The 72089-nt window shown below is 44.5% G+C and overlaps 1 protein-coding gene and 1 long non-coding RNA gene across 3 annotated transcripts; one reads left to right on the forward strand and one right to left on the reverse strand.

Moving 5' to 3' along the window:
* Positions 1-18388: 18388 nt before the first annotated feature.
* Positions 18389-24477, reverse strand: LOC128831663 (uncharacterized). The gene is made up of 3 exons (XR_008443839.1): positions 24204-24477; positions 22408-22469; positions 18389-21044 (listed from the first exon to the last, which is right to left on the reverse strand). It is a non-coding gene; the product is annotated as an uncharacterized LOC128831663 (long non-coding RNA).
* Positions 24478-24673: 196 nt separating this feature from the next.
* On the forward strand, positions 24674-30059 carry BAMBI (BMP and activin membrane bound inhibitor). 2 transcript variants are annotated; one of them, XM_054020797.1, is made up of 3 exons: positions 24674-25121; positions 28556-28843; positions 29308-30059. In XM_054020797.1, exons 1-3 carry the CDS (start codon positions 25046-25048, stop codon positions 29724-29726), a joined length of 783 nt encoding a protein of 260 aa, XP_053876772.1. In that variant the 5' UTR covers positions 24674-25045; the 3' UTR covers positions 29727-30059. The 2 variants fall into 2 exon arrangements, with proteins under 2 accessions (XP_053876772.1, XP_053876773.1); XM_054020798.1 differs by having other exon boundaries at positions 28556-28831.
* Positions 30060-72089: the final 42030 nt, after the last annotated feature.

The raw sequence follows: 72089 nt of genomic DNA on the forward strand, positions 1-72089 counted from the left end.
GGAATCCATGAGGTCTGCTAGGGACCTTGCTATTACTATTCATAGGTGCCAACTTTGTGAGTGCTCCAAGAAAAAAGAAGTGGTAATAGTGTGTATTTCCAAAATACTTACTGTGCCAGTGGGATAAAGGTTGACAGTGAAGTGTTTGGTGGCACAATACGTTGTATAAAAATGTAAGGAATTAAAATCTAAGAATAGCGAGCCTCTGCTATGGCCTAGCAGGACTGGAGGGGAGAGGGAATGAACAATTCCTTCACTGCAGGGGAACTTTAACTAGACACCTGACAAGTAACAACCGCAGCAAACATGCATCATCATCAATCAGACTCCTACGATACACCGAGGTATAAACATTCTGACCCATCTTTTCTCCCTCTCCTGTTCTATCCCCAGATTCTCTCCTCGGTACACAAGTTTTCCTTTTACTTGACTGCATCTCCTGTAAGAAATGAACCTAATTAAAACAGGGCCAATTCATCAATCTGTTTATAGTATCATACAGAGAGACCAGGGATACAGGCAAAACTGCAGACCATCCAGGCTGACTAAGCCCTGGTCTACACTACAGGGTTAGATCGAATTTAGCCGCGTTAGGTCAATTTTATAATGAATGCGTCTACACAAACAACCCCGTTCTGTTGACCTAAAGGGCTCTTAAACTCGACTTCTGTACTCCTTCCCGGCGAGGGGAGTAGCACTAAAATTGACTTTGCTGGGTCGAATTTGGGGTAGTGCGGACACAAATCGACGTTATTGGCCTCCGGGAGCTATCCCAAAGTGCTCTGGACAGCACTTTGAACTCTGATGCACTAGCCAGGTACACAGGAAAAGACCCAGGAACTTCGGAATTTCATTTCCTGTTTGGTCAGCGTGGCAAGCTCAGCAGCACAGGTGACCATGCAGTCCCCTCAGAATCACAAACGAGTTCCAGCATGGAGTGAATGGGAGACACTGGATCTGATTGCTCTATGGGGAGAAGAATCTGTGCAGGCAGAACTCTGATCAAAAAGAAGAAATGCTAATATATATGCCAAAATCGCACAGGGCATGATGGACAGAGGCTACAACAGGGACACACAGCAGTGCTGCATGAAAGTCAAGGAGCTCAGGCAAGCCTACCAAAAGACAAAGGAAGGAAACGGTTGCCATACATGCTGCTTCTATGATCTGCTGCATGGCATTCTAGGGGGGGACCTGACCACTACCCCACCACTGTCCATGGACAGCTGCAAGGGGGGAGTTTCATGCAACATGGAGGAGGATTTTGTGGGTGAGGAAGAGGAGGAGGAGGAGAATGCACAGCAGGCAAGCAGTGAATCCATTCTCCCCGGCAGTCAGGACCTATTCATCACCCTGGAGCCAATACCCTCCCAAGGCGGGATCCCCGACTCTGAAGGTGGAGAAGGCACCTCTGGTAACTACAGTACAGGGTTTAAAAGCAATAGTGTTTAATGTTTGATTTACCCTGAAGAATTGGGATGCATTCGCGGCCAGTACAGCTACTGGAAAAGTCTGTTAATGTGTCTGGGGATGGAGTGGAAATCCTCCAGGGACATCTCCATGAAGCTCTCCTGGAGGTACTCTGAAAGCCTTTGCAGAAGGTTTCTGGGGAGGGCTGCCTTATTTCGTCCTCCCCGGTAGGACACTTTACCATGCCAAGCCAGTAGCAAGTAGTCTGGAATCATTGCAGCACAGAGCACGGCAGCGAATGGTTCTGGGTTTTGGTCGCATTCAAGCAACATTCAATCTATATCTTTCTGTGTTAGTCTCAGGAGAGTGATATCATTCATGGTCACCTGGTTGAAATAGGGGAATTTTTGTAAGGGAACAGTAAAAGGAACCCGTTCATGCTGGACTGTTTGCACTTGGCTAAAAGGGATCATCCCTGAGAATAGCCACGCAGTGGGGGGAGGGGTGAAGGGATCATCCCAAATAGCACGTGGAGGGGTTGGGGGAGGTGTGTGCTGCACATCCACTCAAAACCGCAGCCCCTCCTTTTAAATGGCAAACCCAACTGGCATTGCTTTCTATGGGAAAGGAGGGCACTGCAGTTTGAAAATATTCCCACGTGTTATGACGGTGTTAGAAGCCAAACCCACGTACCCTTTGGCTTACCATGGCTGCCTGGAAACCGAATTCTGTTGCCCAGCCGTGTGTGATGTGTCACCATACCGGCAGGCGCTCAATATAAAAGGCAAAATGCAACCTTGTATCTAAAGCACATGTGCTGTCTGTTGTGAATTGCTTGATTCACTGTGAAAGAGTCTCCCTTTTGTTCTCAGAAATAAATCTTCTTAAATTTTACACTCCCTTTTTAACCCCCCTGCAGGTGCAAATGTTTCTATGCTCCCCCATCATCTCTGTCCCTGAGGTTATCGCAGATTAGAAGGCGAAAAAAACGCACTCGTGATGACATGTTTTCCAAGCTCATGCAGTCCTCCCGCACCGATAGGGCACAGCTGAATGCATGGAGGCTTCAGTGGCAGAGTCCAGGAAAGCATTAAGTGAACACGATGAGAAGAGGCAGGATGCAATGCTGAGGCTAATGGGGGAGCAAATGGACATGCTCAGGCATCTGGTGGAGCTGCAGGAAAGCCAACAAGAGCACAGACCGCCGCTGCATCCAGTGTACAACTGCCTGCCCTCCTCCCCAAGTTCCATATCCTCCTCACCCAGACGCCCAAGAACACGGGGCAGGAGGCTCCGGGCACCCAGCCACTCCACTCCAGAGGATGGCCCAAGCAACAGAAGGCTGTCATTCAAACCGTTTTGATTTGTAGTGTGGCTACATTAAGCAATGTGGCCTTGTCCTTCCCTCCTCACCCACCCCACCTGGGCTACCTTATCAGTTATCTCCCTTTTTAAAAAATGAATAAAGAAAGAATCAAACAATAGTGACTTTATTTCCTTTGCCAGCTGTGATCGAAAGGGGGAGGGTGGTTGGTTTACAGGGAATTAAAATCAACAAAGGGGGCGGCTTTGCATCAAGGAGAGAAACACACCCTCACTCAAAGGGGGAGGCCAGGAGCCACAAGGGGGCCGCAAGCGGTGTAGCCCCTGCAGTGACAGGGAGTGACCTTGCTGAAGCTGGGTTTGTTGCCATGGACATCCCCCCCCACTATCCCTATTCGAAGGCACTGCTAGGGTGGCTGGGAAAGACCTTGGGTCTGTGTGCCTGGGCTGTGCTGCTGGAGCCAGCTCTAGGGAAACTGCTTTCCCCTTTTCCCCGCTCATGGGGGTGGGGTGGAGATGCCGGGAGTCCCATTGTGCCTCTACGGTGGCTGGGAAGGACCATGTCCCTGGGTGGCCCTGCCAGGGCTGGGTCTTTTGCATTGGGTCCCACCCCTCCCACTACTCACCATGGAAGGGAGCGGGGGTCATGCAGTGTCATTACAGTGATTGGGGGGGGGTTCCTGTTGGAGCCAGGTCTGTTGCCTCGGCGCTCACCCCTGCACTGTGTGTATTGCAGTTGCTGAAGGAGCGCACCGCCTTCCCCCCTTAACTCTGGCCTCTGGTGTGGGTGGGTGTTACCAACTTAATGATTTTGTCACTAGATTTAGTGGCTTTTTGGTTTCCCTAGCAAGGAAATAATTGTCAAAGCAACCAATGACAAATCTAGCGACTTTCACTGCCAATTACGACGATATTCAGCGAAAGAAGGCGCCAATTTGTATAGTCCCAAAATCATTCACAAGCAGCTCAATACTGTTAATAAAATCCATACCATGCTCTTCTTACTACAGGTTGAACCTCTGTAATCCGGCACTCCCTGGTCCAGCAACATCTATGGTCCCACAGAGGCGTCGACTCCGTGGGTGCTCCGGGGCTGGGAGGACCCACGAGGAAAAATTAGTGGGTGCAGAGCATCCACTGGCGCCAAGCTCCCCCCGCTTTGCCTCCCTCCCCCCACGCCTCTTGCACGCTGGCGGCCCTGCATTTACCAACTTCTCCTCCTCCTCCCTCCCAGCACTTCTGGAGGGCTGCAAACAGCTGATTGCACTGTTCAAGCTCAGGGGAGGAGGGGGAGGACCTGGGGCCGGCGGCTGGGATCTCTGGTGAGAGCCCAGAGGCTGGGACCTGGGGCTGGCATCGGAGCCCCCAGGCGGGGGGGCCGTCAACCAGGACCCCAAGTGGCAGCGGGCCCCCAGGCGGGGCGCCACGCTGGGCGGAAAGCCTGGGGGCGCTGCAGAACCCCCTGCACCCCTACTTCCTGCGCCTATGGAGACCCGCTGGCACTCTGCATTGATCTCTCGTGGTTCGGCAAATTCTTTGGTTCGTCACTAGTCAAGTCCTGAGGGTGCCAGACTAGTGAGGTTCAATCTGTACATTCTGTTGCACACTAAGTCAACGTCATTACGTCTCACGTGGGCATGTCCACCGAAGGACGCGCATTCCAGGGCTTCTTGGGCTGAGAGACTGGGTTTGACTAGAGCACCTGTTGGCAGAGTAAATGCTTAGCACGTAAGGGGCTCAGCTTCGATTCCTTGGTGGTGGGGAGGTGAAAAGCCAGATCTAATGGGGAGGGAGAGGCTAAGGAGAGAGGAGGATACGACTACCCCTGGAGGGAATAGTTATAATCTTCTGGTCAGTAAAAACCATTCATGACCAGGGCAGGCACCACTCCTGGCCAAGGGTGATGCAGGAAAAACCATTTGTCAACAGATCTTTGAGCCTTTGGCCACTGACATGTTAACTGATCAAAATCCCCCTCCAAGGAGCGGGAAGCTGGTTTGTCTAGCTGGGCGATTCCTTGGGACTCTGCTGAACCTGCCCCCAAGACTAGCTTCTGCGCTCCCCCTGCCTCGGCAAGAGGACATTCCCAGCTGCTGAACAGAAAGCAGCGGCTATGCTGGGCACTCCCTCTCTGACTGGACAGTCTTGGCAGCTGAGTATTTTGTTATCATTGACTGGCTGTATTGGTGTCTCTCAGCTGGTAGGAGGCTGACAAAGGGTTTCTGGCTGTCCTGGTTACACGGTGTAGGGCTGGGGTCCCTCCTACTTCTTGACATGTCATTTGGCCATCCCTCCAGCCCTCCCTTTGGGGCTCTGCTCCCTGGGGGTCCAGCCCAGATTCCCTTAGCCCTTGCGGGGATGAGTTGTTCCTGGCAGAGCGAACTTGCCTCCCCCAGAGCAAACATTGCCTTGAGAAAAGGCTCCTGTGGAACTTGTTCTGCACTGCCCAAGAGGAGCAGTTTGGTCTCTCCAGCAATAGAATGGGTTATTTTTTGTGCTGATCAAATCCCACCAGAAGGTCTCCCCTCCCCTAAATCTTAGAGCTCAGCTCCCAGCCAGCAAACCCGCCCCCGTCCCCCAATCCACACTTGGGATCGTTAGGGGCTTTGCGGCAATCACTGGCTCTGAATTCTCTGAACGTCACGTCGATTCTCTCTGTCGGCATTTGTCTGCCTGGGGTTTAGTTGGTTGGGGGCAGGGTATGAACCAGGTGGGATTGGCTCATTTCTAGACTATGCCAACAACAGCCCTGCCCCATATAGCCAGGACAGCCAGAATAAACTCGGCTGCAAGACTGTCCAGCCAGAGAGGGAGCACCCAGCATTGCTGCTGATTTCTTGTTCAGCAGCTGGGAGTGTCCTATCGCCCAGGCATATGTATATATGGCATTTGCTGTTGAATTCTGGGGAAATTTTGTTTAGTGACATTTTTGATTTCTTTTTAATGCTTAAATAGCTACATCTAGTGACTTTTCAGGGTTTCTTTAGCATCTTCCTGATATGTGAATTTGGCAACACATAAGAGCCTCACTAAAAATCTGGGGCCTGCAGCTGGGCCTGCTGTTCACACGCAGTGATGGCAGCTTCCTGACAAGATACCCATTCAGTATGGTACCAAGAAAAACCTTGTGCTACTGTGGTCTTGACCAGGGTAAATTTGGAACTCATCCTTTCAGGATTGGGACAGCTGTGTTAGTGGCTGCAGAGTGTTCTGCCCTGCGGCAGGTGTAGGCAATAGGGCACTCAAAATCAAGGTGTTACAGGACTTATGTCTGCACCAAGGAAAAGATGGCAGGGAATGGCAAAACGTACATTACCCAATGTGCTTGTTTGTTTCAGAAGCTACCCAGAGCATAGCAACGTTTGGATGTGTGGGCACTCTATATTGCATCGGGCCCACAAGAGGGCAGCCGGGGAGGGACGGGAGGCTGCTAGGACTCAGAGAGAGCCGAGTCCTCGTGATTAGGCTTAGGAGAGCCTACCTCACATTATGGGTTATATGGTAAGGAGCCCTGTAACCCCTGCACTGGAACTAATGAAATGCCTAGTATAGGAGATTATGGGTGATGGGCAAGTGGTGCCCCTCCCCTGTGTTGACGTTTAATAAAAGTTGTGGCCTGCCACTTAATTCCATGCATGTGTCGCTCCGCATTTGCTGCTGTGTCCACATCGAAGCCATTATACTTTGTTTTAGCTGTGGCCCCGTAACTGGCTCTTAAAACTATCTTACATGAAGGATGGGTTCACACATCATTTTCAATGGGGTTTTAACTCAACTCATAGCAAGGTTTATCTCAGCTCATAAGAGTATAATTTAAAGGAATGTGTTCAAGATAAAAAACACTTTAAAAAAAAAAAAACAATGTGAGTCTCTAAGGTGACTGACAAGGGTGCTAATTAATGCCAGTTGTTTTGCTGGGATTTGTCACATTACTCTGTCTCCACTAAGAGCAGAGTGCTTTGCTCAGTTTTACTTCTGAAATCAACTCGTATGTTACTTTCCATTGTCAGAACAAAATGAGTATAAAGATCTGTATTTAAGAGAATGACATTCTATTATATTTTGAGACTTGCTGTCAAACTCCTCAAAGCACAACCAAAGAGGTACAGATCAGTTTTCAAACACAGATGAAGTTGAATGTTGCTAGTAAGAGTTTCAACTATGTAGTTTGAACTACCTTTGAATTGCCTTCCCGTGGTGAAGGCAACAGAGACAGAAACAGAATATACGATGACCCCGATTCAATAAAAGGGCAATTCACTTCAATGGGACTTAAACACATGCTTGAAGTTAAGCATGTTTCTGCTGCATAAAGTTAAGCATGTTCATGTGCTGCTCCTGAGTAGGAACACTGTTCTGAACCAAGGCCTATACAATAGAGTACACTTCAGTGAGGCACTTGAATACAAGATCCAAGTACAGTGTTTTGCTGCTATTTATCACAACTAATTTAAAGATGGATTTAGGGTAAATGTGAAAAAATGCATTTGTGCACATTTTAATTTTCTCAGTAACTTTTCTTTTTATAGCGCCGCCGCCTTCCATTCCAAAGGTCCCAAAAGGCTTTCAACAAACACTGATGAATGTAGCCTGGCAATACATTTGTCAGTTAGGTGCTACTCCCCAGATTCAGGAAAATGAAGCACAGAAGTTATTTGGCCAAAGTTGTGTGGGAAATTTGTGCCAAAGACAGCCGTGTCTGTTAGAGCTGCTAAATTGCCCTCCTTTTCTTGCTTGTCTTGATTTCTGCATTTTAAGATTGTTATATCTGGATGAAAGCTTTCTTACAACCCAGCTAATTTTTCATCTTGAGCCTGCGACCAATTCTGTGTTTGAAACATCCCAGTGATTGAGATGTCACAAATTTAGCATTATGATTTCACGTAGGAATGAACTGAAGGAAAAAACAACATGTGGAGGGGACACTATCTCAACGCACACATTTTTGATGAACAGCCCCCTACCCCTTCCCCCAAAAGCAGCAGCAAGGAAAACCTAAATGAATGCATGATATTCCTATAATACAATAAATGGAAAAGTAACATGCTAAGGATGCACAGTCTATTACAGAAAGTAAGGCAAGGTGTGAGTTAAATAGATCAACAGCAAAGTTAACTCATCTTGGGTTAATGGTAGTGTAAATCCAGAGGTAAATTGAAGTGCAAGAGGTAACTTGTTGGTTTGAAAAATGAGTAATTTACATGCTGAGTGTGCAGAAGGGGGTTTGTTGTAAGAAAAGCAGTTGTACAACAGAGTAGAGTATCAGAGGGGTAGCCGTGTTAGTCTGAATCTGTAAAAAGCAACAGAGGGTCCTGTGGCACCTTTGAGACTAACAGAAGTATTGGGAGCATAAGCTTATGTGGGTAAGAACCTCACTTCTTCAGATGCAAGTAATGGAAATCTCTAGAGGCAGGTATAAATCAGTGTGGAGATAACGAGGTTAGTTCAATCAGGGAGGGTGAGGTGCTCTGCTAGCAGTTGAGGTGTGAACACCAAGGGAGGAGAAACTGCTTCTATAGTTGGATAGCCATTCACAGTCTTTGTTTAATCCTGATCTGATGGTGTCAAATTTGCAAATGAACTGGAGCTCAGCAGTTTCTCTTTGGAGTCTGGTCCTGAAGTTTTGTACATTGGCCAAACTGGACAGTCACTACACAAGAGGATAAATGGACACAAGTCAGATATCAGGAATGGCAATATACAAAAACCTGTAGGAGAACACTTCAACCTCCCTGGCCACACAATAGCAGATGTAAAGGTAGCCATCTTACAGCAAAAAAACTTGTTATCTCCACTGTTGCTTTTAACAGAGTAGAGGTGCCACATAATTGGCACTCTGTTGCAGGGCCTGTATACACTGTCATCCTTTTGGAATAGTGGGAAGGGTGTTCAGGCCCTGTGATTGCATCACTAGGGCTACCTTTAGCCTCTGGACTGTGTGGTCTAGTGACCGGAGTCAATAGGGCTTTGGTGGGTGCCCCGGCCTGTGCTCCAGGCAGAACAATCATCAGTCTACGGAGACCAGTTCTCTGGTGGGACAAACAGCTGACAGTCTGCTGTCCTATCTCTGGGGGATGGCAGACCAGCACAGGCATCTCAGCGTCGGATGGGAAACTGCCACCCCCAGGCAGGGCCGTCCCTAGCTATTTTGGTGCCCTACGCACACACACCTCCCTTGCGGGGGGCTGTGTGGGGCCCCAGGCCTCCATGAGGGGGAGTGGGGGGTGGCTGGTCCCAGGCCTCCGGGGAGGCGTGGGGGCCTGGCCACTTCCTGCGGGAAGTGGAGTGACCCGGCCCCAGCCTGCTCTGCTCCTCGGCTCCCAGGTTTGGGGGGAAGGGGGAACCGCCCCCCAGCACTCACCGGCGGCGTGGCTGGGAGCCAGGGGAGTGGAGCAGAGCAGGCTGGGGCCGGGTCGCTCTACTTAATGGTGAGTGTAGGCCCGACCCCTTCTGGAGTCCTCAGGGCAGTGGGGGCGGGGCAGGGGCGGGAAGAGGCAGGGCTGGGGTGGGGAAGGGGCGGAGCAGGGTCTGGAGCAGCACGCAGCTATGCAGGGATGTGCTGGCCGCGGCTTCCCGCCACCCCCATTGGCCCGGGATGGCGAACCGCGGCCAGTGGGGGCCGTGATCGGCCGAATCTGCCGCGTCAGCAGGTAAATAAACTGGCCTGGCCCGCCAGGGTGCTTACCCTGGCGAGCCGCATGCCAAATGTTGCCGACCCCTGCATTAGACCAATTCAGCTGTTACACTGACTGTTATGCAAATGCTGTAAAATATGTGATTTTAATAAGATAGTAAAAAATGCACTGAGAATAATCATTACTACCTTTTCTCAGGTTGATCTGTTAGTCTAATGGTCTTTGTCTCACTGTAATCTTTTCCTTTTTGCTAACCGAGTAAAGGAGCTTCACCCACTTACCCCAAGCTGAATTCAGCCCTATGTTTCAGCATATTGCATAATTTCACTGGTATGCAAACCTTTCCCCCCCTGTAATACCTTGAGCTTGCTTCCACCTATCTCCTTCTCAAACTCCAATTGTGAGGAATTTCCTGAGTTTTTCCATTTCATTTTACATCACTTTTGCCAATACTTAGCCCTTCATCCGCCCATATTTCCCCATCTGATTGCCCAAGAGCAAGTCCCAGGTTTGGACTAACGTGCAATTCCTTGGAGGGAATTTTCTTTTGAGATCAGTACTGTCTGATGAGAATGTTGACATCCTATCATGTGGATATTTGAGGGTGAAAAACGTGAGCATAAGGGTTATGAAACATTTCTTCATATACAAACGTAATCTGTTTGATCTTGCTGCATGACTGATTTTCACTAGCGATTCCCTGTTTTAAAACCAAAAGCTTGCTTGAGTAAAATGGTACTTGAGCTCCAAGAGTTATACCCTGTTTTTAATGATGGCCAAAGTGCGTAGTTTTTATTCATATAACTTCCACAGATTTAACACTGTCATTACTTGACATTTTACACTATACTCAACTAGACACATGCCCGAAGTATGGCTTATGATTTCTCACAGCTAAAGTTTAATGCTTGGGTCATGCAACACGCTAGCTGATGTGAATCTCCTAATATCTGTTATTGCCTGTCACTTAACACCTGATAACTTGTCTTACCACTGATATGTGGTGCATAACTTTGTATATGCACTTTATGAACTCTGACACATAACACCTTATTTGGAGATCTCATGAGCTGATGTCTGATTCTTCAAAGCTAATTTCTGACCGCACATGGGAACTGAAGTATTTTTTGTAATTTCTCTGCAGGGGAAAAGATAATCTGGCTACACATAGTATTTGTACCACTAAACTATTTTGGTTAGGGGTGTAATTTTTTACCAAAATAGTTGTACAGGTACAACCCCTAGTCTGGATGCAGTCATACTGGTATACCAGGACAATTTATTCTTCCTTCCATACAGGAATAGCTGCAGCAGTATAAACCACCTTTATAGTGGTATAATTGCATCCACACCAGGGAGGTTGTACCACTTTATACCAGCATGCCAGTGGTACTACTTTTACTTGTAGATAGGCACTAAGGATAGCTTTGATATCATCCACAAGGTTGCTGGATACCTAAGCCTGCTCTAACATGGCATTGTTCCTGCTACAACCGGCAGCTTCCAACCCTCGGTTGGAATCATGCCTGAGTGAGAGCACTCATCTCACCACAAGAGGGCAAGAAACACACATGGTGTGACACCTGAGGAATAGCTCTGTGTGAGTGAGAAAGCTTCTCTCTCACCAACAGAAGTTGGTCCAAAAAAAGATATTACCCCACCCAACTTGTCTCACTAATATCCTGGGACCAGCACGGCTACAATAACTGCAAACATGGCATGACACAGGCAGATCTAGCTGTCCATGAAACTGCACAGATAATAAACATAGCTACTTTGAAATGTTTCTGTGCTTTATTCTTTAGGAGCACTCTCCCCACTCCCAAGGAAACCAAATGAGAATGGCTCCGCAGCTTGCACACAGAATAAATGCCCTAATAAATAAATGCCCACAGTTCAAGAATTCGTTACAGTGCAACCTGCACTAATGCCACCTACAGCCTGTCTTAAGTGTACACTTATCTCCCAGGCTTCCTGGACTGTTTTGTTCAATCTTTAGCTAGAAGGTTGCACTGCTGATAGGCAATCTGATTTTTGCTGGTTTCTTAAAACAGGCTCCACTGTCTGAACCAGACATTTATCAGAGACATAGTTTTGTCAAACGCCTTGCAAAGGCAACTGCAGCAACTGAAATGCCTTTATGTAAAAGCTGGCATTGTGAGGGGGAAAGAATTGGCTGCGTTGCTAGATGATGCGATAAAACACCGAGAGCAGCTCAGGGTTTACATGAGGAGACCTAGGTTTGATTCAAGGTCCTTGTTTCTCTCTCCAAATGAGAGCACATTCTCAACACTGGGATTGGGGGGGAGTTGGGAAGCTCCTCCTTGGGCTGTGACCCCCTAGCCTTTCCTGCCTGGTAAAGGTGGTACTAGAAGTCCTTCCCAGCCAAGAGGACTCTAACCATAGAGACCTCCTTGAGCTGTGCCCTGGCAGTATCTCTGCCAATAGGCTGCAGCTGTCTAGAGCAGGAGACTGATGCTCCCAGGAAGGACCAACACAAAAAGAAGCCCCAAATCGAAATGTCACAGTCAAAATGAGAGACTTAGCAGATCTGTCTAACAGACGACTACCTTGCTTTGTCTCTGTATAGGAAGTGTCAGTGAGTTCCCCGCAATGCATAATCCTCATCTATAATCAGACCATGCAGTCCATGTATTGGCTAACCAGGCTGTGGATAGTTTTTTTTTTATTAAAATGTTAATTTTGACCCTTGCATCTTCGCTGAAGTTCAGTCACTTTGCCTGAGCTTTCTAAATTCCGCATCTGGTCACGGGGTCACTGTAATCTCTGCCTTCTTCCCCCGACCCTTTATCTGTCACAGCTTTGGGGCCATGAACCTCTATAAATTGGCACAGCACCTGGCACAATGAGACTGGTTGGGGCCTCAAAGTGCTACTGTAAGATTAATAATAAGCTGCCAATACATTTAGGATCATTATCTGTCTCCCTTACAAATACAGTCAGGTATTATTAAAGTTTTGACTTAAACTCACAAAAAGCCAGGAAATTCAATATGAACACTTCTTTTGTTAAAAGAAGAACAGGAGTACTTGTGGCACCTTAGAGACTAACAAATTTATTAGAGCATAAGCTTTCGTTCTTTTGTTAAGTTGCTTTTCAGTACCTAACACTGTCTAACACAATACACTTAGACTACAATAAAGTGGCAAAAAAAATCATATTTTTAATCAAAACTAGTTCTCAATGAAAGGAGCACAAAACCGCATGAGACCCCAGAACAGCTAATGTTTTGCATTTTTATAACTTAAAAAATAATTATATATTGTCTCAGACAAAACCCTGGATCCCACCATGCCCAAACTTTTGGTGCATTGGAAATCTAGGGATCTAAATTTGATCTCCCAGCCATAGCTACAGTATTTCAATCAGATTTAGTGTAACAACAATAAATTTAAACCTTCTGAACTGAAACCTGTTATGCTCATGGACTACAAACAGAGAAGTCAGGTAAAAACATAAAATATTCTTTCTGAAAGTTTGCAATGTAACACTACTTTATTTCTTTGAATCCAGAACCTAAATATACAACAAACAATAACAACAACAACAAAAAAGAGGGAGACAGAGCAGGCTGCTACTTAGGGCAGAGAGATTCAACTCAAGTCACTTTGTGCTAGGCTTGCTTTTTGCATACTGACGGCTGAAGACCCAGCTTGCATACTTCCCTACAGTCCCTCAGCCTGCAAGCAGGCCCATGAAACGCCAGAGAATTTAAAATGATAGCTTGTAATTTTAATACAGTTTTCCATACACAAGATCTTATATGGCAAAGTTTATTAGTTGTTATGGTCATAAATTAGGAACTTCTAATGGAAACACTAACAGATTCTTAAAGGTCAACTATGAAGGAGTTTTTCTTTGTGTCTTTTATTGATCCTTTGACAAGAGAACCCCATAATGTTAAAAAATCTGCTTATTCTTTACATTAGATATATCAGTAATGTCAAGTCTTAAATTCCCTGTACTTGCTGGAGGAATCTTTGGAGAGATAGAAGAGGAATGTGTCACCACTACAGGCTGATATCTGAGCTGTAGCTTTTTCTGTTGAAGTAGAGATTAAGGCTAAAGCTATGGCCACACTTAAAACTGCAGATGCACCGCTGTAGCACTTCAGCATAGACATTACAGCGACAGGAGGAGTTCTCCCATTGCTGTATTTAATCCACCACCCCAAGAAGCAGTAGCTAGGTTGACAGAAGAATTCTTCTGTTGATCTAGTGCTGTTTATGTGGGGGCCTATGCCAGCATAACTACATCTCTTGGGGTGTAGATTTTTCACCCCCTGAGAGACGTAGCTATGCCAATATGAGTTTTCAGTGTAGACCAGCCCTATGGCTGCAATACAAGTATTGCTATGGGGCTGCAGCTATGCCACCATAGTGCTGTAGTGTAGACACTTGCTCCAGTGACATAAGGGTTTTTTTGTCGCTATAGTAAATCTACCCCCTCAAAAGGCGGTAGCTAGAATTCTTCTATCAGTCTAGTGGTGCCTACACTCAGGCTTAGGTTGGCTTAACTATGGGCTTGGCTACACTTGCAGATGTAGAGCGCTGGGAGTTAAACCAGCCTTCGGAGACCGCAGCAGGGAAAATGCTGCCAAGTGTTTACACCATCAGCTGCAAGTGCACTGGAGTGGCCACATTAGCAGCTCTTGCAACGCCACAAAGAGCAGTGCATTGTGGTAGCTATCCCAGTGTGCAAGTGGCAGCAACGTGCTTTTCAAATGGGGGGGTGGAGTGTGACAGGGAGTGTGTTGTGTGTATGTGGGGGGAGAGACAGTGTGTTTTGGGGGACAGAGAATATGTCAGCATGCTGTCTTGTAAGTTCAGACAGTAGCAGACCCCCCTCCCCCCGCCTCTCTCTCTCACACACACTCACAACAGCAGCATTCCACAGTAATGGTTTGCTTTGTCCTGGAGCAGATAGGCATGAGGGCCGTCAGGATTGGAGCTTTGAAAGGGGATATCTGCATGCCTGCAGTCGAGTTCAAAACAATGACAAGAGTGCCCACTTGACTTCAGGGGATTATGGGATGTTTCCGGAGGACAGTCACAGCACAGTATGCAACATGTTGTCCACGCTGATGCCCGGGCATTTCAGCCGAGGCGCAGCGAGCTTTATGCTTCTCGTGGAGGTGGATTACCAGGAACGTTCCAGAGTCCAGGCACTCTAAGTGCCTTGCCAGTGTGGACACCTTTAATGCGCTCTAACTTGCAAGTGTAGCCACGTCCTATGTCTCTCAGGGGTGTGAATTTTCAGGTGTAGACGAGGCAATTGATAAACTTTCATAGACAGCTGTTCTCCTGGCTGTTTGTCAGGAGTTTGAGTTAAGTGTGATTTAACAAAACAAAGTTATAGTCTGATTAATTACCCTTCTCTCAAGTGAGAATTAAATGACAGCAGCCTTTCAGGTTTCAGGCTACTGTGATTCCATTTCCCCCTAGTTCTACACTTCTACTAAGAGTCCTGTACAAAAGGAAAATTGAGACCTAGAAACTTCTCCTGTTGGAATCAATGAGGAGTAACTGCACTGATATCAAAGAAGGTGTGTCGGCATAACATTGGTGGGAGGGCAGAAACACCCCACCCTCCCAGATATAATGTAAAAAAAAAAAAAGTAGAAAAATTCCTCTGTTAAAACAAAACTTTGAGGGCTTCTCTGTGCATCATAAAGAATCATTGAGAATGGAAATACAAATACTTCTTCTCTTGAGACTGGAGTAAGACCCGCTGTGATCTCAGCACTATTACCTGAACTGCAATTTCATTGATAAGCTAATGATGCAGATACTGATGCATTTGGTGTCACAAAATAAATTCCCAGGCCAGTGAAATCCATTTTCCTAGGCCTCTGCTCCTGCTATATATCAATTGACAGCCTCTCCCAAGCCCCAAGTAAATAGTGGGGGAACAAGGTTGGGGGAGGCACGCAGAAGGGGTAGGTTCTGTGACCCCAAAAGTGCAGAGAGGAAGCATGGTGCACTGGTCAGGGGATTAGCCTGGGCTTTTGGAGACTGGGGTTCCATTCTCTGCACTGCCACAGGGTTGCTGCGTGACCTTGGGCAAGACACTCTGTGCCTCAGTTCTCCATTTGTAAAATGGGGCTGATCATAATATCTACCTCATGGGGGGGCTGGGAGGATAGATACAGTATAGATTGGGAGGTGCTCCCATACTATGGTGATGGGAGACATACAATTACCTAAAGCGATTCAGGGCTTGTCTTCACTGCCCGCCTGGATTGGCGGGTAGAAATCGATCTCTTGGGGATCGAATTATCGTGTCTCATCGGGAGGTGACAATTGATCCCCGAATCGACGCGCATACTCCACCAGCGCAGGTAGGAGTAAGCGCCGTTGACGGGGGAGCCATGGCGGTTGATTTGCCGCCGTCCTCACAGCGGGATAAGTCGGCTCGGATACGTCGAATTCAGCTACACTATTCGCGTAGCTGAATTTGCGTATCTTAAATCGATGCCCCCCGCTCCCCCAGTGTAGACCCTAGCACTAGAAAGAATTCTGCAGCCCTATAAAGAACTGGGTCTAAATTGGATCCCCATCCCCTTTCATTTTGGATTCTTTAGTGACCACAACCCACAGCAAAATCAATGCCAATGAATTAACGTGACCGTGCTGCAGCTGGATGGGGAGCTGCAGCCAGGAAGCCTGTAATCAGGATCTGGGGCTCAGCTGCAGGCACTGTAAAGGGAAGAGTTGGATGTAGGTTGCAGGCAGGGAACACAGTGAGTAGGGCTGGGTTGCAGTAGGGAGAATTGGGGCTGGGCTAGGAGTCTCCTGTGTGTGTCTCTCTTGCTCCTTATTGAGTGATGCTAAGAAGACCAGGAGCTGGTGCCTCAGCCTCATTACCTCCAATTACAATAATTGTTGCCTCTCTCCAGTGTTTTACATTTCCCCCTCAGGGAATCTCTCAGGCTGCCTCTTTTTCCGGCCTCAGTCAGGCTTCCCTCTATCCATCTCCCTGGCCCAGCTCCCAGCAGTGATTCCTCCAGGAGGACATAAGCAAAGCTGTTGATAGGAAGGAGGCACACGTGGTGCTAGTTGGGTTTTTAGTTTCAAATGGAAAATGTACACTGATGAGCACGTCAGGCAAATTATTCATTTTCTGGGATCTTTAAAGAGTCTCCGCAACCCCCTATTGGGATAATTCATGACTTCAGTTTAAGTGGAATGGAAATGAGGAGAGGTGATTGATGCCATCTAGATGGCAAATATAGAGGCCATGAAGGGCCTGATCCTCTGAGGTACGGAGCAGGACAGGTGGTGCTCTGGAAAGTGGGTCCTCAGCACCTTGCAGGATCAGACACACATTCTCTAGTGTGCACCACATGAAACTCAGTCACCCTTAAAAAATGAGCTAGGGCACAATTATCATTGGCCCTTTGGCACTGCTTGAGTCATAGGGTTGGCCTGGAGCCAGAACTGCAGCCCTACACTGCCACTCCTTGCAGCTCGTTGGCATAAGACAGGGGTCGGCAACCTCTGGCACGTGGCTCACCAGGGAAAGCCCCATGCAGGTCGGGCCGGTTTGTTTACCTGCTGCGTCCGCAGGTTCGGCCGATCGCTTCAGACCAATGGGGGCTGCGGGAAGCGGCGTGGGCCGAGGGATGTGCTGGCCGCCCTTCCCACTGCCCCCACTGGCCTGGAGCGGCGAACCGCGGGCAGTGGGAGCCGCGATTGGCCGAACCTGCGGATGCAGCAGGTAAACAAACTAGCCCAGCCCGCCAGGGTGCTGACCCTGGCGAGCCGCGTGCCAGAGGTTGCTGACCCCTGGCATAAGAGATGAGGCTGGGAGAAAGGAGATGTGGCTGGAATGGCTGCTGGAATGGCTACTTGGCTTAACTAACCCTTGGTGAGACCCAGAAGTGGGAAACCACAAAGGTGGTGGAGAGTCACCTATTGCCAGCTCCTGAGCATAGGTAGGCCGGATTGAGAACGGGGGCCCTGACTATTCTGCCTATAACAGCAATAAGAGTCTCTGATGAGGGTAATTCATAAGGATTGACAGACACTGATCTGAAGAGCTTACAACGTAAGGACCATATCCTTGCTCATGTGATTAGCCCCACTGACATCATATGAATAGGGCTTTGCAGGGTCAGGCCTTAGACCATATGCAGGAGAAAAGAAAGGGAAGACATGACATCAAGTCGTGTGATTTGGATTGTTTATTTTGTGCAGCCTTCTCATTGGTTTTAGGGTTTGAAGGTGTTTTGATTCTTTTATTTAACTATAATTTTAGTGTATTGTTATAATCGTTTATGGTCATTTTATTTATAAGTGGACGAAAGTGAGATTTTTAGCCTAGGCCTGGAGTAGAGTGATATAGCTTTGTGTACAGAAGTGTTCCAAGCATTGTGATGGCATAGAATTACCATTAGGGGGAGACAAAGGATTTGGTGAGGTGGGAGAAGTTAAGAGCAGATGGCATTTTTGGGAGGGAGGTGTGCTAGGAAACAAGGGCTGAGATATAGGAGTGGGCAACTTTGTGCAGAGCCTTGACTGAAAAAGGAGTTAGCAGGGATGGAAAGGGTGGTGGTAGCAGGATCAGAACAGCAAACATGGGAAGTGACTTTGGTTGCAGTGTTGTATAGACTGACTGGAGGTGGCAGAAAGTAGAAAGTTGCAATAGTTAAGGTGAGACCTGATAAGGGCATGGACTAGAGTTTCTTTAATGGGAAGGGAGAACTTTGGAGAATAAGTGATGTGATCATCTCTGCTTTGGCAGCTGGGCCAGGCTGTCTTTTCCTGTTGTGACAGAAGTTGCAGGTAGTGGCCTCCTGGTTCTGTGTAATATGTTACAAAAGCGAAAAATTGCCCAAAGCAGTTATCAGAGGTAGTAATCCAATAAATGCTGCACCGGTGACTCTTTAAGCATTTCTCAAGTGTTTTTCTTTACTTTCTGCATCCAGCACAGATGAGATTTCCAGCCTAAGAAATCATTTCAGGGCAGAGAAAGGAAAGGGTACAGTTTGTTTACTGTTTGCTTTCTTGTGCTAATTTTAATCAGCCAAATACAATAGTAATCATTCTCTGTTGATGAAATGAATGTCTTATGTTACAATACAGGCAAATGCAGCTGTGGTACAGGCAGATAAATAAGGAAATATTGTATTTGCATAAGTAGGAATGCAACTTACTCTGAGGCAGTGCCACAATAATAATGAAAAGACAGATGATGAATGTTAGCAGGTTTATAGTAAATTGCAACTATCAATTTATTTTGTCACTTTGAATATGCTTTATTTTTCATCTCAAACAAATACACAATACTGTGTAGACACAATCGCTATTTCATAAAGTTAGACTGAAAGGTTAAGTCCAATTATTTGGGCTAACAGTGGAAAATTGCCAATACTCAGTAAGTTTAAAAAATGACCAGGAGGGTATTGTAATGTCAAAAGCTGCTGGATGAGGGAGTAACTTCCAACTGGGAAGCACTTTTCAGGAGATGCTAGTTTAAACCCAAAATAAACAAGGGGCACCTGCAGACTGAAATGTCATTGTAGTTTATTTAGTCAGGTTTCAAGGCTGCTTATAGGTTCTGGTGGCAAATACTTGCTAGGGAGCGGCAAAGATAGGTAGTAGCACTGCAACTGTTTTATAATGAAAGGCAGAAGGGAGGATATTAAAGAAGCTCAACTTTCTTGAGGTCTTTCAGTTCCAAATGTAGAAAAGGAAGGAAGGGCAGTTTCTCCTGGAATAAGAGACGTAATCTGGAAACACTGTCAAGTAAAAAAAAAATACAATGCCTGTCCTTTGTCTTTATTCATTTGCTTTGTTTTTCTCTTTGGTCAGGTGGTTCCAGATTTCCTTATCACCTCCATCACCTTCCACTGCCTATCAGGTCTCACAGGAAGCAGGTCTACCAAAAAGGATTGGAATAATACATGTACAAATTGTGGGATGGAATTTCATAAGAGGGCAGTGCTCTCTGGGATGTAAACGCCAGATGGCACTAGATTTGAAAGCAATGATATTGTTAAAATTAAAAGGCCAACGGCGGGCTGTTTGTACAACACAAGAGTATGGGATATGGTCACTTGGGAGACCCCCCCCCAGATGAAAGTGAGATCCCACCTTGGACTGAGTTGTCCAGATGCCCCTGATGGAAGATACTGGGCCTTCTTCTGAATCCGAGGACAAAGGTAAGCGAAAGCAGGGCCTGAGCTGGGCTACCATGTGTACGAGGAGAATCTTTGGGTCTGTCAAGGGGCTTCAAAATTGTAAGTTATTCAAACGTTCTAGGGGCTTATTTTGAACTGATCATTGCTTTATATGATGGCTGTTTTAAAATACCCCTCACTGAAACTTGGAGCTGAAGTTATCAGCCTACAAAACAATATAAAAAACCCAAACACAGTTCATATGATTTGTGACACGTTTCTGAACAGGCCTGTTCCTTTGATTGGTATCCCTGTATTTACAATTGCTGTGTGAATGTCTCTGCATATCGTCTTGAGTTGGTCCAGATGGAATGTATTCCTTTGACAGGCAGAGACGCTTATCAGGTCAGATTTCTATTATATTTTACCTTGAGGTGTACTGGAGGTTTATTTTGAAACCATGTTATTCCTTTATTCAGTATTCATTTCAAAGGGCTTCATTGTATTTGTAGTTGTGTGTGTTTGTGGGAGAGCCTTTTGATATGTGGGCTACATAGTCATTACAAGTTAAGGCTCCGGGCTGCTCTCTCATGATTGTTACAGACACCTCCTCATGCTGCCTCAGGCCTCGGGTGCTTTGCTTGCTGGTTCCTTGTAGTTATTATCCTACATTCCTTCTTGTTGCAGAACATATCATTATTTTGCTTTGCGCTGGGCCTGTCTCCTGTCCCTTTTATGGGCCAAGTCTGTCCCTGTTTGCTTTTGCCTCTAAAAGAGAAGCAAACTAGTATTGCAAAGGCTGAATTATTTTGTTTGTGTATGGTCCGTCATGGGACCCCACACAAACCCTGAACAGTTTCCTATGCAGAATGCTTGTGCTAGTAATCAGAGAGGAGGAGGAAATGTGGTAGTCATGAGTAAATCAAACGCCGTGCCTCCTGACACATCCCTCCATGGCTCAAACCAGAGTGGATCCCCTGGAGAATGAACTCCACAGGTTTCAAGGGAGCAAAGATTGGTGAGTAGTACTTGCACCCTGCAAGTCCCTCCCAGCTGTGGCACTTCAAACATCTGTATAGCTTGAAAACAGAAGTTGAAATGTTTTATAGTAAATGTTAGATCACAACTCAAACATGACAGCTGTTGAGGAAATTTTGCCTCTTAAAATTGATTTCAAACACATTGCCCTCTAGACAAGATATTAGAGTCTATACATGTTCAGTTTGACAGAACATTTGTAATATTCAGAAATAGTCTCTCATATTACTTTAACGCAACAATGCAACTTAATGAACACAAACCAACTACCAACTCCAGAGCATACGTGCCACACACGACAGCGAAGCCTGCTAAATACACTTGTCATCAGTTCTGAGAACATAGAGGAAATGCTGAGCTAGAAGATTATAAATTACTTTGGCAAATTGAGATTTTCCTATGTGTGCAAATAAAAGGCACCAGTGGCACACTGCTTCAGTTGTAATTCCATTAGTGGGTGATGTGGCATCGTGAACCTTGGTGTGTTGTAATTTCTAAACAGAAACAAACATTAGAAAATTACTTTGTGGTACATCTCAAATATGTGCTGCAAAACTGTAAAGGTTGTGGTATAACACATTACACATATGTAAATCACAAGAGAGTTTCAATAAAACCATTATAATGCTTGATAGCATCAACACTAATTAGTTCTAGATTCAGTTTGTCCCCTCCTGCTAAAGTAAATTTGAGTGAGCTCAGTCTATTTCATATTTCCCCCTTTCTCTTTCAGGGGAGGACTGACTCTGTTGCACATGGTATTATATCCTGAATTTAAAACATATTTAAGGACTTACAGATCATTTCAAATTTAGAGGTCAGAAGTAATTTTTGCCATTAGCTTATTATTCATGTATCATCCAGCATATTTGCATGAGCTGTAAAACCAAATATTTAGAGCAGTTTGCCAATAAATGGGGAACAAAACAGGCAGTGTGCAAATACTGTAGAAATCAGGGGTTATAAAATGTAATGACAATAGAAAATAAAGTTAGTAAAGATATTTCAACAGCGAGGCAGCCTTCAGAACAATGTGTGAAGGAAAACTATCCAAACTCAATGTATGCTTTAGTATTTCTTTACAGAAAAGCTGACACCTCATGGCTGAAGATAATTTCTTATTATAACTTCCTTTTCCAGCATCTGTGTAAAAATGTAGCTGGCAAAATTAAAAGGAAAACCGAGTTAATTGCAGCTATATTTGCTGACTGCACTAGCCAGAGCCTGCTGCTGCTCTTATTGAAATCACATGAAACATGGCAACTGTCATACCAGATCAGGGAGACAAGGTGGATGAGGTAATATTTTATTGGACCAACTTTTGTTGGTGAGAGAGACAAGCTTTTGAGCTTTCAAAGAGCTCTTCTTTGGGACCTGAGCTCTCTGTAAGCTCAGAAGCTTGTCTCTCCCACCAACAGAAGCTGGTCCAAGAAAAGGTGTTACTTCACCTTAGGGTGATCAGATGTCCTGATTTTATAGGGACAGGCCCGATTTTTGGGTCCTTTTCTTATATAGGCTCCTATTTCCCCCCACTCCCGTCATTTTTTTACATGTGCTGTCTGGTCACCCTACTTCACCTCATCTCTCTACTATCCTGAGACCAACATGGCTACAGCAATACTGCATATCAGATCAGAATAGTAGTCCACCTAGACCAGCATCCTATCGGACAGTGGCCGACACTAGACACTTCAGAGAAAGGTGCAAGAAATCTCAGTGGACAATTATGAAATAACAGGTCTCCGGGGAAAGTTTCTTCCTAATACCTGTCAGTTGCACAATTCTGACTTAAATGGAAATAAGATTTGTTTCTTAGCTGTGAGGGACATGAAGCACAAACATAGGTTTCTCACTAACCTTTTAAAAAGCTTGATGCAATGACATTTCTGGTATCCACATTGTCACCGAATTTATGCATTCTAGAGGAAGTGCCAGAGGAGGAAAGGAATTTGTTAAAAGGGGAGTTAAAATTATTTCAGTGCTGAATTCTCCTCTGCAGCCTGGTTAGCATGGGCATTCAACACAGAAACTGGAGTTTAAACCATTTGGTTTTAATTTTGCATTTTGCCATTAAGCAAACAGATTTGTTAATTATTCATTTAATATGGCTTTCTGTTTATAAAGCAAAGAGGGTAGTCCATGGTAGTGTCTGAATAGCAAGTGTGACTGGCACAACCTTTTACAAACACTGCTGTCCAGACTTGGCGGTTTTGGTTTGAAACTGGAGTTTTCCTTCTACTTCTGCCATTGTAGAGGAGCCCCACCTGCCTTCAGAGGCATAGGGTCAAGTGACCTGCCCAACTAAAGCAGCAGGTCAGTGGCAAAGCCAGCAATGGAAAGGTTTCTTGGGTCCCAGCTCTGAACCCGCTCCACTGTACCACCCTGCCAGCCCTGACTACCCTTATCCTCTTTACATTAAACATGCTATGCATCCCTCTCCTTATCTGTCCTTGATTTTTCCTGAAAACTCCCCTCCTTCATCTTTAGACCATCTTGTTGGAAACACTGGAATTTCACTTGCATCCGAAGAAGTGAGGTTTATACTCACGAAAGCTTATGCCCAAATAAATCTGTTAGTCTTTAAGGTGCCACCAGACTCTTTGTTGTTTTTGTAGATACAGACTAACACGGCTACCCCCTGATACTGGAATTTAAAACGAACAATGTTTGAGTTCTAAAACGAACATCCTAGAGAGATGCAACTAATGCTAGTGGATCATAAATATACTGTAATACTTGTAATCATCTGAATTACCTACGGTACAGTTCTGGGAGGTCCCTCTTTTTGGAACTAGTGGAATGAAATGTAAGGCAATGTCTATTTAATTCACTTTTTCAATTTTCACAATGTTTCTGTTCAAGGTTCTCTTTTCTGTGCTCCTGAACAATTCCCCTCTGTCTTAGCTCCTGCACACCCCTAATCACGCATGCAAATTAGCTGGGTGATTTCTCCCGAGTTTACTGTGTTCTATTCAAAATATCCATAGTACCACGTTGGCATATGGCACCTAAACGTTAAATGTGGCGCCTATATCACTGTGACGGAAGTATTATTAGTGCATAAAATATTTACAGTATTAAATGTGTAAATCAATACCTACAGTTAAAGTCTCCCAGTAGATCTATCTACTGTATAGAGTTTGATTCTATAACATTTCAAACTTTTCCAGGGGTGTGTGGGAATCCCGAATAGCAAAGGCGCACCCACCAATGTACTAATAAATGAATTAGCATCTCACTAAGGAGATCACTTCGGGGCTGATATTGATCAGGCCGAGCCTGTGTGTTTGCCTGGGATTGTTTGGAGGATAATTGAGTGTCAGTCTCTGTCTGTGTCGTCTCACTGGCGCCTGGTGCTTTTGGATTTGCTAATTTTCGCTAAGTGTCTTTTGCCGACTACTCCCACTACATCTAGCCCAACAAGCAGCCCGGCTCCTTGTAGCCAACCGTCTGTCTGCCGGGGCTGTATTGATCAAGAAAAAATAAATACATAACAGATGAAAACGATACGCTCCTGTCCAACCCCGGAGGGCTGGTTTGCTGGATCTGTTATGCACAGCCCTGGCTCTGCCGATCGCTTCTGGCTCCCCGCAGCCATCCCGTATTGGCGTTTCCTGTAATGATCTTCCCCCCGTGAACGGCTCTGTACTCACGGCACATTCCTCCTCGGGCGAGGCAGGGCTTGGTTTGGGCAAGTGTCCCCAGGCAGTTTGGTTCTTACGAGTTGGCTGATCGGGGCCCTGAGCACCAAGGTGGGGCGGGCGTGACTTTAAAGTGTTGGGTTGGAAACACTGCGGGGGAGCGCCCGAAGCCTTGCTGCAAGGCTGGTGTGAACGCGGGGATGGGGGAGCGTCGTGTTCCGCGGAGACGCGTCTGTCCTGCCGGGACACCCGGGCGCTCTGCCTCCGCCCCGCCCCTCGCTGCCCTGGGCATGAATTGCGGATCCCCCCCGGGCCCATTTGCAAGCGGCGGGGGGGCGGGGCGACCGCAGGCTCCAGGCTGCTGTGAGTGGCAGAGGAGCGGAACCTATGAGACCGGCGCTGGGGGCATGGTGGGAGGAGCGAGGGGCGGGCGTCGGGGCAGGCTAGGTCGGCGCCGCGCTATTTACAGCGTTGGGCTCGGTCGGTGCTTGCCTGTGTCAGAGCCGCAGTCGGTGGCTGCCGGAGCGTCGAGCTTGGCCCTGTACGTGTCTCGCTTGCAGGAGGCGGGGACGCCCTGGCCGGGCAGAGCTGCGGGCTGTCCCTGCTCCCACATGTGGCGGCAGCTGTGGCTGGAGAGCGGTCCCCGCAGCCTGTGATCAGCTGGGCTGCTCCGCCGGGGGAGCTGTGCGGCGCCGCCTCCCGAGGCTGGCGGGGAGCGGGGCGCAGGCAGCCGCGGGGAGCTGGAGTCTGTACGTTGCCCGCTCCGGGCACTCGAGTGCGGCGCCGCGAGCTTAAGCGAGCCCTGGAGGGAAGCTCGAGCGGCCGGCCGGGGAGGGTCCAGGCGGGGCGGTTAAATGGATCGCCATTCCAGCTACAGCTTCATCTGGCTGCAACTGGAGCTGTGCGCCATGGCCATCCTGCTGACCAGAGGTGAGGGGACCGGGCTGCGCTGGGGTTAGTGGGGAGCGAGCGAGTGGCGGACAAGGGGGTGCGGGGAGTGGTTAGAGCTGTGCGCGGTGTCACTGGGGTGCAGGGGGACTATTGGGGTGGCAATAGCCCGGGGTGCAGGGCGGAGTGAAAATAGCAGGGGCTCGTGGGGGTGGTTGAGTTGCGGGGGCTGCCAAGTGCGGGCGTGCCATGGGCTAGGGGGCCCCAGAGTGTGGTGCTGCGGGGGTAGCTCTGAACCCCCAGTGCCAGATGGCGCAGCCTCCCGCAGGGCAGCTCTCCTCCCCGAGCCCCGCACTCCCTCCTTGGAGGTTTCCCCTGCCAGGCTGCGCTGGGAGCTCCATGCAGAGGGCTCCGAGCTGACTTTGAAGCCCCTTGCCAAGCCTTTGTTAGGGTGTAATCTTTCCTCCTCTGCTGAGCCTCGCAGGCTAGGACAAGCTCGCCTCTTCTTGAAAGTAGCAGTGCTTGGTTCTTTTTTTTTTTTTTTTCCCCTTCCCCTCTCCCTGTCTTTCTCCCCCCCCCCCACCTTGCTGCTAGAGCCTTGCCCCGGTTCATTGATGTAAGTCAGACCTTAAGGGCAAGCGGTTGTCAAAATGTTTTTGTTAGTCTGCCTTTAATGAACTTCTGAACGCTTCCAGCCATGGAGCCGGGCCATCTTAGAGAAACACTGCCCCTTTTGGAGCCCTGGCGTGGTTTTACTGTAGGGCGGATAGTCTCGCCTCCCTCAAGTGTTTATAATAATAAATAATTAAAAAAAAAAAAAAACCCCAAGGAAAGTACATCAGAGGGAACGAATTCCGACCCCACACCCTCTTCTCTAATCCTTTTAAAACTAGTAGTGGATTAGAGATGTGTTTAACTTCCTGTTGCAAATGCTACATTCCTGTAAATAGGTCTGGCGTTTAAACACACGTAGAGTAAATTAACACTGTCTCCATACAGTTCAGTGACTGCTTAGTTGGTCTCTTTAAGGGGAAAAGGTCACCTTTTTCGCTCCCTATAATTGCCAAGATTCACAGAGGAGGTTAAAGGATAAACTACCACAGTGATGATGTGCTACCATATTTATTTATTTTGGAAGTAAGGGTGTAATTAACCCTAAATAACAGCCCTTGCAGCATGCAGAGAGAAGCCTTCTGGCCCCATCAAAGGCAGGCAGAACAGGGAGTGACTGAGTGATGTGAAGTCACAGATACTGAAACTATGTGCCTGATAATGATATAATTAGGGGATCATAGACTTCTGGCTGCTGCTGACTTCAAAAGCTTTAAGAGAAGCCTGCAGTCTCTCCTGTAGCCATCTTGACTAAAAGCAGACATTTTTCTTTAATAGCTATATACAGTAACAAGAAAGAGGAGGGAACAGAAGGGCATTGTTCAGTTTCAAAATACCAACTACCCTTTCTGGCCTTTTGCATTGCACAGGAAGAAACTTTATGAATTGACCGAAATACAGTTTTAATACAGTAATACAAAGTCCATTCTGTTCTACCAAAAATGTGGCTTTAATTAAAATGGAGTTGTAATAACCTGATGACTAGCCTGTCAGATTTTGTTTATAAGACTGTCTTAGATCAGTAAAACGTAGACTTTTAAACAGGGTCATATAAACAGTTAAAATAGAAGTATGCTTATTGTTTCATTTTCCTCCCCATGCTGAGTTTAGAGTAGCGAAAGGACAGTCAACTTTGTTCGTTTTGTATTTTTTTTTATTAACTTGCTCTAACTGAATAGTAGCGCTCATGGACACTTTTTTTGCAGGGCAAAAAAGTAGCAAGCTTAGTGATTGTAGGTAAGAAAGCAGAGAAAAGCTGTTCACCAATTTATTGGGTGACTTTTATGAAACCAAGGAAAGTTGGGCTCCTTGGCCTAAAGGCCCAAGGGAGCTAATGCAGACTGGGGGGAGAGACGCTCTGTCATTTGGCTTCTATTAAGCAGAGTTATTAAAGAGCAGCAGGGACTTCAGGGCCCAGAGCCTCTGCAGCAGCATTACCAGGAGAGCTGAGCCTAGATGGGCTGAAGCCTGGAAGTTAATTTGACTGAGTCCTTTCCCGGTAAGCGTAAGAAGTGGGGAGGGGATAGTTGAAAGGCAGTTATACACAGGTTTATTTTCAGGGTATGTTTCTAATGCAAGAAGTCTGATAGTTCAGCTCACTTTTAAAGGCTCACTTACTGCCTCTGTGGTAGGAAGTACACCAACTAACTGAATTGGAAGTCTGTTTAAGTAAATCCCCCACTTGTAATGACTGCTCCAGAATCTGCCTTCCTCTAATTCTCTGAACTGATGATATATTGAAATAGGTTTGAGTTATGACTTGCCTAGAAAGAATACATTTTCCCTACAGTACAAGATGTGTATAGTCATAATGGTGGTTTGGAGAGCACAAAATGAAGTGTTTTATTAAGAACTTTTATCGCTTCCCTTCAGAAATTTTTGAGGTTTCCTGAGATTGTTTTTATACAACTGGTAGAAGATTTTCAGTCTAAACGCTTCCCCTTTTTTTGACCACATGTTGGATTGCCTGCAGAAACTAGGGGTTATGGGGAGGAGGTTTCAGCTTTGCAGTAATGCACCCCTTCTTATGACTTTCCATTTGGGTTGAAAGAAATTGACTTTGGCAAACAAACCACTAATTGTAAACTGCACTGTTCCTGTTTTATAAAACTGACTTTAAAAAGCCCTGTTGCATGAAAAGCTCTTCATAGAGAAAGTTCCTTTTCTGAAGAGATCACAAATAGCTGCCCAATTTCACATAGTAAAAATCTTCCTGACTTGGAATTTCTAGATTCTAATGGTTCTAGCTGATAGCTTTATAAGGTGTTAGTTAAAGCTCTTAAACCTTGGCATAGCCTTGAGAGATGGCAAACAGTTCTGCCATTCCAATTAAATTTAAACATGTGACAGAATAAAAAAAAAAAATCTTAGAATGATCAACTATCAGCAGTAATGATTTAAATTCTAAAACACTGCAGCAACACTGTTTCAAACTGTAGCTTTTTTGGGTGAGGGAGATTCTGCCTTAGATAAGGGTGGGTTTGATCACATGTAGAATGCTGATTTTTAGTAAGTAGTAAAAATACCTAGCTGGTATTCAGATGTGGTTATGTATGTCTTATCTAGCAGTATGATCCAAAAAACCCTAGTCTTAATGAGAAGTTTGAAGTGTGACATTTCAGTTACTCCTGCTTTAATCAAGTATGTAGTAGTAGTAAATATTGGTATTATGCCAGTGCCCAAAGGCCCCCATTGGGGTTAGGGTCCCAGGGTGGTAGGCACTATACAAAGACTGAAAACAGACAAGCCCTGCTCTGCAGGGTTTACAATCTACAATGACCAAAAGTTTGTACTATTGAGTTTGTTAGTATGTGAGATAGCAAGTGAGTTTCTGTACTAACTAGGAATAAAATACTTTTTTTTAGGTGAAATTAGATGCTACTGTGATGCTGCACACTGTGTTGCAACTGGCTATATGTGCAAATCTGAGCTTAATGCCTGCTTCTCCAGACTGCTTGACCCTCAGAACACGAATTCCCCACTTACTCATGGCTGCTTGGACTCTATTGCAAACACAGCTGACATCTGCCAAGCTAAACAGGCACAAAACCACTCCGGCACCACCATGCCCACATTGGAATGCTGTCATGAAGATATGTGCAATTATAGAGGACTGCATGATGTTCTCTCTCCTCCCAAGGGTGAGACCTCAGGTAGAGAAAGCAGTTTCAACTAAATGTCTTCTCTGATCTATAGGCTTGTGACAGCCAAGACCTTGTATGTCTGCTATTGATTTTGTTGTTAATGTAATTAGAGATACCAGAGGGAGAAGCATGTGGTGGGATGCAGAGATGTATCTCTAAAAGCTGAGTAGCTTTTATGTCTGCATTAGCATTAGATGTCTGCATGTCCTGCCTGCTCTCTTTCTAAGAGGCAATTATACAGTGGTACTCATTCACATTAGATCAACTGCCAATGCAATAAAAATATATTATCTTAGCTTGTTTTAGAAATGGTTCAGATCAATCTGTAGAGATACTATTTGTAGATACTTTCCAGTGTGAAGTTTAAATCAGCAGCAGCTTTTAATATGTGTGGTTTAAGGAATTGTTAAATTTGAAACAATTGTTTAGCTGAGACTGAAATAATCTTGGCATCTTTGTTTAACTTTTTGCAGGACAGGGGAGCAGATACCAGCATGACAACAGCAGAAATCTCATCACTAAGGTTCAGGAGCTGACCTCTTCAAAAGAACTGTGGTTCAGAGCAGCTGTAATTGCTGTTCCCATAGCTGGTGGGCTGATCTTAGTGCTGCTTATCATGCTAGCTTTGCGGATGCTCAGGAGTGAAAACAAAAGACTGCAAGATCAACGACAGCAAATGCTCTCCCGTTTGCACTACAGTTTTCATGGACATCATTCAAAGAAAGGACAGGTGGCAAAGTTAGACTTGGAATGCATGGTGCCAGTAACTGGTCATGAGAACTGCTGCATGAGCTGTGATAAAATGAGACAGACAGACCTCAGCAATGATAAAATACTTTCATTAGTCCACTGGGGAATGTACAGTGGGCATGGAAAGCTGGAATTTGTATGACCAACTTTTGTTTTTGTTTTTTTTAAATCTGAGCTAAACTTACTAGGAAAATTCTCAAAGGCCTTTGGGTTCTGCTGGACAGGAGCACTTTATCTTAAGCAAACTTTCATTAAGCATCTTTTGAGAAACAAAGGACCTCTGCAAACAGAATCTTGGATATTTCCTCTGAAGGATTCCAAAAGTTGTCTTATTTGCACAGAGTAAAATACACTCAATGTATTGTTTGCTTTAAAGTTATGAAAGCAAAAATTAGAAGTTGTACACACTGTCACCAGGGTTATCTGAGCTGTAGGGAGCTGAGAATTGAGCTAAATAATAAACTGTATGAAAGCTCCTGTGTTTCCTGACTTATTGTAAAGAATCTTTAAATATATATATATTTTGTCTGAAACTTCCTTGTGATTTTTTTTTTTGTAGAAGACAATTGTTTTCTTTTTTAGAAAACTATTGTTAGGTGACATTGGCATTCAGAATAGAATTGCACTAAATCTTGAAATGTGTTCTCCTGTAAAGTCCATCTTCCTGCAGAGTGGCAGAAGTGACTTTTTGTTATTCCTGAAAGAGGATGTCCACTCTCTGAATATCTCAAATAGTGGTGAGTCCATATTTTCCCTTTTCAGTTTATTCTATTGCCTAACTGTTCAAAGGGTGTTCCCCGCCCCCCCACCCTTAGTTTTCCCTGTTGCAGCTAAGGCTGATTACTTTGTTCTGTTCTTGACTAACTGTCCCTTTTTCTCTTTATTTATTGTATTTAATTTACATAAATATATTTTGTATTCATCTACCTACACAGTGGCAAGTAAATCTTGTCTTGGCTCAGTATGGCCAGTCCTCTCAACCTTTCCTTACAGTTCTTAACTTCCATAAAATCACTTAAATTTCTCCTCAGAACCAGCTCCATTTAATTTAGTGTTACCCTATATGTCCTATGTGATTTCAGTTCATCGACAAGCAGAGTGGAGTAGAAAAGCCACATTGATCTTTCTAAATGTGATGCTCCTATTAAAACATCCAAACATAACATCTGCCTCATCTTTTGTGTGCTAAACTGGAGAATCAAAAATGTATTCATGATAAGCCCCAGCTCCTTCGCTGGTATTTTTGCCTAGACAGCTTTCTTCCCATTCTATATTTGTGCATTTGGTTATAGTTCCTCCTCAAAAACATTTATTGGCCTTATTTAATATCACTTAATAGATTCAGGGGTTAGTTGTTAAAGACCCTGGAGCAATTGAGGCCCTAGAATATTTATTGTTCTACCGTTTGCTGTAATTAAAGTGGATTTTCTGGAAAAGCAGGTACTGTGATCTTGGGCAAAACAAAATCCAGAATAGTGCTCTCATAAATGGGATCTCTGTAAGTAATGACCAATATGAACTGAACTACCTGGAAAAAGCTGGCTAAAGTATAGTGCTTACCTAGCACTTTACATGATCAAATCACTATTAGATTGACTAATCCTCATAACCCTTTTGAAGTAGGTAAGCATTATCCCCCTTTGTACAGATTGGGAAACTGAAGAAGAGACCTGAAACGACTTGCCCAAGGTCAAAACAGTGAGTCAGTGGCGTAGCTGAATGTAGACTCAGAATGCCTAGAGTTCTTTACTGTGTGTATAGTCCTCCAGCCCATGCTAACTTTACAGTGGACTCAGTAGAGTCCTTAGGAGATATGTTTAAGGGGCTGTTTAATGGTGGTAGAGATGTTGTGGGACCCTCCCACCTGGTACAGTCCTAGAACCCTTCCTCCAGCCTGAGCCCAAGTCAGCTGGTATGGGCCAGCCATGGGTTTTTAAGTGCAGTGTAGTCCTACCTGGTCTGTGTTTTGCCCTTAGTTCCACTTTTTTGTCACTGGAGTCCCATATGACGGTAGGTATAGCTGAGGTAAGGATCTGGCTATGTCTTCCCTTCCACCTAATCTTCAAAAATATTCTTGGGTCTTGTATTGCTTTAATTAAATTTTGTACTAAATGCTTGTCTAGGGTTGATCACTGTTCAAGCAAATGTATTCTGTAGCTGGGGATGACTGGTGTATTTTTATGTATAGGGGAACCACTATTGAACTGAAATAGGCATAGAAGTGGTACCTAATTCAGTCAGCATAAATCTAGTCCAAGTCACTGACAGATGTGGAATTAAATCAGGTTCAGGGACTGGTATTTAAACCTTGCCTGGGTTCCCTTTCTTTCTCAGCACTTTGCATAGTCACTTCAAGCATCTTATGATAGGCATCATTTGTTGCTGCTGCTTTGAATACCTAAGGACCTACTTATACCTGCCATTTGTAGGCAAATGAGGCTGGGATGCTCTACTATTTCCCCCTTGCAATGGAGATGCTGCTTTCACAGCTCTGAGGGGAACAGGACTGCTTACCTTGCCCTGCAGTCACTTTGAGCAGTTTGCAGCCCCCCCAGGCTCACTGGGGGTAGATCTACAAGCTAGGAGCATGCTTCCTGGCTCAGGTAGGACAGGCTAGCTCTGATTGCACTGAAAATAGCAGTGCAGGGGGGCTGGCATGTGTGGGAGCTTGGACTAGAGGTCTGAGTATGTAGTTAGCTTAGGCTCCACACCTGAGTACAGCTGCCTGAGCTGCCCCCAGCTGTGCTGCTATTTGAGCTTATGCTTGTCTGTCTAGCCCAGCTGGGAGCATGCTCCCAGCTGCATTGTAGATATGTCTTCTACAATGCACAAGCAGCTCTCTTTCAGTTCTCTGGTCAGCCGCTGATAGGGCTGTGCTGTATTCCTAAGCTGTTCGAAGACTCAGTCCTGGTCATGTAATTTAACTTGGGTTTGGTCACTGGCACAGTCCACAAGTGTCAAGGCTACAACATACCACCTGCCTTCCCTACTCAATCTATTCACAGTGAAACACAAGTGTCTTTTTTGCCACATACATTAGCTCTGGTTAGGTAAACCCATACTCTAAAGTCAAATTTGCTCTGCTCTCCTCTGATACTAATTAGCAGTGCTACACTCGTGATTGGCCTGGTCTAATATTTCCACAAGAGGTGTTCACTGAAAACTTAAGGGAAACAAAGATCTGAAGAAACCAGGAACAAGCAGTCTTAGCTGACAAAATGAGGAATCAAGTCCTATATATTCTCCTGTACTCACTGTGTAAACTACCTGGGCTAAACAGGTGCAAGACTGCCCCCCCCCCCCCCCCCCCCCCGTGAGATCTGGAATAACAGATTTTGGAACATTGAGTGAGACTCTAAATGTCACAAGTGAAACACGCAGTCTTCTCTCCTGTTGGAGAAGCTACACCAGGGATAACAATGCTAGGCCTCCTAGGACAGATGGACAACTCAGGTGGCTGCCAGAGTTGTGCCCATATCATGCTTCCAATCCTGTCTGGCTAGTCCAGTGGTCCCTCAGCAGGGGTGTATGTACCCCTGGGGGTACTCAGAGGTCTTCTAAGGGGTACATCAACTCTTCTAGATATTTGCTTAGTTTTACAATATGATACATAAAAAGCACTTGCAAAGTCAGTACAAACTAAAATTTCATACAGACAATGACTTGTTTATACTGCTCTATCTACTATACACTGAAATGTAAATATATTCCTGTTGATTTATAGTGATATGGTAAAAATGAGTCAGCAATTGTTCAGTAACAGTGTACTGTGACACTTGGATTTTTGTCTGATTTTGTAAGGTTTTAAGTGAGGGGAAACTTAGGGGTACACAAGACAAATCAGACTTTTGAAAGGGGTACAGTAGTCTGGAAAGGTGGAGAGCCATGGGGCTGGTCCATACTCGTGCTCCCACCTTTGCTACCCTGTTGGAGCTGTGTTGGTGGTGATGAATTTACAAAAACTGCCTCTGCAGAAAGAGTCTGAGACTTAAAATTGGGTGAAGAGAACTGAGCCTCCCATCATAATCTGACAACATGATGGGCCTGTTTTCAGTGTTTGCTAACTGAGGCTCGTGTTATTTATCGCAAATAGGCATTTCTGCTGTGCTTCTTATTGTACCTGCACATCTCCAAAATACAAATGAAATGTTTTCCAACAGCCTGATTTGTATTACCAAAATGCTTAGGTGTTCAGTCATGCTAGGTCCTGTACGAACACAGAACAAGAGACCACCCTGCCCCAAAGAGCTTATAATCTAATCAGGGAGGGAAATGTATCAGGGCCAAAAAAGGGAGCGCTCTGAGTTAGGGTGGTTGCTGGTAAGGAGATATTTTTAAGCTGCCTGGGCTTTAACGTTTTGCTACGAAGGTTAAATTTTCATTGCAGGGCACCTTTTTCTCGGAGACCACTTTAAGCTCTGGAGTGCATTAACTGCTGCCCGCCCCCCCCCTTTATTCCAACTGCAAAGTCCCTCAAAGTGGAATAAATGAAATCAAATGTCTGAGATGTAAATGTGCTTCCCTCTCTCCCTGCTTTCTTCCTCGAAAGAATAATGGTTGTAGCTTTTCACACACCTCTGCCAGTCTCAGCCTCCGGAGCAGTCAGGTTTGTATATGTCTTCTTAGCTCCTGCTGAACTGATTCTATTAAAAACCCTTCACTCCAGAGGGGGTTTGACCTTTTTCAGAAATACCAACTGTGTCTGGTTTGGAAATCACAGACCTTTCTTCTAAAGAGCCTGTAAATCTGGTTTCAATATTGGGTGATTACAGGCTGAGCAGAGAGCTTGAAAGGAACCAGCCACTTCTAGTAGCAAAGTGCTGAGGCTGGGCAGCCAGCTCTGGGTGGGTCTCTGGGGTCTGACTCTGCTCCTACTTTCTCCAGTGTACAGTTGGAGTAAAGCCACTAAAGTCAATAGATTTACCCCAGATTAATAGTAGTGTAACTGAGGTCAGACTCTGGGTCCCAGTGCCGTTCCAGGAGGGCCTCTCTTTCTTTGTCATGACCCAGGTCTTTGGGAATTGAGTTTTTGACAAATCCAGAGAAACTCTATAGAAATAGATGGTGTCCCAGACTGCATGTGCACGAACACAGGCAAGGGGAAGGTGCGTGCAGTACTTTGATTACTTGGTAACAGATGCATCTCCATCTTCCTTTGCAGTTGCTGTAGCTGTTAAGATAACAGGGAACATGTAAGTAAAATGTAATGCTAAGTTATATGTGTAAGCTAGGAAGATCAAAGTCCAATTCTGCCCAGAGTGTTCCACAACATTTAAATAAAGGCAAAATTTGACCCTCTGGCCTAAGGGAGGGAAAAAAGATAATCTCCTGAGTAACGAAGATCTGTTGTTAAAAAACAAAAACAAAAAAACAACAAAAACCCAACAACAAAACCTTAGTAATAAAAGACAGGGAAAGAAAAGCACAAAAATTTGTCTAAGCAAGCAGATCTATCATTATTACATTTTTAAAGATGATTTCCCAATTCCCCTGGAGGTATGTGGTTTTTGTTCCAGTGTCTGCTCCCAGTGTAGAAGTGATGCTATTTGCACCTTGGGTTTAGGATTTAGCCAGTGAACTGGTATTTTGGATCAATCGCTTTATTATATTTCCATAAAATAACAAAGTTGACAAAAGGTGGGACCACAGTAAGGTTATCTTACTGGGCAGTCTGATGTCTCCAGTAATATGAATTCAGGCTCTCTCAAAATAAACAAACAATGTTCTTTTCTTTGTTTCACCTCTGACCTTTGTCTGCAGCCTTTATAATCCCAGTGGGTGAATCCTAAAGTAAAGCAAACCTCAAGTAAAGGAAGCCAGAGTGGGAGCCACACTGCCTACAAATTAATGAAGCATTGCAATGGTTGCATTGTCCAGCCAACCTTGAGAAGATGTTTCATTCTTCAACTACACTTTGGCTGATTTTTCAAAAGCTATTATTTTCGGTGCCCAATTTGAGTGCTCTTACAGGGGCATGATTTTCAGAAAATGCTGAACACCCATCCTCCGAAATCTACGCTCCTTAATGGCGTTCCAGATTGGGCACTCAAAATCACTAAAAAAGAACGAGGAGTACTTGTGGCACCTTAGTCTCTAAGGTGCCTTAGTCTCTGAGGTGCCACAAGTACTCCTCATTCTTTTTGCTGATACAGATTAACACCGCTACCATTCAAAATCACTAGTTGCTTTTGTAAATTTAGGCCCTTATCAACACTGGTTCCAAATTGCCATCTAAAAAACAAAACAACCCCCCCCCCCACCCCTTTCTCTTTTTTCTGTATGATTCTTACACCACAGTTACAATGTCCAACTCAGATTACAGTGGGTCATATCATGCCATCAATTTTTAGGCAGCCCTCTCCACTAAGTTCAAAGGGAAAGAGAAACAATTAATAGCTTATAGCTTACTCTTTCCTGCCTACAGGTAAGAAAGAAATAAATCTTGATAGTGCCTTTTATTTGAATAAGATCAGGGATGAATTTAAGTTTGGGATTTATAAAACCTCAAAACCCAGCAACGTTAAAATAATTTTGTCTCTCATTGAGCTACTGTTTTCTGCTGTAAAGACAACAGGACTTCATGCAATCTGATATAAGATAGTAAGATTGAATAATTCTTTCCACTTGTCCGTCAATTACATTTCAAAAATACTGACTCCAAACCGTATTTTAAATGAATATGGTCTTTAGTAATAGCCTGAATCACACATATTAGATTAAACCGCTTTCTGGGATGGTTTTCAAATAAACAGGACGGGGAATGGATGCCTCTCTTTTTCAAAACTACTCTTCCATTTTTAAAACTAAAGCAATCAAAGCATTTAAAAGCTGCTTCATTAAGGCACATCCAGCTTATATCATTGAGGAAGAGTAGGGATTCCCCCTGGCACCATTAGCCACCGTTTGGATAACTAATGTGGTCATAGTGTTTGTTAGTCTCTTAGTGTTAGTTTTGGGGATTGTTTCACCTTAACAGCCTGCAGATTGCAGAAGTAAATTCCCTTCCTGTCACTTGGAAGGAAAATATTTGTGCAGTAAATCTCTTCATGGAACCTGCTTGTGACAGCAGCAAGGGATAAACAATGAAGCTAAGTAGGCTCAGCCATCTTGTTTAACAATGGGTGGTGGGGTGGTTTGTATGCAAATAGGGGCTTGTATTGAAAAGGTTGCTTTGAAATGCTCAATTTGTTTAGTGCTGGCTGTGAAGTCCTCCTCTTTCATCAGTGGCAGAAGATTTATTAACTCATTTTTCATGGCTATCAACAATGAATTAGTTTCAGCGGGGTCCCTTGGATTTTTATTAACTGAAGTCGATGTCACAAGCAGGGTGTTATATGCTGTTTCTGTGGCTTAATCTACCCTGCCCCTGACCCCACAGATGTTTAAGCATGTGCGTAACTTTACTCTCACGCAAGAGTAAAGTTTTGTAATTGAAGTCAATGGAACTATTCTTGCACTTAATATTAAGCACCAGCTTATTGGCTTTACTGGATCAGGGCCCGAGGGACTATTTGTGTGTGAGTCAAGTTAAAAACATACTAGAGTGTTTGCAATATTGGGGCAAGGGCATTAGACAATGTTTGTGCGTTTATTCTGTGAAACCAACAGCCACTGATGTTAGCTAGGAGTGAAAACTTCCACTGGGTAAAAGGCAGGTTGACTATAGGACCAGTTTTAGGATTTTCCCTGGTCAAATCTATTTAACATCCAAAAATTAAAAGAATGTGTCCAGGAAAACTACACCTAGACCTCTCCCTATAGCCTCCTCTGTCACTGAGCCCAAATCCAAGGCTATGGCTTTAAAAGTGACTGATTCACAGTCCTGGTATAGTGCATTACCACTTGCCTTTCCCCCAGACAAAATGAGCATGGTTTCTGCAGAAGGAGAGTGCTGAAGGAGTAAGTGTGAATAGGATAAAGTGGAAATAATTGAAGGGAAGAAAATATTATAGCAATCTCTTGGCTAAGCAGGATTCCTCTGCACTGCTCCCCATTGAAGAAAACTTCAATTACCTGCAGCCTTTTATTATATCACACACAGAAAACTGCTAACAATTAGTAAAATTGCACAGTTAAGTGCTCAAAAGTTAGGAAATGGCAGAATTAAGGTTATCCATGCGAAGATTGATTTCAATTTTGTGATTCTTTTTTCTGTGGCTTGGTTCTCTTCATCCATCTTTTTCTTTTCGGTGATTTAGGGCACGCCTATACTAGAGAGTTACAGCACGGATGCAGCTGCACCTCTGTAAGCTCTCTAATGTAGCTGCCCTAAGCCAATGGGAGAGAGCTATCCTGTCGGCTTAACTACTCCAGCCCCCGCCAGTGGCAGAAGCTATGGTGGCGGGAAAAGCTCTTGTGTCGGTGCTTGTATCTATGTAAGTTATGTTGCTCAGGGTGGTTATTTATTCACCCTCCTGAGTGACCTAAGTTATGCCGACATAAGCTGTAGTGTAGACATAGCCTTAGGTTCTCACTTTTTTCAATGTTAATTTTGTTAAATTAGCATTTATTGCAATAGGAGGAAAGGGTGTTTTAAGTTTAAAAAGAACTTTCTTCTTGTAATTGACGTACCATGTTTCTAGGCAGCTATGTCTTGGGAAAGGCAGAGTTAAGGGTGGTGTGGTAATAACTTTTGGCTGGAGGATGTATGAATTGCAGGGTTTTAGGAATTGTTATCTCCATTACTTTATCAACTCCATACTAATGTTTATGTTTTATTAATGGTTACATTCTTGAAACATTGCCAGGGCACCAGCTTATTTTGAGGAAAGCCTGCTGCCATTACGCTGAACTTAAGTTTATAATCTATTCCTCTATTCAAACCACACTACATCTTACACCAAGCGATGCGCCTTTCCTCCTGCTGGAGCAATGAAGTCCCGGTCTTCTTAGCTGCTCCAGGTGAAGGCTCAGTTGCTGGGAGAACTCTTCCTCACTGCACCTGTCTATGAAGAGTGAAACAAAAATGCTTCTAGTGATATTTGGTAGCTTCCAGGGACTCTCATCCTTGGGAGGCATTTTGTAGCAGGCAACATAAAGTAGTTTATAACTGGAACATAGAGATGCACTTCCAGCAACCAATGTAATCCAGTCTTTGCTGGTATAATGTAGGTGTCTATTTTCTGTTTACATAGGGAGGTTTAGGTGGAGTGTTATGTAAACAGTTATCAGAAAAAAATTCAGCTCAGCCTTCAGTCTGAATCCCTGTATAGACCTAAAATTCTTAGGAACTAGCGCATCCCTAGAAAACCTCCTCCTCACACATGGTCTACATTAGAAATCAGTGAGTCCTCCAATTAGTGTCTTCACAGGCAGACTCTAATGACCTAGTGATTTTTCAATGATGTTTTAAATATTCAACAGCATTTTCTATTTTTAAATGACACTCAGTGAACATGACATAACTGAAATTAGCCCATGTTCGCTGAACAATTGTAATATGTTTTCAAGATAATGGATCAGTTCAGATACAGAAGACTCCTCATCTACTAATTAATTTTTGATCTGCATGACTAATATAAGAATTTTAAATAGAATTGGATGGGTAATGAAATACCGAGGGAACTATTCATCAGCAAATGGGATAGCTGAGCCACCTGATATTTGGGCAAGTGTGGATCTAAGCTTCAAATACCTTAACTCGAGACCTTCATAATTATACCCTGGGGTTTGCAGCAAACTTTATCCCAGTTTCATTTAACAGAACCCCTCCACCCAAAATAGAGAAATGGAACACAGTGAGCAGAAGCAAAGATGCATGAGTCCATTTGGGCAGGAAAAGTAAATGGGTCCAGCCAGAGGTCCCAGTCTTTACACATATTATCCCATTGATTTCCCTTCTGATGGAATCATCGATTTTAATGGATGTGCTCCCAGGAGTAAGGGTTGCAGGGTGAGACCTGGACACAGCATAGAATTTTCAACAATAACCGAATGAAGTTCTTTCTTTTTCATTAACTTCCTCAAAGCTGACACAACTGAATAGCAGCAATGGGACAATAAATTGGAGCATAATTTATCAGGACATGCTAGTGCTGTTCTGCCACAGGAAGTCAATGGGAGTTTTGCCTTAGTAGAGATGGCAGGATCAGACCCCAAAATGAGCTCAGTGTCCATTAAATCTTATTTTTTAAAGAAAACAACTGAAATAGTAGTAGTACTAACTAAATAATTGATTGATCTACATGTGATTATAAAGTGGTTATGCATAAAAATGATCATAGTAGTATCCCAAGTGTCGGGGTGCTGTATAAAATAAAATATAGCGCAAACACAACATCACAAGTGAAATAATTCTCAAATGACTCGCCTTCCACATCTAAATGTACGGTAGCCACACAATGGATCAAGACATTGTTTTGATGTCAGACTAGATGGGTGTGATGGGAAAGAGTTAGGTTAGAGAACAATTACTGTGAGAACGTTAAGCAAAGTACAGCATTTGGTTCAAAAACACAACCCAATTGATCTCTCTTCTATTATTACTTTCATTACAATAGTGTCTACAGACCCCGACTCAGATTTGGGCCCTATTTTGCTAGGAGCTGTACGTATGCATTTGAAGAGACAGTCTCCACTTCAAAGAGCTTACAGTCTAAATGGACAATGCAGGGAAAGGGTGAGAGGGGAAACAGAGCCACAGAGAGGTGAAGTGACAGCTGATCATAGGCCAATCACCTGTAACCAAACTAGACAACTCACAGTCAACGTGTGGAACTCTTTGCTTGAGAATGTTGTGAAGTCCAAGACTATAACAGGGTTCAAAAAAGAACTAGCTAAATTCATGGAGGATAGGTCCATCAATGGCTATTAGCCAGGATGGGCAGGGATGGTGTCCCTAGCCTCTATTTGCCAGAAATTGGGAATGGGCAATGAGATGGATCAGCTGATGATTGCCTGTTCTGTTCATTCCCTGTGAAGCACCTGGCATTGGCCACTGTCAAAAGACAAGATACTGGGCTAGATGGACCTTTGGTCTGACCCAGTATGGCTGTTCTTATGTAACCCAGCCATGTTTGTTATGAACATATGATTGGTGCGGTTTGAATAGCAAGTTAGAGTTCAAGGATCTCCATATTGAACATTTACTAATGCCAGCACTCACGTACAATGTAGGGATTTGCTTACTGTGCCTTCCCTAAAAAACCACTTTGCATCTGGGACAGGTGTTGTAGAGAATTTCTGTGCTCTGACTGCCTGAGACCAAGCCAGGGCTGTACAGAAATGTTTATCTTATCTATAGGAACCACATACATTCCATTGCCATTCAGATAACAAGGTTACACATGGAGACTTCCTGTGTGATCTTGGGCCTCTCTGTACCTCAGTTCCCTGTTTGTAAAAGGAGGATAAAAGCACTTCCCTCTCTCACCGGAGTGTTCTGAGGTTAAACACAGGAAAGACTGAGGCACTTAGATATTACAGTACTGGGTGCCATATAAATGCCTAAGATAGATAGTTACTCGTCAGACCCAGGGATAGACTAGAATTCGGTAGGAAGACTCTGATGAGTTTGGTTTACGTGCTGCACGTATAATGTCCTTTCAGTGAATGGTGTGTTTCCATGTGACTCATATCTATATTGCATACCTAAGGCACATGTCACCATGGCGTTTTTCCAAAAATATATTTAAAAAAACACCAGGGGACTGCAAGTCTCAGTGGATTTGATAATTGAAGAGAGAACCTTTTACATCTAGGTCCAAAGCTACTCTTAGCTTGTAGAGTAGGTTATGTATGTGTGTATCTGGTGTGTATCTTGGATCAGTTTCCAGTAGTCAAGTGTTCTGATCACAAAAGTTACTACCACCGCAAATGACATCCTAGCTGTCAGTCTTAGAAGACAGGTCAAAGTATCAAATGAGGATTTAGGCTGAACTGCAACCTCATTTCTAGTGAAGGCACAGTGGTGGAGTAATGTGGGGACGTTTGCACAGCTTCTGCTGAGGCTGAACCTGCTCTTTAGTTAACGAGAGGACTTCCTATCTCTAGGACTATGAGGCCAGCTCTAATCATGAGCAATAGATTCACGCACGGCTGCGAGTGTATAAAAAGAAACGCCGCTGCGAGTGTATTTTCCATAGGAAGAAGGATGAGAGGAGCCAGATGTATAGTAGCCTTCAGAATGTTTCATGTATTTGCATGTAGGTCAGATTCTGAGCGTGTCAATTTCCCAAACCTCATTCTCAGAAGCACCACCACCAATACCGTTCCTGCCATGACTGAGGCCAGAGGAGATGTTTCTTCTCTTTGAGGGGAGCAGGCTGAGTCAGGGCGATACTGCACTTGTCATGGGGGATGGGCACGTCCATGTTTGGAAGCAGCCAACATTTCCCAAATCAGACTTGCCCATCTCTTGAGAGAAGTTGAATAAACATTTCCCAGAGGCCCCGCTACAGCAGCAAGGGCCCCTCAGTCCTGCTTTTGTTTCTTCTTAGCTAAAGCAAAGAAAAGATAATGGCTATTTTGGAAGGGAAAATAAGAGAAAAAAATGCAAAGGCACAATTATGAAAATGAAAATGCTGTCCTGCAGCAATGTGGGAAAAGTAAGTAATTGGCAAAAGGAGAGACATCGCAATAACTATTACTGAGGGTGTCTATGCCCATTCTCCCCCAAACGCAAAGACTTTAAAAAAAAACTGGGAATAAATACGAGTCGTCAGCTGCTAGTGGCCGGAAATGGAACCAAATGACTCAGGGCCATGCACAACTTCATCCCTGAACCAGTCAAGTGGCTGGGCTTTGTGGAGAGGAGTTCAGCATGTTCTCCCCAACTCTGTGGCCATGAGAGAAGGCCAGAGACTGCAGTAGCCCCCTGCAGTAACTGTATCCCCACTATATGGGGTGCAGTGGTTGTTGGCTTTGTATGTTCATGGATCCACTGGTCCCACACTACTTCCTACACCAGGCCACCCCATTTCATTCCAAACCAAAGTGATGGAAGTACGTACAGAGTGAGGCTTCATAGTATATAGGGTAACTATGGACCCTCCAGACTTCCTAAGTGAGCTCTCCAAATCCTGTCCCCTCTGATTCTGGTGCACCTGGGTCTCCCTACCTTGGGTGTCTACATAGCCGGTGACAACGAGCCTCCCAGTCCAGCACCATAGACTTGGGCTTGCGCTAGTGCTCTAAAAATAGCTGCATAGACAGTGCTCTAAAGTTGCGGCTTGGGCTCTGATGCCCAATGCCCAGCTTCAAAGCACTGTCCACACAACTATTTTTAGAGTGCTAGCATGAGCCCTGCACGGCCAAGTCTGTCAGCCCTGGCTGGGAAGCTTGCTGCCAGCGGCTCTGTAGATAAACCCACAGTGACCAAGGAGGAAGGGGCAGGATTTGCTTCTCAGTACTAAAAGCAAAATGTTTCCCCTCATACTCCTGACACCTTGAATAAAAATGGAGAGTGGATGCAACAGAAAACTGAAGGGGACACCATTAGTATTGATTGTTCCCACTAGAGAGTGTATTAATGATAAGTTGCATTTTTAGAGCACCTTTAATCCAAAAGCACTAGACCGACTTTGTATAGATTCATTGATTGTAAGGGACCACTGTGATCATCGAGTTTGACCTCCTGTATAACACAGGCCATAGGACTTCCCTGAATTAATTCTTGCTTCAAGTCCAATAGCTGTGTTTGAGCAAGAGCATATATTTTTTAAAAAATCGAATCTTGATTTTAAAATTTCCAGTGAGGAAGACCCCACCACAGTTCTTGGTAAGTTATTCCAATGGTTAATTACGCTCATTGTTAATAATTTGCACTTTATTTCTTGTCTGAATTTGTCTGGCTTCAACTTTCAGTCATTGGATCTTTGTTAAACCTTTGTTTGCTAGATTGACGAGTCCTCTGTTATCAAATTTCTGTTCCTTATGTAGGTACTTATACACTGTGATAAATCACACCTTAATCTTCTCTTGATAAGCTAAATAGACTGATCTCCTTAAGTCTTTCACTGTAAGATATGTTTTCCAATCCTCTAATTGTCCTTGTGACACTTCGCTGAAACCTCTCCAATATTTTAACATCCTTCTTCAATTGTGGTCATCAGAAGTGGACACAGTATTACAGCAACAGTTGCACCAGTGCCAAATACAGAGGTAATATAACCTTTCTATTCCTACTGCTTCACAGTGACTCTGAAAGTATCAAGACATCCACCAGAGAAATGTGGCAACTGTTCTGTTCCTTTTTTAAGAGAGAGAGTTCAGAATAACTTCTCCATCTGAAATTGCAGGGAGAGTGTAGGTAGGTGGGATGTAATACTAGGGATGGAGGGTGGCTAAGATTCTAAAGTTAATGTCTCATTTTGGGTGAAAAGTTCTATAGGATATTTCAATGACCACACATGGTCAGGACGCTACATCTCATCTGCAAGACAGCACACTTCCAGCCTATGAATTGCACACATTGGTGTTGCCTATTGTTGTTAGTGTAGCTCATTTGTTTTAAATTTCAAATTGGCTTCTGGGGCCTTGAGCAACGTATCTTTTCACGATGAAAAGTAGTTCCTAGTAGAATTTGAACTTGACACATTGGTTGTATTAATAAGGCTGGATCTGGCCCATAGGCTGGGTGTTTGACTTGTCTTCAACATAATGTCTTTGAATGGGCTTAAAATGACACATAATTGGGGGAGGGATAGCTCAGTGGTTTGAGCATTGGCCTGCTAAACCCAGGGTTGTGAGTTCAATCCTTGAGGGGGCCACTTGGGGATCTGGGGCAAAATCAGTACTTGGTCCTGCTAGTGAAGGCAGGGGGCTGGACTCGATGACCTTTCAAGGTCCCTTCCAGTTCTAGGAGATGGGATATCTCCATTAATAAAAATAAATAATTTGAAAACTGAATCCATTGGACTGTTACCTGGAGCACAAGCACATCACAAACAAATCATCTGGTGGTATTGATGGATGTGATTGTACAACCAAAAATAATAACAAAGAATAAAACAATAGGGCCAAACTGCCCCCTTTGTGGGTTACAAAGGGATTTGGCCTCTAACTTGAATGGATATTGAGACATCCTTGTTGAGACTTATGCTTCCATACCAGACAGCCCATCTCTCCCAGCCTGGAAGGGCTGTGATTGCATGGCATTCACACCAGCTGCCAGTCCTCAAATCCCCCTTGGAGAGAATGAGTTCCCATCATACTGGGGGAACCTGAGTAAGTGAATGCCGATAGGTTCAGTGTTAGCTTATAGGGATATTCCTCATAGGATCACAGGGGAATGATACCATGAAGAGTGACTGGTTCCCCCTCGCCGGAGAGCCTCATTGCTATGGCACATGTGTGCAGAGGCTTCCATGGGGCAGGAAGAGGGAGGCAGCATTCCCTCTTCAGCATTCCTCTCTGGATCAGCTGCTTTTTCTCCACACAGCTCACAGAAGCAGAAGGAACCCTTGGGCCCACAGGAAATAAAGCCATTATTCCTTAATATAATTTAACTGCTCTTGGCATTTTATGAAACCCTGATATTGTGGTTTGCATTTCATTTGCAATGAAAGAGCAGGGCATTTTCCCACCAGTTTTTATAAGGATTTTTTAGCTATAGATGGCATATGCCCTAAAGACATAATTAGTAATCCTGCAATCTAGTGGAATGGCTTTGAAGGAGTCTTTCCAGTCTGTTGTGTATAAAATGCTCTTTTTAAAAGCTATTTAAGTTGGTGACTGGAATGACTCCCAAGTAGATACTGTCTTATCTGAGACTTTACTGCCTAATGAATGTGCAATATTATCATGTGAGTATCTCTTGAAACCTCTCTCAGATTTCCCTGCTCTGTCCCCCCAAGGCAAACAGATGGAAGTTTAATCCTCTCCCCTAACTGTCTCTGGATAGCAAAGCTTTTGTCGAAATGGAACCTGAAATCTTAAAGCCTAATGCTCTTTCCTTAACTTCTAGATAATTGTTATGGGCCTGTACACGGGGGAAGTAAGGGCTTGTCTATATGGAGAAATTGACCGGAATAGCTATTGTGGAATAAGCTGTTCTGTGATGGCTGCTCTGTGATAGTTCAGTTCCAGACACTCTATTTCAGAATGAATGTGATTTTATTTCAGAATAATTGCTTTGCTTTGGAAGTGCACAAAAATTATTCTGGAATGATGGGATTTATTCTGTGATAGAGTGTCCACAATAGGAGAGGCAGGACGATTCAGGGAATAGGGTACTAACAGGCCTGTTGAGAGAAATGTTGGGCCCCAGAACATCATGTTTGCTGGGGTTCCACTCCCCTCCCATTTCACTTTATTTATACAGATGTTACAGAGGTTTTGGGGCCCTCCCCTGAGCTCAGGCCCAGTACAATTGCCCTCCCTTCCTCTGCCTCTTGTCAACCCTAGGTGCTAGCCTACGACTTGCGAGACCTGGATTCCTATCCCTGCTCTGCCCCAGGCTTCCTGTGTGACCATGAGCAAGTCATTTAGGCCCAGATCCTCAAAGGTATTAACTTCCACTGATGTCAAGGAGAGTTAGGCACCTAAATACCTTTGAGGGTCTGGCCTTAGTCTTTCTGTGCTTCAATTCTCCATCTGTAAAATGAGGATTGTAGCACTTCCCTATAGCCAAGGGGTTTGTGAGGTGATCAGATGCTGTGGTAATGGGGGCCAAATAAGTCCCTAAAATAGACAGGTAGAATAGCTATTCCAGTCAAGTTCCGCATGTAGACAAGCTATAAAGAAGGGAGACTAGGAAAATTGAGAATACCAGAAAAGGAGAATTGGATAATGGGAAAAGAATACAAAATTCTCTCTCTGTGCTGCATATGCTGATTATTCACTCGGCCAAAAGCGAATAGAGTTGACCTTAGTGAATTCTTCCCTTCTGAAAAATACCAGATCGAATTGAAATACCAAACTGGTGACGAGTCCAATCATCAAAGTTCTACACATAAAATGGGGAACTGGCTAGGCAGATGAGGATCTGGAGGTTATAGTGGATCACAAATTGACTATAAGTCAGCAGTGTGATATTGTGGCAAAAAATGGAAATGTCATTCTGGGGTGTTTGTTAACATGAATGCCATATGTAAAACACAGGAGGTAATTGTTCCACTCTCCTCAGCACGGTGAGGCCAGTTTTGGGCACCATACTTTAAGAAAGATGTGGACAAATTGGAGAGAATCCAGAGGAGGCAACAAAAATGCTACGAGATTTAGAAAACCTGACCTATCAGGGAAGGTTGAAAGAACTGGGCATGTTTACAGTAGCGAAGAGAAGGCTGACTGGAAACATAACAACAGTCTTCAACTATGTAAAAAGGTGTTACAAAGAGAACAGTGATCAATTATCCTTTATGTCCATCAAGGGTTGGACAAGAAGTAATAGGTTTAGTTTGCAGCAGGGGAGATTTAGGATAAATATTAGGAAAATTTCCCCAACTATACAGATAGTTAAGCATTGGAACTAAATATCAAGGGAGGCTGTGGAATCCTCCTCATCAGAAGCTTTTAAGAGCAGGTTAGACAATCACCTGTCAGGGTGTTCTAGGTATACGTAATCCTGCTTCAGTGTGGGGCATGGACCAGATGACCTCTTGAGGTCCCTTCAAGCCCTACATTTCTATGATTCTCTCCCCAGGCTTGCCAGCTGAAGAAAACCTCAAGCAGAAGGGTGAGTAGGCTACACAAACCAACAGGATCAACACTAATCCAGGTGAGATCAGCAAAAGCCTCGGTGGATTTTTTCCAATGTTTTTTCATTGAAAGACAGGCCAAACACAAGCCACATGTAGAATATAAGCAGTGCATTACCAAAGCGCAGTCACTCTGGGCCAGCTTCATCTCTGCTGTAAGGACACTGGCATCAATGCATTTATACCGGGGATGTATTTGACCCTTTAAAGGCTAACTGTAAGACAGAGCTAAAGCCTCTTTACAGTTGTGGACTACAGCGATGCCTGTGGATTTGTATAAAAATAATTGCACTTAGTAGTCTACTTGGCTGGGGCAGTCTGCGCCACAGACTAGAGATGATTTTTGAGTAGCTCTTGCTGTCAGAAAGAATAGATGAACAGGATGCACGTAAAATGGTAGTTTCTCTAGAAGAGGTTAGGGAGGAGATTTTGCCTTGTAGATATGCAACCCCCCCTAGAGAAGATGGGGCAGATCCTCAGTTGGTGTAAGCTGACATCACTCCATTGGCCTCAGTAGGGTGACATTCGTTTAGACCACGAAGGATGTGGGAGTTTGAGGTTATTGTGGTTTCCTTAGTTTCTGTACTCTGGAGGTTATTCAGTCCTCACTGTACAGGAGTAATCAGAGTTCTCCACACACAGTAAGGGGAGGACTGATCCTTGTGATGTCTTTAAATTGGCGGCAGGAGACTCTTTGTACACAGAAATACTACTTGCAGAAACACCCCTTGAGCTCAGCTGCTGGGTAGCAGGGAGAAAGAGGGGAAGTTCCTTTCACTCACCTACCTTGCACCTCAAAGCAGGCTCTCAGTTTTGCATTGGGAGTTTGCCTCAGTAAGGAATTCAGGGTTTGCCTCTTAGGCCGAGTCGACATCTAATCCTTAGGTTGACCTAGCTAGATCACTCAAGGCTGTGAAAAATGTTGTGCCTTGTGTGACACAGGTTGGCCTAACCCCACTGTAGATGCAGCTAGGTTGATGGAAGAATTCTTCCATTGACCTCACAACCATTTCTCAGAGAGGTGGATTAACTACCTCGACTGGAAAACCCCTTCCATCAATGTAGGAAGCATCTACACTATCGCGCTATACAGGGCCGGCTCTAGGCACCAGCAAAACAAGCTGGTGCTTGGGGCGGCACATTTTTAGGGGCGGCATTCTGGCGTGGGCCATGCCGCCCCTAAAAATGTGCCCCGGCCGCTCTAACCTACCTCCGCTGCTGCCGCTCGCGCGCCGCTGCTCGTCCTCCCTCCCAGGCTCTCAAACCCGGGAGGGAGGGGGAGATCCCAAGCGGCCGCGGCACGGAAACCCTCCCGGGTTTGAGAGCCTGGGAGGGAGGGGGAGACTCCGAGTGGCCGCGGCGCACGCGCTGCTTCTCCCTCTCCCTCCCTCCCTCCTAGGATTGAGAGCCTGGGGGGAGGAGGCAGGGCTGGGGATTTGGGGAAGGGGCGGAGTTGAGGCGGGGCCGGGGGTGGGATAAGAAAAAAACAGGGGGCGGCCAAAATTGTTTTCGCTTGGGGCGGCAAAAATCCTAGAGCCGGCCCTGGCGCTACAGTGGCATACCTCTGCTGCTGTAGCTGCAGTAGTGTAGACATAATGTCAGTCATGTAGTGAAAAATCCTGGGAGCAATGAGAACTTCTGACTAAAGTGTTTGGTGATCGTCAGAAGAGACCTAAGGTGAATCTTAGGTTGGGTTTTGGTTTTTTTTTGGCTGAAAAATATGTAATATATGTAATATGTAACATAAGAGATAAATTCTAGTAAATCCATGCTGTACAATCCACTGTTTATATATTAAAAAGGTCTGTATCAGTCTACAGCTTAACCCTTGCTACAAGGTAGAACAGTCCACACAGTGCAAGGACAGAGTTCAAACGCAAATTTTACAGCAATTTCAATATGGCAGCACAAAAGATTACAAAGCAAACCACGCAGACTACCACTGATGTTAATTACAGCTCCCAGTGAGCAGAACAATAGTGGCATAATACAAAGTAAATGTTTATTAAACTTAGGGAACATCCCATCAAGTATTTGAGTGAAAAGTAAACACGTGTACCTAGCCCTCTCCCTAAATAGGGTTGCCAGGTGTCTGGTTTTCAACTGGTAAGGCTGGTTGAAAGGGGACCTGTGCAGTGCCCAGTCACTATTGCTGGACCAAAAGTCTGGTTACCGCAGTAACGACAATTGGCCTCAGCTGCCGGGAGGGGAGAGGAGTAGGTGCTGCTGGAGGAGCTCAGCTGAGGGAAGAGAAGCTTATCTGAGGAACTGGCTCCTGGCTCCAGTGGAGAGGTATATACTGGCACAGCCCAGGGGAGGGATCCTGACAGCATGCTGTGTTTGAGGAGCAGCACCGGCAGCCAGGCTCACTGTCCATGATGGCCTGGCCTGCCTTCTCAGCCTCCCGGGGCCCTGGCTCTCTCTGACCCCTGGCTCTGGGGAACGACCCCACCTCTGCTCCGACATGCTTTGATTGGGCAGGCAGGCAGGCAGGCTCCGCATCAGCTCCTCCCAGCCTGGCTCTGCAGGTGAGTCCTGGGGGAGGGGTAGTGAGCAACGGGGGGCAGAGGGTCTTGTGACGTTGCACTCCATATGTTTTATGGAAATATGCTAATGACTGTAAATATAATGTAACTGGAATATGCTTTATGCAAAAGGTCTCTTGTAAGGTATCCTTACAACGCTTATAATCTGCTGAGTGTGTTCATCCTGTTTGTATGAATGTATCATTCTTGTATCCGAAGCTAGAAATATGAAGTATTACTCTGAAGTCCTATTGTAATTATGCAAAGTGTCGGCCATTAATGGTGGCTTGGGATCTTGATGGCTCCCATTAACTAGGACAATTGGTTGCGAATGGCTCTGTTTACTCACAAATCTTCCTGGGTACGTGCAGGTCAACCCTAAAAGAATGGAGAATGAGGTCTTACAGTGACATTTGATCATGTCACCTGGTACTGGAATCCATCTTAAACCTGGTGCTTTTCCATTTAGAAGAAGGGGTGGGGACCCAGAGAGACAAAAAATTCCTGCTTTGTGCCAAAGCTATAAAAGAGGGTGGAACAAAACAAAGGGGGCTGCCAGTCACAAGAAATCCCCTAGTTACCACCTGAGCTGGAACTAACAAGAACTGTACCAGGGGAAAGGATTGGGCCCAGTCCGTGAGTCTAGTCCGTGAAAGAAACTTATTAGAACATCTCTGAGGGTGAGATTTACCTGTATTCAGTTTCTTAAATGTATTAGGCTTAGACTTGTGTGTTTTGTTTTATTTTGCTTGGTAACTTACTTTGTTCTGTCTGTTATTACTTGAAACCACTTAAATCCTAGTTTTTATACTTAATACAATCATTTTTGTTTATTAATTAACCCAGAGTAAGTGATTAATATCTGGGGTAGTAAACATCTGTGCATATCTCTCTATCGGTGTTATAGAGGGTGGACAATTTATGAATTTACCCTGTATAACCTTTATACAGAGTAAAACGGATTTATTTGAGGTTTGGATCCCATTGGGAGCTGGGTGTCTGGGTGTGGAGATAGGTAACCTGCTAAGTGGTTTTCAGTTAAAGCCTGCAGCTTTGGGGGTGTGGTTCAGACCTGGATCTTGTGTTGCAGCAAATTAGTGTATCTGGCTCAACAAGGCAGGGTTCTGAAGTCCCAAGCTGGCAGGGAAAACAAGCTCAGAGGTAATTTCAGCACATCAGGTGACAGTCTCTGTGAGACCCGTCACAGGTCTGTAGTGTTCAGTTTTGAAAAATGGGAATGTTGGCAGCCCTGTTCCTAAAGACTTCAGATCTGAGAAGGTCAATCTGTGACAGTTATTCCACATAACTTCCACAGACATGTAGCCTGATTCTCCTCTCACTTACATTGGTAAGAACCAGGAGTCACTCCACTGAAGCCAATGGATTACGCCAGTGTAAATATTGAAGCATCTGACTTTCATTTAAGCCAATGCCAAAACAGAAGATTGTTCTGTGAAGGTATATTATATTGAGAAGACGCTCCCTGTGTGCCAGTTCATGCTCCCTTTGAAGTTCTGTTAGCCTCAGTGCAGAGGTAATGGGCCCCAAGTGCAAAGCACCCTTTGCAGTATGATAAGATCTTGAGGATACGCAGAGATTAGATTGAAGTCAGTTATCTGAGATCCACGTGGTGGAGCATTTCTGGTTTGCTTTTCAGAGGTGCTGTGCCTCTGTGGCACCCAATGATTTCAGTGGAAGCTGCAGGCGCTCAGCACCTCTGAACATCAGGCCATGGTAGCCCTTACTATGGGCATCTACTTATCAGTATCCGACTGAGTTTGATTTCTAGTGTTATTAAAGGATTTAGCTCCGTATCAGCAGTTTTCCATTTGTGGGATAATCAGATGAGACAATGTTAAGTCAAAGAATTCAGAGCTAGTATGGAGTAAACATCAACATAAATTGGATGTAAACTACTTCTGCCGAAGTCGACAAGTGTTGTAAACTTCAAACATGAAACAGATAACAGTTAATTAGGAGCATGAAAGTGATGACAATAGAAGTGAACTGTAGTAATGAAATGAAATGTTAGTTTAGGCAGAAATCACTGAAGTTCTGCCTTGCACTGAACGTGCCTTCAGTCACTGTTCAAACTGTTATATTTTTATCTGAGTGTACAGGAGCTGTCTTCTTTGCACCAGTGCCAGAGAAATATAAATTACTGTTACGATTTAATAGCTTAAAAGAGACACAATCTGACAGATCTGGGAAGTTTAAAATTAACGTGCCTTAGATGTTGTCCCAAAATGAAAATTTATCTCCAATTCATCATGATAGGTGTGCATATTCACATTTCCCCTCCAGCTGATCGCTCCTACCACCCCCTCAGCAGTACAAGTTCCTAGCAAGAGCGGTGGAGGGAGAGAGACCACAGCAGCCTCTGACCAGTGGCAATGTAACCAGGTATGTTGGAGACACTGTTGCCACCAGTGGAGAGCAGGAATGGGGAGGGAGCCAATGTTACGAAAGGGGTGGTTTCCCTGGATGGCTTTGAGGCGTGATTGTGGGTTCCTCTCCCCATTCCTCCTCCTCCTCGTGGTTCAAGGATCTCCACTGCCCACAGATTTTGGAAATCCCTTCCTACCCACAACTACTGTATTCTAATCTAGGTTGTTATACCATGCTTATCACTGTAACATCTGGATAACCCTACGGACAACTTTCCCATGCAGATATTGGTGAGCTTTGGGACGCAGCATAAGACCCATTGGTTTGTCAAGTTTTCAATCAGCCTCTATTGTAGTAATAACATGGAGTGGGGGTTTTGTCAGCGAGCTGGAGGCTCTGTTAGGTTTTATGAGGGTCACATCCTGAGAGGTGACAAGCTCTTCCAAGGAGGTGGAGGGTGCCCCAGTTTGACAGAGATGTCATGAGAGGAGGCCAGGGAAGAAGGCCAGTGCATATTTCTGAAATAAATGACCTAAATCAATGCTTAGAAGTAGAAGCAGAGGCCTTGAATGTTTCTGTTCCTATAGGGAGGGTCTCAGTAGAGAAAGAGTGACTGACTCCTGGCTCCTTGGCTGCTGCTCTGATCTGCACTGAAATAATTACTCTACCAGCCTCTGCCTCAGACAAGTGGTGGGGGCAGAGCTGTGAACCAAGTGCCATCTATTTGGTTGGTTAAAATAAAACCAGCAAGCCCTTTCTCAGAGCTTACCCATGCCCTGATCCCATGGGATGCTGAGCGCTCGCTGCAAGGAGCTCTGCCCTCACAGTTCCTTGGGAGACCTGCAGTAGATAGGAGTGAGGAGCTCCTTGAAGGATGGGTCAGCATCTTTCAGGGCTGGGTGCTTCCATCCTGGTTCAGAGAAAACATCCACTGAGCTCAGCAATGGGCCAAATCCCGAGGGTTGCTGAGCTCCTACAACTCCCACTGAAGCCAAGAGGCCAAATCCAGAGTTCCTTTCTCTGTTTCACTTGGTCCTCAGTTGTATTCAGTTGGACTCGATGGGAATTTTGCCTGAGTAAAAACTGAGCAGGAACCAAACTGCAGGGCTTTGGCTCTAAATTCCACAGTGCATTTGAAGATGAAAACTGACCTTGCTGGAGGTGGTAGCTGTGTCAGCTGGCATTAAAATGCAGCCTTGAATACATTATTAACTAGGGCTGTTGGCTTGATTCCCCCCTCCTTTAAAACCTTAATAACGAGTGCTGGGGAGTTTTTAAAGTAACCCTTCTGTGTTCACTTTTTGAACAAGCTCTGGAATGGTTTGCCAGACTTCGTCATCTTTGTAAGCCTGTTTGAGAATATCTCTTTGCTCTTGTACGGTGCGCTACCAGCTGAGCATGCAGAGGCCCTGATTCCCCTCCCACTTGCACCATATGTGCACAGGGCCAGCGTTAAGCAGTGGCTGCACAGGTGGGCCCCTCGAGTACTAAATCTGTGGGGGGAGCTCTGGCCTTGCCATCCCCCATGCACCAGCTGGGAGCCACATCAATGTAGCTGCAGTGCTAGCCTTCATAAGGCTCCATCCCTACCCTCACCACACTAGCAGCAGTGGCCAGGAGCTGAAGCCAGGAACAGCTGCACCAGTTTGGCTCTGGCCCAGCCGCTCCTTCCCCAGTACAACTTTCAGGGATTCTGCTCCTTTGAGGGCACCTCCTCAATGAGCGTCTGGGCTGGGAGATGATGCATGACATGAGCGTGGGTCCAGCGTGGCTGCTCTCAGGAGCAGATTGGGCAGGCGACCATAGTGAAAAATGTCCGCTGCCAGCCCTCCATTGAAGTCACACACCAACACGCATTGATGGAATTTTACCTGAGTGAGGCCTGCAGTACTGAGCCTGAGCCCATAGCAGTCTGGAAAGTGTCCAGTGGCTGTGTTATTGAGGCCTTGGGAATGAATTAATAGCTCTGACTAATTACAGTTCCACCAGCTGGCATCATGAGACTATGATATTAACTCCTCTCACATAAACAGTGATCATCAGAGGTTTCCCAGTTGAACACGTGTGCCTCTGGGAGCCATACAGGTAATGGCATCATGCCGCTGTCATCCAGACAGCTATAGACAGCTACACTGGAATAAAGGAGAAATTACAGGCACATCTACTAATTCTGAACAAAATTACATGTCATTAGGAATATAATTACACAAAAACATTATTTTTTATTTCCCAGTAAACTTCTTTGATTAGAAATGTACAGACCACAGCTGAGTGGGAGGGAAAAAAATTCCTAACATCTGTGGCATTTGGGAAACTGATATTAAAAAAAAAAAAAAAAAAAAAAAAGCCAACAGTCCAAGGAAGGTTGTAATTACTGGGCAATCAACTAGTCATTTAATGAAATCACCCAGCAGCTTAGTGTTAATCAGAGGGTCTGGAATGAACTAGGGGCACAACTTATTGTTGATATTTTCATTTTGATATGGTTTTGCCCCTTTAATTATCTTAGTCAAGATGAGTTTTAAAAAAGCCAGATGAATAGAAATGGTTGCCTTTAGAATACGGGGGAATGGGGGAGGGCTGTGTCGGTGTGGGCTCTTCTCTGTATACTGAGTCATTTAGACAGATTTTTAAGGGCCTGAACGTTTGAGCCCTCAGCTCCCATTCATGTCAATGAGAGTTGATGATGCTCAGCACCTTGCAGGATTGGGCCCCTGTGGAGGTTTCAAGGTAAAGTGGGCACAGGCTGCTTTGTGTGACACAGTTTTCCAAATAGAAAAGTTTGTTCTTTGCAGGCACTGGCTTGACAGGAAAGGAGTGGTGGGTAGAAAGAGTGGAGACTGTGTTTTGAATTAATGCTTTCAGCCTCATTCTTAGTACAAGTGGGAGTATATTTTAGAAAATCTCCTTTAGCTGTCACTGATGTGGCAACCTCAGGCTATGAGGAGACAGTCCAGAAATAGCAATGTCTCATTGGCACAAGCTAGGACCTTCCCTTCAAAGGAGCACGCCACAGCCCCTCTCTACCCCCAAGTATCCCTCACAACTTCCAGCACAATCATCCCCTTTATTCACAGCAGCCACAGTGAAACCCTTTGTTATTCTCCCAGCTTTGCTCTTCGTAGTAACTTCCACTACTTAACTTAGTCAAGGTGCAGTGTTAGTTGCTGCATCAGAATAACCCGGAGGACAGACAGGTCAGGCCTAGATGAAAGGTAATGGATAGAGATGCAAGCTTTCAAGAAATCCTGCTGCAGTAAACAGATGCTGCACATTAATTATCTCTCTAATCCTTAGGAAAGAAAACTCTGCCTTGTTAGATCTTCCAGCTCGGTGTATCTTAAGTGATAAAGTACATCCTGTGGTATTACTCCTCTACTGCATACTCATTGCAACACTGGGCTCCAGTCCTTGTGTGAGTAATCTTTAACTCCAGAGGCCTACTCGTATGAGGAAGAGTTACTCACATATGTCTGGGAGGCAGGATTGGGCTGTTGCAGATTCCTCCGTAACAGTGCAAGGTCAGTCTTCATTTCCTCAGTATTTTCTCTCCCCAGGAGGCAGCAGGCAACCAGAGCAAGGAGCAGCTCTGTGAAGAATTCCAGTTATTAAAGATTGCTCAGCTCCCTCACGGCTCTTTAGATGTATCTTAGAAACTGCTCAAGTCACACAGAAGGCATTTTGCTTTGTGTATGTTTTTTAATTTACATTTTTTTTTCAGTCCAGGTTAGGTAACCTTTGGGCTCCTTGGCATCAAAGGGATCTTTTTAGCATGTTGCAGTAACCCTTCCCAGAGAACATGGAAGAGATCACAGGCCCTAGATAACTAGCTAGATTGATTTGTCTATTGTTTTTTCTATTTCATACGAAGCAGGAATACATTTTATGTATTGGACTCATACTCTTTCTTCCTCAAACCGTGATGTACTTATTTATTAATCTTTTATTTATTTCAGTGAAAGGTATCACAATGTTGTTATAATCAGGGGCGCTCCGTGTCTGGGGGTGCTCCGTGTCTTCGGCAGCACTTCGGCAGCAGGACCTTCAGTGCCACCGAAGACATCCTGAGCGAGTGATGGGCCTGCCACCGAAGACCCGGAGCGCCGCCAGGTGAGTAAAAGCGCCGCAGCGGGTGGCGCCATTTTTTTTTTTTTAATCGCTTCCCCGTTCCCTCCACTTGGCTACGCCACTGGCTCAGGGGTGTGTTTTTTCACACCCTTGAGCGAAAAAGTTGCAGTGCTGTAAAGTGCCAGTGTAGACAAGCCCTAAAACTCACCCAGCTAAAATCAAGCTAAAGGTGTTACCTACAACAGCAAAGTGTTCACAAGCCTGCCATGAACTTGGTAGTGTGAAACTGTTTGTAATTAAATAGACTGAAAGTTCCACGCTGTTTCTAAACACAGCAATGTGAAAACTGCCAAGCTGGATACAGTGGGCCTCTTCCTGTAGTGAAGTTGTTCCATGCAAGTGATTTCACCCCAAGTTGTTTCCATAGGAATAGGATTTGGTGGCTTGTTTTAAAAATGATCTGTTCTAATTAAATGGTGCAGACATGTTTAAAGTTACAATTAAAATAGCAAAGGACGAAGACATGCAGAGATCACATGCTAGACTCTCTAGAGGCTGACACTGGTTCAGACACTGGTGGAAATTCTACATGGAGGGGGACTGCAGCAGTGCCAGGGACCCACATCCACCCTTCCATTGAATGGCCTGTAAGTGGCTGGCAGAGCCCCTGAAGATGGTGATACTGACTAGGGATGTGAGGTCGGCAGGACAGCTGGGGATGTGGTGATACAGCACATTCCTGCGTCAGCCTCTGCTGGCTGAGATCCTATGGAGCTCCTGAAGGAGATTAAAGCAGTCTTTGCCCAAGGGTAAACCCCAGCTTGGCTTGCTGGCAAAGGCAGGTACAGTTTACATCTCCTTGCAGCAGCATTTAATCCATCCCTCCAGCTCAGCACTGGATCCACCCTTTTACGCCCAAGTATTGCAGCACAAAGAACGTGTAATACCTGTAAATGGTTATAAATCCCCTGTAATAGTAGTTTGGTGTAACATGCTAAGTTAAAGATGGAGTATCAGATGTGACCCTCTTCCTGGTTTTTGTGGGTTTAGGACAAAGCCTTTATCTCATTTTAATTCATTTTTTTGTGTGTGTGATTTAATTTCCTGCTTTTAATGGTGGTATTAAAATAAAAAGAAACTATGACTTACAGATTTTGTTCATTATTCTTAATTATTCATTTGGAGCTGTTAGCACATATGCTGTAAATGCCTGTTAATGGCAGTGGGCTTCGAACATTATGGATCCATAGTAAAAACTCTTATGAAAAGAAGCTGTTGTGGAAGTGCTCAAACCACAATGCTGCAACCTTTTTTATGTTTCAAGAAGCACTAGTCTAATTGGTGCCATCACTTTGAGAGGGATCTGCAGAACATGACTAAAGGGTTTGATTTGATGGTAGAAAGTACAGGGGAAACAGTGATTTTTGTTGTTGTTGAGAATTTCATATGACGAAGGAGGCACCCCAGTGCCTGTACAGAGCCACATTGAAGTTGAGGGGGAGAACTGCCTGTTTGGAATTCATGGTAGGATTGGGCCTAAGAAAATAGCTTAATATAAAGAATTTCCCCTCCTCATCCAAGTCAATCAATCAGCCCTTATAATGGGTTCATAGTTCATCATTCTATTTGTAAAATCAAAAGATTTTTCACTTATAGGAGCATGAAAAAGTAACCAGAAATTGGTTAACTTTCTTTGTTGATATTGTGAAAATGTAAGCAGCCCAATTGCATGTAACCAAACTTGGTTTCAAAGAAATTCACCCAGGGAGAGCCCATTTCTTTTCTAGTTCATTTTAAAAGCATTTTGTGGTGACAAAATTCTATTCTCACGCCATTTCCATCACTGTGGTACCTAAGCATGCAGGGCCAGATTTTCAAAGGAATTTAGGCATGCAACTGGGTGCCTAATGAGATTTTCAAAAGTGCCTAAATGCCAAAGTCCCATTAATTTTAGAGTTCGGTTCCTAGGTGCTTTTGAAAATCCCACTAGGTGCCTACCTGCATCTTTTGGCACCTAAATACCTTTGAAAATGTTGCCTTTAGTGAAAGCTCCTAGACTGACAGCTTCAGAGACAGAAACTCTCTTTATTACCCACAGAACAGAAACAACAAGGCTTCAGTAGTACAAGCTTTTCTCCTCTGTCTGCCAACGTGTCTCAATGCTGACCTGGAGTGACTTGTCTCTGGGAGTGAGAGGGCAGCTCATTCTCTTGGCCGCTCTTTTACCCCCTTTTGACAAGATTGCCAACAAGGATAGAACTTATGATGGTGGTTTTTGTCACACGGATATCTGTCCTCTGGGAACTGGCTGAGGTCACCAACTCATTTCACAGGGGCCACTGTACTGCTATCATCAGATGGGCAATAGTTTTTGGTCACTGCTGAGCTGGGCTGGATCTAATCTGGTAACCTAGCAAGGCTCCATGAATCATTACCAGTACCCCAGACTTAAAACCAGCACTTACAGTGCACCAGCTCTCAGCCCTGGGAATCCAAATTTCTTAAAAATGAGCCTTGTCACTGAGAAGTGCACATTGTTAGTACTGCCTGGAGGAAAACACCCTCTGACTGGCTGCTTTCCGTACTTGCCTGCCTCCCAAGGAAGAGCAGACAATCAGGGCTGCAATACACAGTCTGGGGGAAGGGCAGAGAGGACCCTGCTGCAGCCCCCCCTCCAGGCCTGGGAAAGGGGAGTAAGGAACCCCAGGAGCTGCAGGAGGATCAGAGGTGAGGCCCAGGAGCACAGAGGGGAGAACAGATGGGGCCAGAATTAATATGGGGACTGGGGCGACAAAATTGATTTGGGGGCCAGGGGCAGAATTAATGTTAGGGAGGGGAACAGGCAGATGTGGGGGTGATGATAGACCCCCCCTCGCCCTTTTCAGACCAGCTGAAGCACTGCTTAGAGCTGCTGTGCACTAATTTTAGCCCAAAGTGAACGTTTGCAGCTGAGTTCTAAACTGCTGAAAATAGCAGCTTCAATGCTGACAAAGTCTTCACTGTAGCATCTGTTGTTGCAGTACATGCAGTTCTTTGCATAAATCGAGTCACAACCATAGGTGCTAGAATTAGCGGTGCTGCCGCAGCTCCTGGCTTGAAGTGGTTTCCATCATATACAGGATTTACAGTTTGGTTCAATGGCTCTCAGCACCCGAGGTCACAAAATATTGTAGCTACCTATGTGAATCTTTGATTCACTTACAGGCCTGAGATGGCTCAGCATTTTCCTCCTGTGTTCTAGTTTTACTGTCAAATGCTTGCATCACTTCAAATTCTATAGAAGCGAACATTAGCAATTGTTTAACCAAAACAGCTTTGAGAGACTTTCAGGCTCCAAAGAACTGCTGACTTTTACAGGAAAGTGGAGCATTTAAAAGCAAGGGTTATTTTAAAAGGTTCATTCTTTATTTGGGGGCAGCTTAAGAATGATTTAATAAGGTTAACTTCGGAAAGAAATGCTCTAAAGTCCTCTAGGAGACATATTCTTGCAAGAGTGCCAGAGAATTTATAACTGGGATTCCTCATGCTCAGTGGGGGTAATTATTGCAGCTGGTTTGGAAAAGTTTCTGCATTAAAACACCAGTCAGTGAGCTACTGAACACAGACTAAAATCCATGAGGAGATTCTCCAATCCTGGACTGCTTAGAGCAAAGTAAATACTGTTATTTGCATCCTTCATTTAAAGCCTTACCTTAGGATAAATACGTTGTATGGCCTTTAGCATGGTGTGCGATGTCAAGCCAGGATGAACTGTGTCAACTTATTTTATGTGAGGAATGAGAAAACTGCCTACTTTAATGGAGAGGATGCCTGGAATAGCCATTTGGATAAAAGTCAGTGAGGAGGGATCTATGGATATGTCTACACTGCAGCGGGAGCTGTAATTTCCTGCAGACGTCTGTGCACTAGCTTTGATTGAGCTAGTGCAGTAAAAATGGCAGCAGAGCCATGAGCACATGGCCTAGCTGCCCAGATATTCACCTCAGGTCCTGAACAGGATTGTACTCAGTCAGCTAGCCTGGATTGCCACCCACACCCTGCGGTTACACTGCTAGTCCTAGTGGGCCACCTCGATCAAAGCTAGCACATGTACCTCTACCCAACCTGGAGATTGGTGCCATGTAGATGTACTCTATGACATGTAGGGCCATTGCTGGTGGCAGAAAAGATACTCCAGCAACAGGGACTCTGTTTAAACAGGGCTACCTTCACTTTAATATCCTGAGAGCCACAGTGGCTGCTTGCCAGGAACTGATGGTCATGCATAGTATAATTTCTATATACATTCAACAAATTTAAAATTACAAATAAATTCACACACAACCATAATATTTGTCAGGGACTATATCTGTCTGGATAGATGAGAGGAATGTATTTTAACTTCAGATAATCAGCAATAAGAATCTGGTGTTGATTAGCTTTCTTCTCACCCTCCAGGTACAAGGCTAGAGTGGGCATGGGACATGTTTTAAGACCCATCTGACTCGATTTGGTGCTTGGGCTGTACTTGCCTCACTGATTTACAAGATATGGTTTACATTCTCTGCCAGGCCCTCTCAGAGGTCCAGAGGGGCCTGGCCCACTTCCAGCTTTTGAGGCCCCTAGCCATAATAAAAATAAAAAATGATGACGTGAAAACAAAATAAGGCACCAAAAAAAAGAGTGAGACATAATTTGAATATTTTTTTATTTAACAAATGCTTTTCTAGCCTTTTTCTGTAAAAATGCACTAATTATTGAGGAAAAATCTAGCTTTCGTGCAATGTCACAGTTGATATTAAGCATGATGAGCCCATTCAAATACTCTTGTCCCATAGTTGAATGTGGTGATAGTTCTTTACCTGCTTCAACACGTTGAAGGTGCGTTCACTTGAAGCCACTGATGCAGGCAAACTGACAAAAATATGCAATGCAATTGTGATATTAGGAAACACCCCAGAGAGTCCAATTTTGAGTATTTCTTGAAGCAATTCCTTTGGCTTACAATCCAATTTAAAGTTTGTGGAATATATTCATTTGAGGAAGATGACCTTGTCACTGAGATCTTTTGAGATTTCTTTGTTGTACAGCTGCTGAAATTGTTCAGCTGCAGAAAGTAGATCTTCATTACTCAGTGTGTTGAACTGCCCAAGAAACCCCCAAAGGGTACAAATTAGTCGCAGTGACTCAAATCGATGTGTAGGACCTGATTGAATAGAGTCAATGATGACAAGGAAGACATTAACCCTATAATGCTGCTCGGCATCGGATTCAGTAGGTAAGTTGTGATTGGTGGAGAACTCAGATGGAATGCCAATATTCTGTGCTACTAAATTGGACTCAGTCAGGATCGCATCCCATTGTTCATGAATGTGTTGAATGTCATTGATAAAACTTTCAATGTTATCCCTCTCAACGTCAAGTGTAGCATTGCGTGCTTCAATTACCAGATTAGTTTGGTGGCTCATTGTAAGTAGCTTCATCCACAAAGACGACATCAGAATGCATTCAAATTTGGACATGTGCTTCTGAATAGACTGAAGTTCAGTTCAAGTCTGTGCAGTGAGATTGAGAGATTCAAGCTCATTTAAAGCCTTTCTCGCTGAATTCAAATGGTGCACAACTGGTTGAACACCATCAATCCATGCAGACTGTCTAGTTTTGGACATCCCATGCAGTGAAAACAGGAAGATATTGCTTCAGAATTTCCCACCTTTGTGGACTGCTACTGAAGAGATTGTACATTTGCTGAACAATTCCAAAGTAAGTAATTGCCTCCTTACATGATTCAGCACAGTGAAGACCTACAAGGTTTAGTGTGTGGTTTCCATAGCAGGAGAAAATACAGTTTGAATTATGCTCCAGCAGAACTGCTTATATACCTTTGTACTTCACAGCCATATTAGATCCATTGTTATAGGCTTGACCAATGCTGACTTGAAAATCTAACTTAAAACCTTCTAGAATTGCTAATACTCGAGCAGAAATTTCTTTTCTGGTTTTTCTTGTGAAATTATCAAACAAAATAAACCTTTCTTCAATTGAAAATTTTTGAGCTGTCTACAATCTTAACATATCAAATAACCATAGTAGTCTGTTCCTTGTGAGAACAATCTGGAGTGGCATCAACAATGATTGAAAAATCCTTTGCATTTTGAATCTCATCAAGAATTGTTGTTTGTACGAATGACCCACATAGCTCAATAAACTCGTTTTGTATGCATATGGAGAGATAATGGACTTGCATGCACTTTTGACTCTCTTGTGATTCTCGAACATGTTTAACATGCTCTGATAAAAGTGGGTCATATTTGCTGAGGAGCTCAACTATGCCTAGAAAGTTTCCATTTACACGATCACCACTATGTTGACTGGAACCAAAGAAAACAAATCCCCGCTCAGAAAGAAAAAGGATGACATTCAGGATGCACTCAAGAAATTTTTTCCAGTTTCTGTAGAGAGTTTAGACAAGAGTAAATTCTCAACTGAACTTTCAGCGGATGCTGCCCTTGCATTTCCATGCAACATTGTTTTCTTTGTGTGACGTTGAACTCTCATGTGATGGTATTTGGTCTTTAACTTCCTCCAACCTCTGTTGATGCGCCATCCTGATTGATCAGAGAGAAATGATCCATTTGTAGCACTTTTGTTCAAAATGAGGCAGGGTGCACAGTACAGAGATTGTTTTCCCAAACTCCAGCATAACCAGTCTCTTGTGCAGATCTCACCATTTGGAAGAGTTTTTGTCAGCAGATGAGTAGGGAAAGCATGATTATCAGCATCTCATGGAAAGTTACTTGGAATTTCAAAACAACTAATTTAAAGAAAAGATTTAATTTGGGCAGCATTGCTCTTGTCAATAATTCCAATGTCAGTCACAGTCAAACCTGTAGTACTCATGAATTGCTCTTGTTGCGTAAGATCGACGTCTTCCTGTTGCTGTTGAATTTCTTGATCATACACAGGATCTTCTGCTGCATCTGTTATTGCTGGAACATCTCCTTCTTGACTACTGTCCTCATGTTCAGGTATTGGCATTGAAATATCAGCTGTTGAAGTTGTGGAGTTTTCATTATCTGTAGCATTATTTGTTGGGTAAGGTGTGTTTTCCTGTGGTTTGAGAAATGAAGTTATTGACTTTGAGCTCCTAGTTGCTGCTTCACTCAGTTGTTTTCGTCGTCTCTTGCTTGCACCACTTTCAAATCTCCTCTTCATAGTGATCTATCTGGTCAATCTGTAGCCTATCCACACTTGAAATATTCTGCTGTAAATAAGTAGCTTATCTACACTTGAAATCTTCTACTGTAACATGTACACAAAGGCTAAATGATACACAAATCCTGAAAAGACTTAAAACAAAGGAATACTAATTAAGAACACAAAATGAAACAGTCAGACAGGTTAGTATCCTTATCGCTGAATCAAAACTCAAGCACGCAAGATATAATATAACAGGCTGAGCTGAAGACAAAGGGATGACATATATATAATAAACACAGACACAGATACAGACAGAGGGATAATGTCCAAAAATTTCAAACGTGTGTCCTCACGAAACTCACTGTACAAGATTGTCCTCACAAATTTTCACCTTGAATCTGGGCCTATAGACCACGAAAGCCTATGATGATGGCCAAGCTACCAAGCTAGGACTCAACCAACCAACCAGTCACCTCTTTTAGCTACCATATGACGATAATAATGAGAAATTCTCACACATAAATAATTCCTTAGTCAACTAGATGTAAAACTATAAAGACACTAAAATGTAACAATTCTCTACCTTTCAACATGGACTTGATCCAGCACCAGCCACTAGTAGTGGTTTGTTTATATAATCAGCTGATCTGAGAGGACACGTTCATCATGGTCTAATCTTGTGCCATCAGAACGGATATATTTTTATTAATATTTTGAACATTTTTAACTCTTTAATATGACAAAATCTATATCAGTTAACAAAAAATTTATGTCTTTTACCAAATCACATCTCTTATTTGCTTAAATTTGCAGCTCTAAGCTGAAAGAGTGTGTCACATTTTGGTCTAATAGGGATGTGCATAAAAACAAGTTGCAAAACTTATCAAATGCCAAAAAATTAACAAGGGTCTAAATTTGAGGCCCCCTTTGAGCTTGAGGCCCAGGCCAAATGGCTCTGCTGCCCCGCCCTCTCTGATTGGCCCTATTCTCTCTGCTGCCTCTCTCAGGATCTAATTGTAACTGTATTTCAAACAGCTGAACACAGATTGTATTCATAAACTCATAGGCTTTAAGGCCAGAAGGGACCATCACAGTCATCTAGTCTGACCTTCTGCACATTGTAGGCCCCAGAACCTCACTCACCCACTCCTCTAATAGACCCATTACCTCTGGCTGAGTTACTGAAGTCCTCAAATCATGATTTAAAGACTTCAAGTTACAGAGAATCCACCATTTACATTAATTTAAACATGCAAGTGACCCATGCCCCATGCTGCAGAGGAACACAAACCCCCGCCCTCCAATTCCCCTGCAGCCCAGGGTCTCAGCCAATCTGAGCTGGGGGAAAATTCCTTTCTGACCTCAAATATGGCACTCAGTTAGACCCTGAGCATTTCAACAGAACTCACCACGCAAATACCTGGGAAAGAATTCTCTGTAATAACTCAGAGCCCTCCCCATCTAATCTCCCATCACTGGCCACTGGGGATTCACACCTAACATGGCTACAAACTATGTCATATAACTGTGCTGTATAACCATGTTACTGTAACACATCCATGTGCTGCTGACAGTCACACATATGCACTCTTAAGGAGCCAGGACTGGAATCATGGTTGTTCCCTTGGCCTCTACCACTTGAGCTTAAAGAGATCTTGCTCAAGTGGTTGTAGTATTGTAGCTCTTGTACTCTCTGTGCACCAATCACTCTAGTTGCTCCAATACTACAGTCATGGGCAATGATATAAAAACCTGGATAGCTAAGGCCACATCACACATACACATACTCACACAAGTTACCTCCTCCTGTGCAGGGGAGTTCTTGTAGTCTACAGTATGGCTGTTAAAAAAATTCCTCCTGCACACCAGATAGGGGAACTATCTGTCTTCAGTACTCACACGGCCCAAGTCACCAGAGCACCTTACAGTCTTTAATGTATTTATCCTCTAACACTCATGTGAGTTAGCACTAGACACCTGAAGATCAGAAGCAGTAAATGACTTGATCATACCAGAAGCCTGTGTTAGAGGCTGGAATTGAACCCAGCTCTTCTAAATCCTAGGCTAGTGCCCTAAATACAAGGCCAGGCTTCCTCTCAAACTCTTCGTTATCAGGTGTTGCTTTGGTTGTTAGCTGGAATTTAAATATGTATGCAACTAGCATAGTTCCACCTGCAGCATGGGCAGGGTCTGAGAGAGATACCTGATGTTTCATCTTAGAATTACCTTTAAATTTACAAAACAAGGCTCTGTTGGTTGGGCATTGAGGCCAATGAAAAGCAGTGCTGGTAGGAGAGCGGTGGAGGAGGGAGAGTGGGCAGAACTAGAAGTGGAGTTGAAAAAGTTAAGAGAAAATCAGTAATAGCGTTCCCATTAAAGCTAGCACCCTAGTGATCTCGCTGGTCTTTAGGGATTTGAGCTTTAAAGGTTTCACTGCCATTGATCTAAAACCTAAAAACGTAAAAGAACTGTGAGCTCTACTAGCCATGCCATTATTACCTTGATGTAGAATTCTGACTTTTTTGAAATACCCTGTCGCAATCTACTGCAATTATCATTTGCTGGTACACATAGACCCCATTAATAAAAGCCTAGCTATACCAGGAATAGACCCCATTAATAAAAGCCTAGCTATACCAGGAATGACATAGTAAATTTACACAAGTGGCCTTTTTCCCCACAGTGTCCTTAACCAAATGCATTTATTAGCCCGAGTGTGCTAGATTGATCTGGAGCTGCATACGGCAGAAGTGTTTTTTTCGCATGATAATTGAGACTTAGATCTTACCCGCCAATGTCTGGAAAACAACGTGAAAGGATTCCATTTTATTTCTTTATTTTTTTGAATTGCAGAGAGATAATTAACTGAAGCTTGATCACTAAGGAGGTGAGGATCAGATTAAATTACCACTAATTAATCTGGAGGCATTAAAAGCATTTAAACAGGATCCTAACATAGTTCTATGGCAAACCCAGTTGTGTTCATCTCCACTTCTTGGGATCCTGTTTATTGATTAGTCTTAACAAATCCAGCTCTGTTAGTGTTTACATGTATATCAGCTTCTCAGGATAGTGTTATAGTATCATTGCAGGGTACATGTTCTGCAAAGGAATCTTCTCTTACCATGAATATGAGCAGGGCTGGCTCCAGGCACCAGCTTACCAAGCAGGTGCTTGGGGTGGCCACTTCGGAGAGGGGTGGCAAGTCCAGCTGTTTGGCGGCAATTCGGCGGACGGTCCCTCGCTGCTGCTGGGAGCGAAGGACCTCCTGCTGAATTGCCACCGCAGATCGCGATCGCGGCTTTTTTGTTGTTGTTATTGTTGTTGTTTGGCTGCTTGGGGCGGCCAAAACCCTGGAGCCGGCCCTGAATATGAGGCTAGGGTTGTTTACAGCCCTTATGAGCTAAAACAACAAACAAAAACAAGAAAAAGTAAAGGGGGTAGTAACAGGTATGCTTGATGGAGGTGCCATGGCAATCAGAGAGAAATCTGTATCTCTATTTCTACTAATCCAGGACACTACCTGAATGTGAGAGGGGACGATGTCTTATATTCTGGGTTTAGCCTCTGACAAATTTCTGCTGTAAGAGAAAATTTCAAACTGGTGAACAAGAATGTGAGCTGAGAGGTACAGTAGCTGAGTGGGAGAGCGTGACTGAATGCACGCATCGGCCCCACACTGTTAGAGGAGAATTTAAAGAATAAATGTTCAAACATATAAGAAATATTGCATTCTGTAAGGGCTGGTCTACACAAAACCTGCATCATTTTAGCTAATGGTGTAATTCCAAAATGATTCAGTTTAACTAGTACAACTTTTTATGTGGACACTCTTAAGTTGATCTAAACTTGGCTAGTGTTGGCTTAGCTTGCGCCTGTAAATTTACCAATTTAAATTAAACCAGTACAATTTCTGTGTGTAGACAAGGCCCGTCTGTCACACCGTGCCATGTTATGAGACGTGGAAACAGGAAACATCAAGATTACATCTACACTTTTGTAGTTTAATGCGAAGGATAGGCAAGAAGAAAATGGCTGTGAGCAGCCCTGGAGCCCAGATATTCTCTTCTTCAAACCCTAGCCCAAACTATCTGCCAATAAGTTGATGGCTGTATCTATATAGCTGTATGAAAATAGAATGTTCATCTCTGCTCCTCAGCTTCATGCCACATATTGTGGGAGGGGCTTATTCTACAAACAAACTGTCCTCCATGTTGGTTTCTTTCACCAGAGTGCAAGCAGCTGCTGGTGCAGGAAAGCAGGTATGTTTGAATTTGAAACAAGCAAACAAAAAAGAAAGAAGGGGAAAAAAAGCCAATTGGAAGAGGCGGGGAGTGCAAGGTGAGCAATGCTGGAACATAGTGCATGTTCTCAGTGACAAATGAAATTGGGGCGGGGGGAAGGAAAAAGGAACAGAAGAAAATAAAGCTTTACTTCATATAGCAACCTGGGGGATTTCAGGCTCCCCAGTTATGCTTTTCGTCAGTAGATCAAACAGGTGTTTTCCCATGTTTGATTTCTATTGTCTGCTATGTTCTTACCTACAATCTGCCTGAACTGCATTGTCCCTGTAAACACTGGCAACTAGATCCTCAGTGAGGGTAAACTGTAGTGAACAGAGCTACTTTGATTTACAGCAGCTGTGGATTTGGACTCTTGAATCTTTCTTTGGGCATTGAAAATATATGGTAAGTTATATGTTTGAACAACCCCTGGTTTTAAAATGTAGATACATTAGGACTACTTGAGCTTGCCTGCCAGCCAGGATAGCACAGGACCCCAATGTTAATTTTTCCTATGGCAAAGAAAGAGTTTTCCTTCTCATGTTCTGCAAAACAGGAGCATTATTATTGGGCTGGGGTAGCTGCCATTCTTGTTTACCTTTCACAATAGGCCAAAGTTTTTTTTCCAAACTTAACAGCGATTTTGATGCCTTTTCTTTTTCCCAGCTCTGTGATAATGTGAGTGGGAGGAGATTCTTGCCACTACTCTGCTATACTGTAAGATGATGTCTCTAGTATTGTCTGTGCCTTGGGAAAAGTTTAACTTGTGTAAGGAAGAAAAATTACCTGGGAAGAATTTTTCATTTTACCTCTTGGTGTTTCCGATCATTTTTTGAAGAGGCTGTTCTCTGAAAGATATAAAAGTGTAAACAAAAAGTTCATGTTCCTGGCATGGTTTTAAAATACAGACAGTTGGGCTAGAGATGTGAGAAAATTGTAAAGAATTTAGGAAGGGTCAAAGACTCAAGTAATTAAAGTTTTAATAATCTCCTTTTCTGCCCAGTCCCAGCCTCCTGCTAGCCTCTGAATCTTGAAGGCGGATGGAATCTGTACAAGATTACTGTTAATTAGAGTAGAATCTTCCTTGTGTAAACCTGTGGAAAGCCGTCCTGCATTTTCTTTTTCCAGAGTGGGGAATGGGAGAGCTGGGAGAGAGATTCAGCAAAAAGCACTTTAGTGCAATGCTTTATTTGAAAGACTCCAGGGGTTCCTGTGCACTGCTCAGTTCTGCTGCACACAGGTGGGGGCAGATGGATGGGCAGGCACCCCCTGCAGACAGTCATGTTGGGCTCCCGGATAGGTCATCCGGGGGAGGAGGAGAGGGTTTGGGAAGCTTGGGGAGGGCCAGTGGCATTGCCAGTGTGCCTACGATTACACAGATCCAGTGGCCACCAACTCCTGTGTATGGGGTGTATAGTGTGTTCGTATATGTGAATTTCATCTCTGGTGAATACAGTACTCCACAAGAGCATCCAGCCTGAGCTGTCTGAAGACAGCTGCTTTGATCACTTATTTATTTTTATTATTTCTCCATGTTCTATGCTACCCATTGACATAGGAGCTCAGCACCTTGTGTGCATTAATTAATGTAACCTCCCCCCCTTGAGTGTTGTGAGGATAATACCGGCCCCACTTTGCAGGAGGGGAAAATGAGTCCCAGAGAGATGAAAGCTGACATAATCAAAAATAGGAAAGTCATTTCTGGGCTGCCTTGGGCCTGCGTTTCAGAGGTGCTGAGCACCTATAGCTCTCACAGATTCCATGCACCTTACAATATTACTATGGGAGCTACTCAGCAAGGCTGGACGCACAAAACTCAAGGCACCCAAAGGCAGTGGCCACTTCTGAAAATGGGTCAGTAAGTGGCTTGCCCAAGGTACTGAACCCAGATCTTCTTAGTCCCAACTCTGTGCCTCAGTCACAGGACAGCGTCTCCAGGAACACAGTGCTTCAAGCACTACATTGCAACACTGACTCTAAGGGAAAAATGCCATCTATTGAATTGCCAGCACCACTTTCTGCAACACCTATGTCCTCCCTCCAGACACCACCTGAGTCAACTCTACTTAGCTTTTGGGAGTGGCTGGGAATCAGTGTGCAAAGTGGTATGGATGCAGCTAACTGAACTCTTCTGAACCTTGAGAGTTCAGGGCCTTTCCACTGCTGGATAAACTTTCAGTTTGGTTCTCATTATATGAACCACAATTTTATGGCAGTTTTACACAATGCACCAATTTCTATCTCACCATCGTCACAGTAAAAGCTGTGGTGTGGGCTCTGGGGTTGGGGTGTAGGAAGGGGTGTGGGGACAGACTCTGGGAGGGAGTTTGGGTGCGGGGTGTGGGCTCTCGACTGGGGCAGGGGATTGGGGCGTGGGGAGGTATGGGGGGCAGGCTCTGGGAGGGAGTTTGGGTGCAGGGTGTGGACTCTGGAATGGGGCAGGGGGTTGGGGTGCAGGAGGAGGTGCGGGGGGCAGGCTGCAGGAGGGAGTTTAGGTATGGGCTCTGGGCTGGGGCAAGGAGTTGGGTGTGGGAGAGGGTGCGGGGGCGGGCTCTGGGAGGGAGTTTGGGTGTGTGATGTGTGCTCTGGGCTGGGGCAGGGGATTGGGGTGCAATACTTACCTTGGGCGGCTCCCAAAAGTGACCCAGACCCCCCTCTTGCAGCAGCTCCTATGTCAGGGGGCTGGAGGGGTCTCCACGCGCCGCTGCCCGCAGGCACTGCCACTGCAGCTCCCATTGGACACAGTTTGCAGAGTCGGCGTTGGGGGCGGGGGCAGCGCGCGGAGACACCCCTCCCCCATGTGCCGCAGGGACTTGCTGGCTGCTTCTGGGAATGGAGCGGGTGGGCAGGAAGATGCCTTAGCCCGGCTGCACTGCCCATGGTGGTGGTGGGGGCCCTGGGCCATTTTAAATCACCTGGGGACAGCAGGCATGGCCTCAGGAGGATGCTCTGGGGGAGGCATGTGGGCCCCCATGCTCTCATATTGGTGGAGAACAGGCACCACGGGCCCATACAACTTGCTGCCCTGCATGCAGATACGGCAGCCTGCCTACATACAAGAAGTTTCAAGATTGGATCTGGGGCCTAAGACTATAGCATCATGTTGGTATAGCAATATTAATGTAAACTGCATGAAGGCTTTCCCACAGCTGTTCCTTAACTAAATCAAAACATCCACAGGAGCCTGTGTATAGAAATAATAAATTTGAAACACCATCTGTAAAGTGTATGTGTGTCTGTTCATAAAGTTTCATTTTCAACACAAACTTAGACCGTGTTCCTGCAAATGGCTGGGCATGGGGTTTGGCCATGTGGGGGCAGTTGCAAGATTGGGGCAGAAATCATAAATCTTTCTGGTTTTTGGCTTAGGAAATTTTCTTTTTCCAAATGGTATAAAAAATAAAATAAAATCTGTTACATTTCTGGTCTATTTTATTTTCAGTACATGCAAGAAGTCCCAAGGGATCTTTTAGAAAAATAGAACTTTAAGATCCATAATTTCCCTAGCATAACTGTTCTATGTTTATATTCTTTTCTTTTACACTCTTTGGCTTATAATAGCAATAATTTTCTCCATTTCTCTCTCTAATAACAACCCAATTAGTAGCTGCCCAAAGCAGTAAGCATTCTTGACCATGCTGCTGTTCCAGCCAGTAATTAACCTGGTGGGGAAAGACTAACAAATATTGGGTGAGGGGGAAAAAAAGGGAATTTGGTTTTTTTAGAAGTTAGGTCAATGTTACAGGACTAAAATAGAAAATGTAATAAAAAGAGGGAGGAAAAGTAAATGTGTTGTCAAAACACTAAGTCAATTAGTTTAGTTAAAGGGCCAGGATTTTGTGATGTGGCCTTCAGTTTGTAATTGCTCTCCCTAGTAAAGCGTTTCCAAAAGTTTCAAAGAGCAGCTACATAAAACTATTTTTTGCAGAGGATTTTGGTGTTTAGTAAGTCTTAAAAACTGGATCTTAAATTACGTAAGTATACTTTTGTCATTCTTGATGCTCCAGAAGCTGATGTTTTATACTGTATTTTTATTACTTATTTATTTACTGCCCAAATAGTACTAAAGGCTAGGTCGACAGAGGGGATAAGGGATCATTTTTCCAGTGCCCAACTTTAGGCATCCTACCACCCAATGGAATCCACAGCCTCAAGTTAGGCACCCAGGCTCCCTATACAATGCATGGGGCGAATTAGGTGCCTAAAAATGTAATCCACAGAAGCCAGCAATCTGAAGAGGGAGCTGCCTAAGTTAGCCAACAGGAAATGCTGAGGACAGGGTCTCAGGCATCTAAGTGTGGATCAGGGGGAGGCCTAGCTCTACTTGGAATTCACAGCTGAAAACCCGCTCCTGGTGTTTGCAAAAAAGTGTGGTGATGGTAGTACCCCACTTTTAATGTTTTTGGCCTCGTGGTTGGAACACTCA

This window comes from Malaclemys terrapin, chromosome 2 (assembly GCF_027887155.1).
Source record: "Malaclemys terrapin pileata isolate rMalTer1 chromosome 2, rMalTer1.hap1, whole genome shotgun sequence".
NCBI lineage: Eukaryota > Metazoa > Chordata > Testudines > Emydidae > Malaclemys > Malaclemys terrapin.

Excerpts from the sequence above, each read along its gene's own strand:
- BAMBI (XM_054020797.1), top strand. The coding sequence starts at position 25,046 with ATGGATCGCCATTCCAGCTACAGCTTCATCTGGCTGCAACTGGAGCTG. Across the intron at positions 25,122-28,555 it reads GGCCATCCTGCTGACCAGAG|GTGAAATTAGATGCTACTGT; the intron begins GTGAGGGGACCG and ends ACTTTTTTTTAG. Across the intron at positions 28,844-29,307 it reads TCCCAAGGGTGAGACCTCAG|GACAGGGGAGCAGATACCAG; the intron begins GTAGAGAAAGCA and ends AACTTTTTGCAG.